We start from the raw sequence: 72089 nt of genomic DNA, 5'->3' as shown, positions 1-72089 counted from the left end.
ACTACAAAACCTCAGGTAGCACAGGTGCACCTGCTCCGACTGAAGGTAGCCAGTAACGCTCCATCACTTCCTCCACTGTAAGACCACCGCCACTGTTAAGTACACCACTAATACTAAATGTGGAGGTGTCATCGCAAGGCCAAAGCACTCAGGGAATCACAATGGTTTTGCAACACAACACTGAATCTAGGCCATCACCACCAATGCCATCACCAACCCCCTCTCACTCCATCTGGTCCACCGCTACTTCCCCCTTATGCAGCTCTCCAGTCCAGCTCACCATACCAGACACTCTGAGTAGGAACAGAAAGTACTCATCCTCTCATCCGCATACACTTTGTTTGAACTCCTACATTGCTTAACTAATCTCATTAGAGATGATGCCCTAACATTTGGTTGAAAGCGAAGCTTTCCGCGACTTCATGGCCTATGCTGTCCCATACTATGACCTACCCAGTCGGCACTTCTTTTCTCGAAAAGCCATCCCTGCCCTCCACCGGCATGTGAAAGACCGCATTGTCCATGCACTAAAACAGTCAGTGAGTGGAAAAGGTGCACCTCACAAAAGATGCATGGACCAGTAGGCATGGCCAGGGCTGTTACGTGTCCATCACTGCGCACTGGGTTAATGTGGTGGATGCAGGCTCCACTGGGGACAGCGGCGGAGGAACAGTGCTGCCTAGCCCACGGTATAGGAAACAGTTGACTGTAGGCTTTCGATCCTCCTCCTCCTCTATCAGCGAAAGCTCGTCCACAGAGTGCAGTCACACGAGCACTCCATCCGCAGCTGGCAGTGTTGCACACGAGGTGTCCCACTATCGAACAGCTAGTGGTAAGCGTCAGCAGGCTGTGTTAAAGATGATGTCTTTGGGCGACAGCAGACACATCGCGGAGGTACTGGCCGACTACTTGCAGCGACAAACTGAGTCATGGCTGGGCAGTCTACATCTTGAGGCAGGTAAGGTAGTCAGTGATGATGGCCGTAATTTTGTGGCAGCCATAGCCCGTGCAAAACTCACACACATACCTTGCCTGGTTCACACTTTGAACCTGGTGGTGCAGTGCTTCCTTAATAATTATCCGGAATTAACATCCCTGCTCCATAAGGTGCAAAGACTGTTCTTGCACATCCGTCGCTCAAATGTCCTCTCCACTCGTATGCAGTAGCTGCAGTGATTGCTCCACCTCCCAAAGCACCGCCTAATCATAGACATTGCAACAAGGTGGAACGTCACCCTACACATGGTTGAGAGGCTGTGCGAACAGAGGCAGGCTGTAATGCATGTGTGGGAGGATACACGGGCAGGCAGTCTGAGGGAAGACATGAAATTGTTGGGTGTGCAGTGGTCAAAGCTGAAAGACCTCTGGAAAGTCCTTCAGTGTTTTGAGGAATGCACACGGCTGGTAAGTGCAGACGACGCCATCATAAGCATGAGCATCCCACTTATGCGTCTGCTCATGCAAAGTTTGACGCACATTAAGGATCAGGAGTCTGCAGCGGAGGAGGAGGAGGGAAGCCTTGATGACAGTCAGCCATTGTCTGGTCAGGGAACTGTCCTGGACGAGGTGGAGGAAGAAGAGGAAGAGGAGGAGGATGAGGGGGATGATTATTTTGGACAGGAGGATGCTTCTCAGGGGGCAAGAGAAAATGTTGGCGTTCCAAGGTCAGGTACAGTGTTTGTGCATGACTGTAGGGATGTGGATTTGCCAGAAAGTGGACCTCCACCCACCACTGGCAGTGCATCATTGACACCTGGAACATTGGCCCACATGTGCGATTATGCCTTGTGGATCCTAAAAACGGACCCCCGCATTGTCAAAATGATGAGGGATGACGACTACTGGCTGGCCAGCATCCTCGATCCACGCTACAAAGGCTAATTACACAACATCATGCCACTTGAGAATTAACATCCCTGCTCCATAAGGTGCAAAGACTGTTCTTGCACATCCGTCGCTCAAATGTCCACTCCACTCGTATGCAGTAGCTGCAGTGATTGCTCCACCTCCCAAAGCACCGCCTAATCATAGACATTGCAACAAGGTGGAACGTCACCCTACACATGGTTGAGAGGCTGTGCGAACAGAGGCAGGCTGTAATGCATGTGTGGGAGGATACACGGGCAGGCAGTCTGAGGGAAGACATGAAATTGTTGGGTGTGCAGTGGTCAAAGCTGAAAGACCTCTGGAAAGTCCTTCAGTGTTTTGAGGAATGCACACGGCTGGTAAGTGCAGACGACGCCATCATAAGCATGAGCATCCCACTTATGCGTCTGCTCATGCAAAGTTTGACGCACATTAAGGATCAGGCGTCTGCAGCGGAGGAGGAGGAGGGAAGCCTTGATGACAGTCAGCCATTGTCTGGTCAGGGAACTGTCCTGGACGAGGTGGAGGAAGAAGAGGAAGAGGAGGAGGATGAGGGGGATGATTATTTTGGACAGGAGGATGCTTCTCAGGGGGCAAGAGAAAATGTTGGCGTTCCAAGGTCAGGTACAGTGTTTGTGCATGACTGTAGGGATGTGGATTTGCCAGAAAGTGGACCTCCACCCACCACTGGCAGTGCATCATTGACACCTGGAACATTGGCCCACATGTGCGATTATGCCTTGTGGATCCTAAAAACGGACCCCCGCATTGTCAAAATGATGAGGGATGACGACTACTGGCTGGCCAGCATCCTCGATCCACGCTACAAAGGCTAATTACACAACATCATGCCACTTGAGAACCTAGAGATAATATTGGCTAACAAACAAGCAACTCTGGTAAACCGTTTGTTTGAGGCTTTCCCAGCACACAGCAGCAGTGCTGGTTCTCTCACAAGCCGTAGTGAGAGGTGTTCGTGTTGCACACAGCCGAAGTGGCGTTGGAGACAGGGGTTTAATGACCATGTTGTGGAATGATTTCTCAAGTACCACTCACACGACTGCTAATACTGCATCGATTAAAAGTGACAGGAGACAGCAGCTGTCAACTATGCTTACAAACTACTTCTCCTCCCATATCGATGTTCTCCCTCACAGGTCATTCCCCTTTGACTATTGGGCCTCTAAATTGGATGCCTGGCCTGAATTGGCACAATATGCCTTACTGAAGCTCGCTTGCACTGTTGCTAGTGTGTTATCTGAAAGAGTCTTCAGTGCTGCTGGATCAATCCTGACAGAAAAAAGGACCCATCTGTCTACCCAAAATGTTGATGATTTAACCTTCATTAAAATGAACGATGCATGGGTTTCAAAGGATTTTGTCCCATCTTCCTCTGATGACATATAGGTTGCTAGAAAACTACCTCGCTTTTGTCCTTCTCTTCCTCAGACTTGCCCAATTCCGCCCTTTGCAGCAGCTGAATGTCCAGCCAACACATCAACATATGACATTTTTTAAACCTCCCTAAGTGAGCTGCCCACCCCCCCAATGGCTGGGGTCAACACCTGGCGCACCCGGGCAAGTGCCGTTGCTCTGAACAGGTGGATGGACCCACAGATGGCCGACGGCACTGGCACAGGGCCCCTCATAGTACAATACAGTGTCTCTGACAGTGGGGGGGCCCACTCGCCGTCAGACACACCAGCGTACTATGAGGGGCCCTGTGCCAGTACTATTGACCACGAGTGTGCCCCCCTGCTTGGTCATGGCCACAGCACTTGCAAGTTACAATACTTACCTCTCCCTGCTCCACTGTTGTGTAGTCTGGGCAGTTAAATCCTTCACAGAGACGGCCACTAGAAATTTGGTTTATTGATCGATGATGGGTAAGATGTAGCTATGGCCTTTCCTGCTGGCCTCTACCTTCAGATGATCAATGGCTACCATTTGTAATGGACGTCAACTTACAAGCGGATGCAGTGGTGCTTTATGATCACCTTTCACAGTTGTGATAGTCACAGTCATGCCAATCCAATAGAATCGCCTACGGTCTGTGGCTTCTGTCTTTTGCACTCCAAAATGACCAGACACATTATTATGGCAGTGAGGACCATGTCTACATCTCTCCCTGTGATCACAATTTGATGGAGACGAGTAACGGTTATGTGATCCACGCTACTGCGATAAAGCAATCCTTTCTTCACAAAGAACCGTTTTCGCTGTCTCCACAGACACAGTAATTGAGGGTCTGCATCGCCTCTGCAACATGTACCGGGAGGTTTTCTCGCCATGAGTAATTCCCAAATTTCTGCTAACACTCGACTTTCCGTCTGTACTTGTATCCATGTAGTTTCCTGTAGCGGAGAGTCTGTACTGGATTACTGAGATTGAAATATATACGAAGATTTAAAAGTACCACAAGACTGTATACTGTTGTACGCCTCAACTACCTTTCCCTTTTTCTACTTGTTAAATTCTGGTGTAATACATACTGAGTCTGTGAGTGTCTGTGTCGGACTCCGGAAATATAGACGGAAATTTAAAATTACCCCTAGACTGGATACACCTGGTATGTGCTGATACAGTACCTTTGTTCAAAATTTTGTAGTACGGTATCATCCATTGTGAGTGAGCGTGTGTGGTTTATGCCTTCTATATATACGGTGAACCGGAGATAACAATTTTTACCCTATACTCGATACAGCTTGTATCTTGTTATACAGTACCTTTGTTCAACATTTAGTATTACGGTCAAATCCATACTGAGTAACCGTCTGAGACTGACTACGGGACTATGTATACGGAGATTTCAATTGTACCCTATAATATATATACTTGCTATCTTGTTATCCAGTACCTTTTTTACAACATTTTTTATTATGGTCAAACCCAGACTGAGTGAGCATCTGAGGGTGACTCCGGAAATATATACCGAGATTTCAAATTTGGCCAACACTGTATACAGCTGTACGCTTGTGTTACATTACCCATTTACAGCTTTTCATATTCTTGTGTAATCCATACTGGGCCTGAGAGCGTTTGTGTCTACCTCCTGAAATGTATACGGAGATTCAGAATGTTTACACTATACTATATATACCTTGTATCTGGTGATACTGTACCCTTTTTCACCTTTTTATTTTATTGGGTAATCCATACTGAGCCTGTGAGCGTCTGTGTATAACTCATGAAATATATATGGAGATTTACTGTTATCTCTAGACTAAATACAGCTGTACGCTTCTGATACAGTACCATATATCTGCTGGTATTTTGGGTCAATTTTCTAAAGCATGAGGAAGTATGGTGGAAGAGGATGCGGACGTGGGCATGGGGGGCCACCTGGTACTGATGGTGGTGGTGGTGCATCTGCTGGTAGTGCCAAAAACACAATAGCAGCTAAGGCAGGAGGTGTTGAGCCTGCGTCATGGTGTAGCTCTGGAAGGCCTGTAAGGCTCCGTTTTCTGGGAGTAGGTAGACTGCTTTTAAAGCCGGAGCATCAGGAACTGTTTTTGGCTTACATTGCTGAAACAGCCTCCAGCTCTATCGCCTCCTCTTCTGAAGTTTAAAAAAATGCAAGCACTGAGTCGTAAATGCGGGCTTCAGGTCAGGAGCAACCACTTTCCTCGTGTCCTTCACCCACACCAAAAGTGAAGGATGTGGCAGCACACACTTCATATTACTCCATGGATCTCTTTTCACATACCATGCCTGGGTTAATTAAAAATGGGGCCCATCATATACTGGCGCATTCAAAATGGGGGACATCTGACACTGGAGCATCATCCATGAGATCCATCATATACTGGAGCATTCTAAATGGGGCAGATCAGACACTGGAGCAGCATCTATGGGGCACATAATACACTGGAGCATTAGAAATGGGGCCCATTATATATGGAGCATTATTAGGGCCCATAAGACACTAGAGCATCATCCATGAGGCCCATCATATACTGGAGCATTCCAAATGGGGGACATCAGACACTGGAGCAGCATTTACGGGACCCTTTATACACTGGAGCATTAGAAATGGGCCACATTATATATGGAGCATTATTAGGGCCCATAAGACACTGGAGCATCATCCATGAGGCCCATCATATACTGGAGCAATCCAGATTGGGGACATCAGACACTGGAGCAGCATTTACGGGGCCCATTATACACTGGAGCATTAGAAATGGAGCACATTATATGTGGAACATTATTTAGGCCCATAACACACTGGAGCATCGTCCATGGGGACCATCATATACTGTAGCATTATGTGGAGCTCATCATATACTGTATGGAACATTATATGAGGCCAATTATTCTGTATGGAGAAATATATGGGGATCATTATTCTGTATGGCGCACAATGTGGTGGCCATAATACTGTATGGAGTATTATACTGTCCTTTTTTTGAGCTATTGTACAATTTAAAATAGCACAGTCATGTCATGTAAGCAGTGAAGTATTTGTCATTGTACTATACCTATATTTCTGTGCCGTATCGGAGCATCATGAGTTGTGGTATGTGTTAAAAGGGCGCACTGTCACTCTTTGGCCCAGGACACACGGAAACCTGGAGCCAGCCATACCCCCCCACAACTTTAGCCAAATAACCCCCAGTTTTCAATGCGTAACTATTATTATGAAGTAATTTAATGTTGACAAGCTTCAGTAATAAGAATTGATGTTTTTGGCATTGAAATGGGCACTGTAGGTGTGTTTACTGTCCTCCACTCCCTGCCGACTTTGCTTCCCCATTGACTTGCATTGGGTTTCGTGTTTCAGTCGGCCTCCGACTTTTCCCTATAGTCGGCCGATTTCGTTCGACCCGACTTTTGAGAAAGTCGGGTTTCATGAAACCCGACTCGACCATAAAAAAGGCAAAGTCGCTCATCTCTAACCAGCAGTAGACATTAGAGAACAGGTCAGGTCATCGGAGATACAGTGGGGCAAAAAAGTATTTAGTCAGTCAGCAATAGTGCAAGTTCCACCACTTAAAAAGATGAGAGGCGTCTGTAATTTACATCATAGGTAGACCTCAACTATGGGAGACAAACTGAGAAAAAAAATCCAGAAAATCACATTGTCTGTTTTTTTTTCATTTTATTTGCATATTATGGTGGAAAATAAGTATTTGGTCAGAAACAAGCAATCAAGATTTCTGGCTCTCACAGACCTGTAACTTCTTCTTTAAGAGTCTCCTCTTTCCTCCACTCATTACCTGTAGTAATGGCACCTGTTTAAACTTGTTATCAGTATAAAAAGACACCTGTGCACACCCTCAAACAGTCTGACGCCAAACTCCACTATGGTGAAGACCAAAGAGCTGTCAAAGGACACCAGAAACAAAATTGTAGCCCTGCACCAGGCTGGGAAGACTGAATCTGCAATAGCCAACCAGCTTGGAGTGAAGAAATCAACTGTGGGAGCAATAATTAGAAAATGGAAGACATACAAGACCACTGATAATCTCCCTCGATCTGGTGCTCCACGCAAAATCCCACCCCGTGGGGTCAGAATGATCACAAGAACGGTGAGCACAAATCCCAGAACCACGCGGGGGGACCTAGTGAATGAACTGCAGAGAGCTGGGACCAATGTAACAAGGCCTACCATAAGTAACACACTACGCCACCATGGACTCAGATCCTGCAGTGCCAGACGTGTCCCACTGCTTAAGCCTGTACATGTCCGGGCCCGTCTGAAGTTTGCTAGAGAGCATTTGGATGATCCAGAGGAGTTTTGGGAGAATGTCCTATGGTCTGATGAAACCAAACTGGAACTGTTTGGTAGAAACACAACTTGTCGTGTTTGGAGGAAAAAGAATACTGAGTTGCATCCATCAAACACCATACCTACTGTAAAGCATGGTGGTGGAAACATCATGCTTTGGGGCTGTTTCTCTGCAAAGGGGCCAGGACGACTGATCCGGGTACATGAAAGAATGAATGGGGCCATGTATCGTGAGATTTTGAGTGCAAACCTCCTTCCATCAGCAAGGGCATTGAAGATGAAACGTGGCTGGGTCTTTCAACATGACAATGATCCAAAGCACACCGCCAGGGCAACGAAGGAGTGGCTTCGTAAGAAGCATTTCAAGGTCCTGGAGTGGCCTAGCCAGTCTCCAGATCTCAACCCTATAGAAAACCTTTGGAGGGAGTTGAAAGTCCGTGTTGCCAAGCGAAAAGCCAAAAACATCACTGCTCTAGAGGAGATCTGCATGGAGGAATGGGCCAACATACCAACAACAGTGTGTGGCAACCTTGTGAAGACTTACAGAAAACGTTTGACCTCTGTCATTGCCAACAAATTATATATCACAAAGTATTGAGATGAAATTTTGTTTCTGACCAAATACTTATTTTCCACCATAATATGCAAATAAAATGAAAAAAAAACAGACAATGTGATTTTCTGGATTTTTTTTTCTCAGTTTGTCTCCCATAGTTGAGGTCTACCTATGATGTAAATTACAGACGCCTCTCATCTTTTTAAGTGGTGGAACTTGCACTATTGCTGACTGACTAAATACTTTTTTTCCCCACTGTAACTGTACTGCGTAGATCCACTTGTACTACCAGAAGCAGATCCCTGTCCATTATTAAGAATACATAATGTAAATAAGTTAATAAGAATGTATAGTTGTAACCGTTAAGCATGAGAACCTACTAAGACTTACTGTATGAACTTTTAAAGTATTCGTAATAACCAGTTGAAGAACAATTGCGCCACAGGACTATGTGTGGTCAGAACTTTATTTGTAAATAGTTACCCCAACTTGGCCTTGAAAATAAGCCGCCGGCATGACCAAAACTAGGCCCATCTACAGAGTGCCCTGTAGCCACGCCCAGGGATGACACACAAAGTGGGTTAAGGTGGTTCCCACCAACCAAATCTCAGGTACAAGGACAAAGATAATTCCTGGATGGCAGCGTAAGGACTGGTCGCTGCAGTAACTCTGTTATTGTTTCTTTTTAGGTTTTTACATTCTTATAATTTTAAGACTTAAGAAGTCAGCTGAGAGAGTAAACAAGGGAGTTGCCATGGAGATGGGAGCAGCTGGAGCTGAGGCAGGACAGTTGGAGTTGGTCTGTGGAGAGGGAAGGAACAGGAGCAGAGACAAGGGCTCTGGGGAACTAAAATTGCAGATTGTTGACCCCAGAGCGAAGCGCTGATAAAAGGGATGCCGTAATCCTTGGCTGGGTAGGAGCTGTACGCCCTGACACCCGAATCTGGAGTACAGGGGACTGCAAGTTCCTTGGCCACACTGAACACCTGAAGGCACGGCAGCAGACCAAGAGCCCGGGGCTGACAATGAAAAGGACAGTGCCCGTGATATAGGCTCACGCTGTCAGCCATACAGGTTAGAAATCACCACGCGGGAGAGGGCCGCAGCTTAGCTACAAGCAGCAGGGACCTGAAAACAGAGCGCAGAGGGAAGGTCCCCAACCCCACCTGGCAGGGTGGATCCCCTGAATGCCTCCAGGCGAGCCGGACTCAATCTATCATCTGTATGTGGTACCCCAGATTGCATTTACGTTCAAGTAAAAGGTAAAGAAAACTGCACCTCTCAGTGTACTTCACTTTTCCTCTGCACCCCAATGTTCACCACCATCTGAACAATCAAATATATTTGCCCTGGGGCCCCGCTCTACCCATGGGGAGCTGAACCATCTTTGCTGTGTCACCATCAGCCCCAGTGGAACAAAACCGCAGCATCGGCCGCCCATTGCCGAACACCACTGGTGGCGTCATGATTAAACACCACATAACTTTCCTCTATTTTTATTGGATGCCCAGGGCCATGGACCGGGTCACTGCCACGGTGACATCCCCTTTAAAGAACCTGACCGGCCCAGTACCAAGTAACCTAAGGCCCTGTGGGGCACTCCATATACTCTTATCTATCATGTCATCCTACCAGCCCTTTGCATAGATGCTGGTCTGGTTTTCACAATTTATCCCCTTTTGCCCCGCCTCTGATCATCTTATTAATAAAGACTTGGATATCTGATATATTTATTGGACTGTATGACTGCAGTTTTCTTCATTTTTTTCCTGCTTTGTACAGACACAGCAGTAGAGTAAAATTATTATTTAGGCCCACAAAATGCAGAGAGATGGCTGCAGAGTAAAATTATTTTTTAGGCAGACTATTCGCACAGACACAGCCATAGAGTAAAATTATTTTTTAGGCTCGACCACAGCTTGTATAGCCACACTGGTAGAGTAAAATTATTTTTTATGCCACAAATTCAAAGAGGTGGCTGCAGAGTAGAAATATTTTTTAGGCACACTACCCGTACAGTCACAGCGGTAGAGTAAAATAATTTTTTAGGCCCAGCCTCAACTTATATCGACCCAACGGTAGAGTAATATTATTTTTAGGCCCACAAATGGCAAAGAGATGGCTACAGAGTAGAATTATTTTTTAGTCACGCTACTCATACAGGAACAATGTTGTTTAAGCCTTGCAACAACTTGTATAAACACAGCAGTACTATATTTTTTATGCCCACAAATGACAAAGAGATGGCTGCAGAGCAGAATTATTTTTTAGACATGCTATTCGTACAGGCACAATGATAGAGTAAAATTATTGTTTAGGCCTGGCCACAACTTATATAGGATCAGCTGTACTGTAAAACTATTTTTTATGCCCAATGCCCACAAATGGCAAAGAGATGGCTGCAGAGTAGAATTACTTTTTAGGCAGACTACTTGTACAGACACAGCGGTAGAGTAAAATAATTTTTTAGGCCCGACTACAACTTACACAGACACAGTAGTAGAGTAAAATTAATTTTTAGACCCACAAGTGGCAAAGCGGCTGCTGTAGAGTAGAATTAGTTTTTAGACACACTATTCGCAAAGACATGGCTGCAGAGCATAATTATTTTTTAGGCACACTACTCATACAAACATAGCTGCAGAGTATAGTACTCTCACAGACAGGGGTGCAGAGTACACACAGAGGCTTAATGGCACAGAACTCCTACAGGAGAAGGTGCACAGTGCAAACAAAGGCTTAAAGGCACATTACTGCCACAGGTGGGGTGCAGAGTACACATAGAGGCTTAAATGCACAGTACTCACACAGACAGGGGTGCAGAGTACACACAGAGGCTTAAAGGCTAGGTACTCCCACAAGCGGTATTTCAAAGTACACACAGAGACTTAAAGGCACAGTACTCCCTCAGGCTGGGGTGCAGATTACACACAGATGCTTAAAGGCACAGTACTCCCATAGGAGGGGTTGCAGCATACACACAGAGGTTTTTTGCACAGTACTCTCGCAGGAGTGGTTGCATAGTACACACAGAGGCTTAAAGACACAGCACTCCCACAGGCGAGGGTGCACAGTACACACAGAGGCTTAGATGCACAGTACTCCTGCAGATACGGGTGCAGAGTATACACAGTGGCTTTTTGGCACAGTACCCCCACATATATGGGTGCAGAGTATACACAGTGGTTTTATGGCACAGTACTCCCACATGCAGGGGTGCAGAGTACAAAAAGCAGCTTTATGTCACATGTACTCCCACTGAGAAGCATGCAGAGTACATACAAACAGGATTTTTGGTAAAGTGCACACACACAAAGTCTAACACTGTCCCTCACTCCAGCTGCATCACTAATCAAAACAGAATGACGGCAACACCCATGATCAGGCATTTTTACAGGTTGGTCACAGCCATGCCAAGGCTGTGATGGCTCAGGAAGAGCCCAAAGCCTTAAAGCTTGTTGATTGACTGCGCTGCAGCCTTTCAACAAACTTTATACGGCATCTAAACCTGAACAGTAAACCAACAGTAAATGGGTTATTCGGTAAAAAGTCTGTGTTCATGGTTTGGTATCGGACACTAGGTATAACGTATGAACGCCAAACTTTACCGTTCAGGTTTGGACATCCCAAACTAACAGTGCTCACTGGAACCTGCATCAGTTTACAAATTCTTGTGAGGCACCTTGCTAATGAGACGCCTTTTTATAGGCCATCAGTTAAGCCAGCTGATGTCAAGACTTTCATGACTTTTTGCACCTTTCTTTCTTCATGTGTTCAGTATTTTTTCCTTGTGTCATTTCTCATAATTACACATAACTTTATTTATTAGCTTCTATGGTGTGATATCTTTGCCCGTGTGGATTGGATGGGTTGTTATCGACATCTGATGACAATATCATGTCAATAGCACCTTTAGAAATATATTTACTTAAAACATTGGTGATGCGTTCAGTGCTTATTTCACCCACCGAAGATACAGTATTTGCTAACTAACTGTTGAAGAGCAAGGAGTTTCTTAAACTCTTTTAGCTCTCTGCTATGTGTAATTAATTAATTATTGGTTGAGTCCAGCTACTAGTGCAAAACAAGGTAATTCCACACTTTAGACAGCTGATCTAATCAAGCAAGATGCCCTACGAGTTTCTTTTAGTTTTGTGATGTTTGTATGGTTTCTTAAATTTACATACTTTCTCAATTCCCTTCCCAATCCTTCCTCCCTCCAAGATCTATTTTTTGCTGCGCTTCAGTCTTCAGAAAGATGGTCTCACATAAATAATAATAATAATAATGGATTCAGTATAGATGAAAGGTCGCACTCATCGGGATAGTGAAATGCTGCTTTATTGTAACATGTGATTACATGTCAGGTCGGAATAATTAAGCAAGTGCATAAAGGCTGACAATGGCCGTTTTGCGCTATTCAAGCGCTTCTACGGGCAGACCCGTAGAAGCGCTTGAATAGCGCGAAACGGCCGTTGTCAGCCTTTATGCACTTACTTAATTATTCCGACCTGACATGTAATCACATGTTACAATAAAGCAGCATTTCACTATCCCGATGAGTGCGACCTTTCATCTATACAAAATCCAAGATTGATCACTACGAGGTCAAGCACCCGGGAGCGTCGGTGTTATTTTCCTGCCAGCCACGGACCACCAGCATCAGTATGGTAACAGCGGTGCCGTCCGCCTTTCCTTTTGTTGAGTAATTATAATAATTTTATTTCTATAGCGCCAACTTATTCCGCAGCACTTTACATTATAGAGGGGACTTCTACAGACAAAAGACATTACAGCATACCAATAAACACATAGATCAAAACAGATCCCAAGAGGAATGAGGGCCCTGCTCACAAGCTTACAATCTATAAGGAAAAAGGGGAGACACGAAAGATGGTAACAATTGCTTTGTTTGGACCAGCCATAGTGTAAGAATCGGGTGTTCCTGTGATGCTGCATGAACCAGTTAACAGTCTAAGTGTGTAACAGTACAGACACAGAGGGCTATTAAATGCATAAAGCATGTGGGAACATGATGCGAGGAACCTGGTTATGGTAAAAAATTTTGAATGAACCAGACAGGGATATTTAGGTTAATGCGTTGAGGCGATAAGCCAGACTAAACACATAGTTCTTGAGTCACTACAATGGATGATCCATTGTAGATTGTATAATTTTTGAGTTGCCTAACTGTGAATGCAGCAAAGCGTCCTGAGACCACAACATTTCCAACACTTTTTTACAGAATTTTTAGATTATTACGGTAAAATCATATTTTCAATTTTTAACCAATATAATTTTCTCATACTGTGGCCAAATTTCCGTCTCCATAGAATATTGTTCCATAAGACTTTATCTCCCGCTGTGTGTTTATGAACATTAGTTTATTTTTTCAAGACAGCAAAGTTTTCCTCCTAATTAGCCTAATTTGTACAGCCTCTTCATAACAATAGAAAGACCTATGTGACCTCTATTACGCATATGTTCTGCTTTTTATGAAATCTTATGCAATAATGGCCACCATCGCCGTTGTACAATTTGATTGCACTGTAAACAATATAAAATAGACTTAATATATCCTTTAGCCCGGGGACAGATGAAGTTGCTGGCTTATAACATTTTTCTAAACAATGATTATTCATGTGATTGCAAAAATTGTCAAATATAGTTATATGCCAGGCAGTTACTTATACGAGTATAATAAGTCATAGTGAAGCCTGGACACTAAGCAGATATCTGAGCAGGCACTGCATAACTAAGTACAAGCTTACATTTACTTTATCTTTTGGTTGTAAAGTTTCCCTGTTACATCTGACAAGGAAAAACTTCAGGTACAGATAAAAAGCCAAAATGTGTTACATAAAGCAAGGTTTGAAGAAATGTACATGCCATGCGAGTTCAGTTTCTTCTAGAGACAGCATTGCCACCAACCATCCCCTTATTACCTATGTTTTAAACCTTTTATATTAAATTGGAGAAAATCACTCTAAGGCCAGAGTCACATGGCTGGCGATTCTCTCACGAGAGACAATTGGGCTAATTATGTTAATGACACTTGGCTCAAGCACTATCAGAGTTAGATCCGAGTGTCACTTAAGGCACTGTCACACACAGCGATCTCGCTAGCGAGATCGCTGATTTTGTGACGCCACAGCGATCTCGCCAGCGAGATCGCTGTGGTGTGACGGGGATCAGTGACCAGCCCCCCTGCCGGTTAACGCTGATCGTCCTCGATCGGCCTGAGCCATTTTTCGATCGCTGGTCTCCCGCTGGCCAGCACGCATCTCTGCGTGTGGCAGCGAGAGACCAGCGATCAGCGACGCTAGACGCTGGTTTCTAATGTAAACATCGGGTATCGCTGGTCCTGATCGCTGGAGGGGCTGTCTATGTGACAGCTCACCAGCGATCAGCCTAACGATGTCCCAGTGATCCCATCGATGTTGGATCGTTGGTGGGATCGCTGGGACATCGTTATGTGTAACGGGGCCTTTAGTGTGATCTGATTCTCTTGAATGAGAGACTTGTATCACACGTGCAGAGAAGATGGAGAGCTTAATTTCTCCATCTTCTTATCACGGTGCTGCAAATGCAGGTAGAAACTTGCTCTGCCAGGGGGCGAAAGAGTGGAGAGAGGTCCAGCACACAGATGAAGCAGACCTACCATGCAGCAGCGAGGCTACCACCAGATGGCAGCAGAGAAGTCAAACAAGCCAGGTCAAATCATAGACTGTAGCGCAGTACCAAAGGAATAAGCAAACTCAGGGTCAGAGACAAGCCAGGGGATCAGTAATGGGCAGGAGCGGATATGCCAGAGACAAGAGACAAAAGCAGGTCAGGGTCCATGCCAAGAGCATGTATCAAGAAGTCCAGACACAAAGGGAACACACAGAGACGGGACAGGGAGCAGGGAATAACGCAGACACGGGTCGAGTCAGGAATAACAGCAGGACAAATCAGGGTGTAACAGAATCAGCTACTCACACCGACGGCAGAACTATAACTGACATTGCCTGCAGGAAGCAGCAGCGATAAATAGCAAACCTGAACCCAGACAGAGGCTGAGAAAGATTAACCCCTGAAACGACCAGACTGGGAACATGGAAAGACAGGACTCAAAACCCGGTCTGGATCATGACACTTCTCCATTGTTTCTGTTGATGGCTGTCAGACTGCACTTGGATGATTTCTGAGTGCAGCCCAATATTTTAGTCGCAGCCATACACTTGAATGTGTGAGTGCAATCTGATTACTGGATGTATTCACAGCATGCTGCAATTGTTTTCTCATCTCAAATTGGCATGGGAAGAAAATAGCAGATCTGTACTGCCCCATAGTATAACATTGAGCCTAGTGCTATCTGATAAAACATCCGATAGCACTCAGCCGAGTTATATGCTAGTGTGAGCGACCCCTAAATGTTGTCTTGTATCAGGGAACTTTCTCACTACTCAAATAAGGTCAATTGGAGGCAGGCAAAGCATTTCTTTATTCTTAGTTAGTCCTACCTTTTCCTAGCTTTAGTTCCCTCTTTTGGCATCTGCACACCACAAAAAATGTTATATTTTTCTTACATCTGCAGTAGAGCACATTGCATACATTTTACCCATGAAACATTGCTGCGTAGAATTAGCTTGACATCTGTTTTGTAGTAGCGACGACTCTTAATGCTGTACCTTAGGTATTTGAAGGAGTTGTCCATGACATACTTTTATATCAAAATAAAAAGGGACAAATACCCTCCACCGGACCCAGTCTGCTCCTCTGCAAAGCTGTCTCCATCAACATCTGGCCTCCTCAATTCAATTTCTAGCTTGGGGTGTTACATGATTCATTGCTGCAGGTAGTACTTGTTGTTTGCAACCTTCATGTTCAATCAGATCTGGAAGACTCATGGTGACAGAATGGCAGGGGACACAGGCAACTGTGCAGGGGAGCAGCAGGAGTCTGGTTGCTGATTATATTCTTTTTTTGGGTAAAAGGAATCTGCCATTATGTTTTTGCTACAACTTCTGAGAGCAGCATGATATAGTGGAAGAAATGCTGATTCCAGTGATGTATCACTTACTAGGCTGTTTGCTGCAGTTTTGATAAGATCACTATTTTATCTGCTGCAGATCTGCAAGTTCTCTAAGGGCATTTTCACACGTCAGTGTCTCCGGTACGTGTAGTGACAGTTTTCTCACGTACCAGAGACACTGACACAGGTAGGCACATTCGAATGAATGTGTCTATGCAGACGTCAGCGTGTTTTCACGGACCGTGTGTCCGTGTGCAAAACACGCTGACATGTCCGTTTTTGTGCAACAGCACGGATCACACGGACCCATACAAGTCAATGGGTCCGTGTAAACACGTACCACACACGGATGCTGTCCGTGTGCTGTGCGTGTGCGATCTGTGTGCGTTTTTAAAAGTCAAAGGGTTAACATTGAAAATAATTTTTCAAAAACACGGACATGGACACACGAACAGCATACGGACAGAACACAGACAGCACACGGATGGTACACACGGACATACGGATGGCACACGGATGTCACACAGATGGCCTACGTATCCACACGGACATGGATAGCTCCGGTACTGGTTTTTCCGGTACCGGAATTATCTGGACGTGTGAAACTGCCCTAAGGGTGTGTGCACACGCTGTGGATTCTGCTGCGGTTCTGCAGCGGATTTGGACCTGCGGATCAGCAGCAGTTTCTGTTGCGGTGTACAGTACCATTATTCCCTATGGGAAACGGAAACCGCAGTGCAGATGCTGCGGAATTTTCCTTGCGGATTTTCTGCTGTTTCTAAACCGCAGAAAGAATTGACATGTCATCAATTCTTTCTGCGGATTCTGCAGCGGTTTACCATCTCCTCCATTATGGATATGGTAAAACCGCAGGGCAAAACCACAGGATAATCCGCAGATAAACAGCAGGTCTTTTGACCTGCGGATTTATCTATGGATTTTGAATATCCACGCGGATCAATCTGCAGCAGATTCCGCAGCCTGTGCACACAGCCTAAAAGCTGAGCTCTGTATAGCCCCGCCAACAAAACTGCTTTCTGTGCACACTGTGCATAGCCAGAAAACTGCCAATCAGTTTTGGGGTGTGCTTTTACAGAGCTCATGAATATGGAGAACTACATGGTATCAGGTTTACTAGTTCTCTAGAGATAATCTCCTGCTGATAAAATAGTGATTTTTATCAAAACCACAGCATGCCGCCAAGTAAGTGATACATCGCTGAAATCAGGGTCTCTGTCCTTTCGTTATGCTGCTCTCAGATAAGGTGGAAAAAACCTGTTGGCAAATTCCCTTTACAGAACCATATGAGCCCATTTTAATATAGTAAGTGGACAGCCCCATTATTGATAGACAGTGTAGTTTAGTATGTCAGTTTTCTATAACCTCATAGAGAGGAAAGAACAGTCTGTCATTGGTAAGAATGTAAAGTGGCTGTCCACAGCTGCCCGGAAAGTCTTTTCCCATAGTTGACATGTTTTTTCAGTGTTTGCATATGTTTTCCCTATGTACTCTGGTTAATTGCCATGTTACAGTAAGGCTACTTTCACACATCAGGTTTTCGGCGTCAGGCGCGATCCGGCGTCGTGCCGGAATGCCGGATCCGGCAAATGTTTTGTAAAACCTGAAGTGCCGGATCCGGTTTTCTGCCGGATCCGTCTTGTTCTTGACAGACAAAACCGGATCCGTCTCATCCGGTTCATCCGTTTTTCTATCTGTTTTTCGACGGATTACGCCGGATCCGGTTTTTAAAATTGACCTTTGTGGCCTTCCGAACGGGATTGGCTACTGGAAAACTAGATATAGCATGTTCCTACAGCCCTTCTTTGACAGGTTGTAGAGAAGAAAGTGCAGGTTGGAGAGAAGAGCAAGTTACTGGCGAAGATGGATGTTGTCATTGGAAATATTACCACTAGAAGTTCTGTGACGGTTTCAGGGACAATTTTCCACTATACTTTATGTCACCTCAAGGCAGAGTACACTGGGATGACAGAGTGTGAAAGATTTGTGCCCTAAACTTGTGTACCTTCTGGACCAACAGTATATACCTTTGCCAACCAAAGTTAGCTATCTTGTCATGGTCTCTATTTTTAGCTTTAGGCCACAGGTGTGTACCTGGTTGTGTTTTATGCAAAGTATTTCACCTTTTAACAAAAGTTGTGTACATTGGTAGGAAATCACCAACAATAAACACAACTTTTTAGGTGAAATACTTTGCTTCAAACACAACCAGGAACACAACTGTGGCAAAAAGCTAAAATTTACCCACAGTTATATACCTGGTTTTGAATACCTTTTTACCTTTGAAATACCCTGTATTTAACCTTTTTTTAAAACATAGTTCGCCGCAGAAAGAAATGACAGACAACCATTGTGAAACGATAATTTAACTTTTATTTAAATTTTTTTTTTTTTTATGTTTTTAAAGTGCAAAAAACTTTTTTAATAAAGGTTTTAAACCCAATGGGCATTTTTATTACAAAAAAAAAACATTACAACTCTGTGTACTGTGGGGTGGAAATACTGCTGGAGGGGCTGCGGGACACTTCGACACTGGGTGTGTGGAGAGAGGACTGGGATCGTGGTGGGGAAGGAACAGTTAGAGGTGAAGGTGTGGAAAAAGCTACAGAATGGGTGGACATGTGGGAGGCAGAAGAGGTGGTGGGCGGTGGAGTGGAGGGTTGGGCAGGGACTGTAGGAGTAGATGATGTTGATGGAAAGTTGTATGGGGAAGGAGTTTGGTACGGGGAAGGAGTTTGGTACGGGGAAGGAGTTTGGTACGGGGCAGGTTGCTGGAAGTGGGGAGATGTCTGGTACTGGTGAGGTTGCTGGTATGTAATAGGAGGGGGAGGATGGAAAGTGGCTGGAGGGGGAGCAGATGTAATAGGAGGGGGAGGATGGAAAGTGGCTGGAGGGGGTGCAGATGTAATAGGAGGGGGAGGATGGAAAGTGGCTGGAGGGGGTGCAGGTGGAGGAACTACAGTGGTGGGAGGTGGAGGTTGGGAGGTAACCTGCTGTAGAGCACCGTGGCACGAATGCATTACATGCATCTGCTGGGTAGGAGATAGTGTTGCCATGCGCTCCACAACAGACCTGAAAAAGGTGTGGTTTGGCGAAGATCTTGCTTCTGAATGCATGGTTTGCAGAAGTGTCTTCACCTCCAGAATGCTGGAGTTGATCTGCTGAAAGCCTGCGGAGATTTGCTCTGACAAGACTTTTAGACAGTTCTGGAAAGATGCATTCAGATGCAAGAACTCTTGCGCATAACTCTTTTCCTGACCCCTCTGCCGCTGCTGCCCAGTACCCGCAGGTGTACTAGAGGTGGCAGGGGCAGAAGGGTGGGGTAAAGGGAAAGCGATCTCCTCACCAGCAGCTTCATGTAATGTAGGTGGCCACGATGCTCCTGTGCTGGTGGATGGGACAGATGGGTCGAATGTGTGGGAAGGCTGGGAAGGTGCAGATGTACCGGGGCGGTCGAAGTGTCCCTCGGTGCCGGTCTCCTCAGGGATCGCCTCAGAAGGGTCCAATTGTGCAGGCTCCCGAGTGCTGCTCACCGTGCTGTGGAATAAAGAGAAAAAAAACAATTAAAATACTGACATGGTATGGCCCTGGCTGAAAAAAAAAAGTTACATCTAACATTTTTTTCACATGTGGTGTGTAATATTTACCTTCTGGTGAGCATTGTTTCCCGGAGGAACGACAGGGCTTGTGCGTACTTGTACTTGCTCCTGCGTCCTCCAGATCCACTCGGGGCCCGCATCTCTTTATTGAACTCCTTCTTGAAACGATCCCTCACAGACCGCCACTGATTCACAATTCTGTTCCCTGAAACGAGAAAGGAGTGGTTAGTATACAACATCAGTGTTTCACAAACTCCAGTCCTCATGGTCCCCAGGGGTCATGTTTTCAGGATTTCCATAGTAAATAGAAATCCTGAACACATGATCCGTGGGGACCACGAGAACTGGAGTTCAGGAAACACTGGTTTACATCAAGCAACCGGTACTGTATATACTTACGCTCTTTAATCTGGGCCCGAGCTTCGAGGTCCTCCCAGCGGCCCACAAGGAGAGAACAGATTTCCTCCCAGAGTCGTCGGGTAACGATAAGGTCAGCGTGGCGGCGGTCAGCCATATTCCAGAGCGGCTCCCTTTCTCTGACGAGATCGATGAGGTGGTCCACATCGAGTCCTCCATCCTCACCGTCAGAGTCGGGAGCACGCTGTGAAGGCTGTTAAAGAAAAAGACAAAAATAACATAATTAGCCTCCACAAAAGAAATGAAATAAAAAGTGCAAAAAAAAATAAATAAATATTTATACTTACACGCTGGTGACCGCCGCGTTGCTGTCGCCGACGACCCTGGGAGGCACTGCGAGGACCTCTTGGCCGAGCACCAGATTGGGAAGACTAGAGAAGAAAACAAAAAATGTTATGTCTTTGGATGTAGGCATTTGTTTGCTGTGTGTGGTCTGCAGAACATTGTTTTCTATGTGTTGTGTGTAGTGTGATGTTGTGGTTCTGCGTTTGATGCAAAAAACTTACCAATTGTGAGCCCACTCCAGGTGTCTGTCCACCCCTTCCTTCTTCTTCTGGGAGCTCCTCTTCATCTTGTGATTCCTGTTTTGAAATAAAAGGCAATGAATAGACATATATTACAGAGATGATGGATTTTGGAAATAAAAACTTACCGTCAAACGCTGACGATGCGAGGGAGGGCTCCCAGAAGAAGATGTGCTGTCCTGTTGATGGCCAGACTCCATGGCTGTGGGTATTGCTGCTGCCAGTGATGCCATTTCTGCTGCTGCTGCTGCTGCATCTCTTTGGCGGCTGTTGAATAAAGAGAAACAAAGGGCCAATGAATATCTTGATATTCCATGGCCCTAGTTTGGAGGAATGGGGGATTTGATAATTACCGTCTCTCATCTGCTGCTGGCCTCCCCTCCTCAGCATGTTCTATTTGCTGCTCCATTTGGGGTGGTGGTGGTGCTGATGGTGCTGCAGTGGTCTCCCGCCTTCTCCTGCTTCGCTTGGTTGCTTTCTTGGGTGGCATGTTGGGTGTGGCTGTGGGTCCCACTGTCTTGCTTTTATATATGTCTTGTGGGCAGAGCTACTAAGCATGCTCAGACCAAAAAACCGGATCCGGCGCATTGCGGCGCTCATAGGCTTTCATTGTGTGAAAAAGCCGGACGCGCCGGATCCGGCGTGTCTGGCTTTTTCGCCGGAGACAAAAAACGTTACAGTAGACGTTTTTTCCAGACGCCGGATCGCGACACATTGCGACACATTGCCGGATCCGGCGAAAACCGGATGAAACGCATGGCCATCCGGCGCGATCCAGCGCAAATGCAAGTCAAAAGCGCCGGATCGCGCCTGACGGCGAAAACCTGATGTGTGAAAGAGGCCTAACATGCTGAGACTTTAATAAATGTCTCTCTGAAATTGTCCCTGGTGTATTCATAGAAATGTAGCGGATGTGTAAAAAGCTTGTGTTTAAAAAATAATTAATTATTAAAGTCATAGTCTGGTCCAAGTTTAACCCCTTTACCCCCAAGGGTGGTTTGCACGTTAATGACGGGCCAATTTTTACAATTCTGACCACTGTCCCTTTATGAGGTTATAACTCTGGAACGCTTCAACGGATCTAGGTGAATTTGAGATTGTTTTCTCGTGACATATTGTACTTCACTTTAGTGGTAAAAATTTTTCGCTATAACTTGCGTTTATTTCTAAAAAAAACAGAAATATGGTGAAAATTTAGAAAATTTTGCAATTTTCAAAATTTGAATTTTTATGCCCTTAAAACAGAGAAATATGCGACATAAAATAGTTTGACAGCAGCATTTAATGGGTTAATAGCCATGGGTGGACGCGATTCCACATGCGGCTATTCTGGACACATATCAGCTGTTCAAAACAGTTGACATGTCCATGGAAAAATGTGAGCTCAGCGCCGAACCCACATCAAAGGGAGGGAGTCCAACATTGGCGTAAATTTATGCCCAACGTCGGAAAGGGGTTAAATAATGATATATTTTTACAGTGAATGATTCTGGAAGGTCATCGTCACCATCTTGAGTCTGAAAGATAAAGATGATACCTCTATATGTCGCTAGCATTTAGTCATTTCTGTGGACTAATACCAAACAAATATTGGATATATTGTCCCAGGATAGGAGGAGACCTAAGATGCATGGAAGAATAAGTTCCTACAACAGAGAGGTCACCTTAATAGCCATCACGATGTATGAGGTATCAGTATGAGCGAAACTTCAGTCTTCACGGCCCCCCGACAGATCAGGTTTCAGGATTTTCTTAGTATTGCGCAGGTGATGGAATTATTGTCAAAACAGCAGAAATGTTATCTCAGCTGTACTATACTAAGGAAATCCAGAAAACCTGATCTGTTGGGGGCCCTGAGGACTGGTGATTGGGAAACATTGCTCTAAAGAACCTGTGACACCACTTGTGGCCAAAAAGCCAGGTTGAAATTGTTATATAATATTACAAGTGGTGTGCCTTCTCGTTAAGATGAAATGTGTAAATTAAACTATTTTAGTGCCACCCTTGACTTCCTGTTGCTTGACATTTATTATGATGCCTTCCAATCACCTACAAATCTTGTGCCTTACAAATTGTTATGAATATAGTATTTGGAAATGACATGTAAAGAAAGAAAAAGTCAATGAAAGGAAAACCTAACCTACAAATTTCTTTTTGTGTCAGCGACTCAGCATGAATGTGAAAGTAAAGTTTTAGTTCAATGTACGCCACTCCCTCAAGTGCTATCCAGTAGTGGCCTCCACAGCTCCTTGCCTCGATTATACAGGGATCACTAGTGACATTATACACAGGAGCTCTGTATATTGTATACAGTATATAGTGTACGTGTACAGGTAACACACTGACTCACCGGTGACGTGTCTAGTTGAAGTCGTTCTTTTTCGCTTTCCTTCTTCATCCAGTTCAGACTGCCATCTCTTCTTCCTACCAGGACTCCTCTCTGCAGAAAATAACACAGTTATCTAGAGCACGTTCCCCAATTTTTTCCAACTTCTATACTATGCCAGATGATGAAAAAAGTGACCGTGTCACCCTGCACAGTAACAGGACCTCTCCTCCCTCACACAGAAAACAGTATCCTCAAAAATAATATCCTTTAATTAGCCCCTACAGTAATAATATCCCACATTCTGAACCCCATGTGCCCTCCCATTCTGTACCCCACGTGTCCACCCATTCTGCCTCATGTCTCTCCATACTGCCCCCATGTCTCTCTATATTGCCCCCATAGTCATTCATAATAGTATAATGCATCCTATAGTCATATAAAAAATAACTAAATGCCAAAAAAATGGCACAAGGAATGTAAAGCAAAAATAAGAAAATTTTATTATAATCTCACATTACATAAAATCAATCAAATACATAGATTATTAATTAGTTAAGGTGGCAATATCAGTAAAATTTTGGCACAAGTTTAGAGCAGGTGGATATATAGACTAAGCACTTTATCACCTCAGGGGCTAAATGAAGGTTTTGGTTTTGGGGCTTTTCTGTAGTATTTAATGTCAAAAACATCCTTGTCTTTACGGAAGTTTTTATGGGGGGGGGGGTTGATTTTATTTTATTTGTATTTTTAGTAATTTTTCTTTTGATTCAATAGGGTCGTCTTTATACTCCGGTTATATCATCTGTTCCCATGTATTATGGGATGACCATCTGCAAGCTTGAACATCATCCCAGTCATGTTTTTTGTTCCAGTGGATGTATGGGAGATCATCTGCAAGTCTGAACATTATGGCAGCAATGAGTCCGTTTTCAAGTTTTCCATATATTTTATGTGTTTTCTTATATGGAAATTGTGCTGCAACAATGATATATATTTACAGTAGTTAATAGGACGATGTTTGATTTCTGTACATCTTATTTTGGTGACTTTGCCCGATATTTTTTAGTCACTTTTTTATTTTATTTTTTTATTTTTTATTATGATTTTTCAACATTATTAAGCACTTCTGTATGCACTAAATTAAATTTATATCATTTATATTTGTACTGTAAGCTTAGAAATATTTTGTGTCACTATATCACTTTTTGTAGCACTGTGTGCACTTTATTGTATTTACTAATGTGCTACTATTGCCAGTGTGTGTGCATAAGCGCCATATAGACTGCCTTGAATATCTTAGTTCCGGCAGATACACATTAATATTTATATTATTTATTTATACATGTAATTTAAGCCCAGTAAATTGCACCTTTGAATATAAATATAATGACATCACATTAATTTTAGCAGCACTGTTGCCACTTTATTTACAAATCACTCTTATTTGCCGGTGTGTGTGCGCATGCGCCGCCTAGATCACCCTGAATCTCCCAGTCCCGGCACCAAGATGGTGACGCGTGACTTCTGCCCGGTTTTGACTTGGTGGAATGCTCGTGTTACTATGTCCGGAAGTGGGTGGTTCCTTGAGGTGCGCTCGTGGCGTCGGATGCGCCGTTATACTCCTGGCGTCTTAGGAACATGTGGGCGGTATTATTAGCACACTACTCACACGTAAGTGTTCATTAACATATGGGCCACGTCACCAGTTAAGGGTTGCTATGATTGGTTACCGGGTATATATAATGACGTCCTGCCTCCCATTATGACACGCCCCCGGAAGAAGAACAGGCGAAACGCGCATCGGGGTGGGTCGCAGTGGCAGATTTGAACACACATTCAGGTATTATATTCATTGCACTTTTGCTGGCATTGTGATTGGTTTTGTTTCACTGCGAACAGTTTTCATTATCCCATGGTCAAGGCACTATCGCTAAAATAGGAGTGAGGTATTGTGGGCATTGTTATTATTATGGACTGTAGGTAATGACTGTTACAATAGGTCAGTGGTTATCTAACATGGTCATCTGATGTATCAGTGAGCAGTTATTTTAATGACTGAGTGTATTTACTACCTGCGACTAGATTTTGAGGCATTATCTATGTATTTGATTGATTTTATGTAATGTGAGATTATAATAAAATTTTGTTATTTTTGCTTTCCATTCCTTGTGCCATTTTTTTTGGCATTTAGTTATTTGATGTATTACGGAGTGTGACCCATAGTGTTGTTTAGGTCACAAGGACTAATATGTATGCTATAGTCATATATACAGTCATATGTAAAAGTTTGGGCACCCCTATTAATGTTAACCTTTTTTCTTTATAACAATTTTGGTTTTTGCAACAGGTATTTCAGTTTCATATATCTAATAACTGATGGACTCAGTTATATTTCTGGATTCAAATGAGGTTTATTGTACTAACAGAAAATGTGCAATCTGCATTTAAACAAAATTTCACCGGTTCAAAAGTATGGGCACCCTTATCATTTTCTTGATTTGAACACTCCTAACTACTTTTTACTGACTTCCTGAAGCACTAAATTGGTTTTGTAACCTCATTGAGCTTTGATCTTCATAGCCAGGTGTATCAAATCATGAGAAAAGGTATTTAAGGTGGCCACTTGCAAGTAGTTCTCCTATTTGATTCTCCTATAAAGAGTGGCATCATGGGCTCCTCAAAACAACTCTCAAATGATCTGAAAACAAAGATTATTCAACATAGCTTTTCAGGGGAAGGATACATAAAGTTGTCTCAGAGATTTAACCTGTCAGTTTCCACTGTGAGGAAAATAGTAAGGAAATGGAAGAACACAGGTACAGTTCTTGTTAAGCCCAGAAGTGGCAGGCCAAGAAAAATATCAGAAAGGCAGAGAAGAAGAATGGTGAGAACAGTCAAGGACAATCCACAGACCACCTCCAAAGACCTGCAGCATCATCTTGCTGCAGATGGTGTCACTGTGCATCGGTCAACAATACAGTGCACTTTGCACAAGGAGAAGCTGTATCGGATAGTGATGCGAAAGAAGCCGTTTCTGCAAGCACGCCACAAACAGAGTCGCCTGAGGTATGCAAAAGCACATTTGGACAAACCAGTTACATTTTGGAAGAAGGTCCTGTGGACTGATGAAGCAAAGATTGAGTTGTTTGGTCATACAAAAAGGCGTTATGCATGCGCTGTATTGTTGACCGATGCACAGTGACACCATCTGCAGCAAGATGATGCTGCAGGTCTTTGGAGGTGGTCTGTGGATTGTCCTTGACTGTTCTCACCATTCTTCTTCTCTGCCTTTCTGATATTTTTCTTGGCCTGCCACTTCTGTGCTTAACAAGAACTGTACCTGTGTTCTTCCATTTCCTTACTATGTTCCTCACAGTGGAAACTGACAGGTTAAATCTCTGAGACAACTTTTTGTATCCTTCCCCTGAAAAGCTATGTTGAATAATCTTTGTTTTCAGATCATTTGAGAGTTGTTTTGAGGAGCCCATGATGTCACTCTTCATAGGAGAATCAAATAGGAGAACTACTTGCAAGTGGCCACTTTAAATACCTTTTCTCATGATTTGATACACCTGGCTATGAAGATCAAAGCTCAATGAGGTTACAAAACCAATTTAGTGCTTCAGGAAGTCAGTAAAAAGTAGTTAGGAGTGTTCAAATCAAGAAAATGGTAAGGGTGCCCATACTTTTGCACCGGTCAAATTTTGTTTAAATGCAGATTGCACATTTTCTGTTAGTACAATAAACCTCATTTGAATCCAGAAATATAACTGAGTCCATCAGTTATTAGATATATAAAACTGAAATAGCTGTTGCAAAAACCAAAATTGTTATAAAGAAAAAAGGTTAACATTAATAGGGGTGCCCAAACTTTTACATATGACTGTAGTAGTATAATGCAGCCCCCTAGTAGTATAATGCACCCCCGTAGTGGTATAATGCAGCCCAATAGGAGTATAATGCAGCCCCATAGCGGTATAATGACCCCCAGAGCGGTATAATGCAGCCCCATAGCAGTATAACACAGCTCCATAGTAGTTTAATGCAGCCCAATAGTAGTATAACGCAGCCCCATAGCGATATAATGCACCCCATAGCAGTATAATGCACCCCATAGCGGCATAGTGCACCCCCATAGTGGTATAATGCACCCCATAGCGGTATAATGCAGCCCCATAGCAGTATAATGCAGCCCCATACTAGTATAATGCACCCCTATAGTAGTATAATACAACCCATAGTATAATGCAGCCCCATAGTAGTATAATGCACCCCATAGTATAATGCAGCCCCTTAGTAGCATAATGCAGCCCATAGTACTATAATGCAGCCCATAATATAATGCATCCCCATAGTGGTATAATGCACCTCCATAGTAGTATAATGCACCCCCATAGTATAATGCAGCCCTATAATAGTATAATACACCCCCATAGTATAATGCAGCCCCATAGCAGAATAATGCTCCCCCGTAGTATAATGCAGCCCCATAGCAGTATAATGCACCCCATAGTAGTATTATGCACCCCATAAGGGTATAATGCACCCCTATAGTAGTATAATGCACCCCATAGTGGTATAATGCACCCCCATAGGGTATAATGCACCCCTTAATATAATGCAGCCCCATAGTAGTATAATGCAGCCCATAGTATATTGCACCCTATAGAAGTATAATGCAGCCCATAGTAGTATAATGCACCCCATAATTTAATGCACCCTATAGTATAATGCACCCCCATAGTATAATGCACCCCCATTGTAGTAGAATGCACCCCCATAGTATAATGCACCCCATAGTAGTGTGTTGTGAGTTCATTCTCGGGTTCCCCTTCTGAACTCCCTCTGGTGGTGTCGGGAAGTGGTGCGGCTGGTTTGATCGGTGGAGATCTGCCACCTGAGAATGGGGATGATGATTGGATCTCGGGATTCTCAGATTGAATTTAAGACAGATGACGCCCTATTCAGTTGCTGGTGATTCCTTATGGCTTGTCAGCTCTTGGCTTTCAGCTTTGTTCCAGTCATCTAAAGCTAAGTTTTTCTGCTAATGTTCACACTTGATTTTATTGGTCTATTCAGTTTTTTGTGTGGTCTGCCAGCCCCGGCTGGGAGCTGAGCTGAATTTTCACTCTTATTTATCAGTATTTTGCCAATTGGCTTTTTGTCCCTTACTAGTTCGGTCTCTTTTTGCTCTGTCTCAGAATATTCCAGAGTGCTGATATAGTGGGATAAGTCTAGTGACTTCAGGGTTAATTTTGCTATCAGAAGTGTTGGACATTATTTTTGTAGGGTTTTTTGCAGGTTGCAGACAGTGACTTGCCTTTCCTTTTCTGTCTAGTTAGTTTGGGCCCCATCATTTGCTCAGCCTATTTTCCTGCCTGTGTTTGTGCCTTCATCTTGTTTCACCGTCAATACATGTGTGGGGGCTGTCTATTCCTTTGGGGTCTGCTCTGGGGCAGTTAGTTTTCCCTTTTCTTGCTTTAGGCTTATGTAGTCCTCCGGCCGTGACGACGGGGCATCTAGGAACATCGTAGGCACGCTCCACGGCTACTGCTAGTTGTGTGGTAAGATCAGGGATTTGCAATCTGCATAGTTACCAACTTCTCTGGTTTTCTGGGGCTAGGCTTGTTTTTTTTTTTTTCTCCTCGGTGACCCATTCATAACAGTAGTGTAATGCATCCGATAACACAATGCACCCCATAGTATAATGCACCTCCATAGTATAATGCACCCCCATAATAGTATAATGCACTCCATAATATAATGCACTCCCATAGCATAATGCACCTCCATAGTAGTATAATGCACCCCCATAGTATAATGCTCCCCAAAAGTAGTGTAATCCACCCCTTAATATAATGCACCACCATAGTAGTATATTGCACCCCCATAGTATAATGCAGCCCCATACCAATGCTTTAAAAAAAAAGTTTCTCCTTTGGCTAGTTTCACACTAGCGTTAGGAGGCGCAGCGCAGGGCCACCGCTAAGCTCCACCCCGGCCACACCTCCTCCAGTCAGCTCCTCCTCTGGGCGCATGACGCTGCATGCGACCAGCGTACCCTATATTTAGCATTGAGTATGCTGGCCATGCACTGGTATGTTTTTGCCGGCGCATGCGCCCTTTTTGCGCTGCGCCAACGTGCATCAAACACACTGTGTTGCATTTTTGTGCACTCGGTGCAGCGCAAAAAGGGCACATGCGCCGGCAAAAACATACCAGCGCACGGCAAGCATACCGAACGCTAAATATAGGGTACGCTGGTTGCATGCGCCCAGAGGATGAGCTGCCTGGAGGAGGCGCGGCCGGGGTGGAGCTTAGCGGCGGCCCTGCACAGCGCCTCCTAATGCTAGTGTGAAACTAGCCTTACCTAGCCAAGATCCAGCTGTGTCCTCCGCTTGATACATCTGAGGTGCGAGGCTTTATTCCAGCGTATGATGGTGACATCATATGCTGGTGACATGCCCGCTAACGTCAGCTGCCGGCCTGTGATTGGCTGGTGGCTGTTAACTGTTACCATACTGGAGGAATCTCTCCCGCACAGCAACAAATTTTAACTTCCTGTGTTATGATTGAGTCACCGTAGGAGGCAAAAATAGAAATGCTAGCTAAGTCCAGAAAACCAGAGAAGTTGGCAGCTATCGGATTGCAGACCCCTGAACCTATCAACACAACTAGCAGTAGCCGTGGGGGGCTCCTACGATGCCCTAGGCCCCTCAATCACAGCCGGAGGACTACATAGCCTAAAGACAGAAAGGGAAATCTAAACTGCCCCAGAGCAGACCCCAAAGCAAAAGGCAGCCCCCCACATATAATGACGGTGAAGCAAGAAGAAAGAACAAAACACAGACAGAAAGATAGACGGAGCAAAGATGGGGCCCAAGCTAGCTTAGATAGGAAAGGACAGGAAGGCTGCTGTCTGCAATCTGTAAAAAACCCTATGAAAATAAGAGCCAACAAACTGACAGTAAAAAAGGCCCTGAAGACGCTAGGCTTCAAAAAGGCTATGTCAGTACTCAGGAATATTCTGAAGACAGAGCAACAGGCAAAAGGAGATTCAGCTCACCCCAGCAGGGAATGGCAGAATCCAGAAAAACAAGGAAAAACAAAACACTAATGCAAAAAGGCAAAGCAGAAATCTTAGCTTTAGATGAGCAGGAATCAGACTGGTTTCCTAGAAGTCCACAGAGAAATCACCCGCAGGCCAGAAGGGCGTCGGCAGCCTTATATCCAGTCATTAACTCCACTCAGCCAGTCATCATCATCAGCCCCAGGTGTTTGACAATCAGGCTCACTACCTTTCTTCACCAGAAGAGGGAGTTCCTCGGGCCTCAGTAGTGAAGGGGAAAATGAACTCACAACAGTACCTCCCCCTTGAGGAGGGGTCACCGAACCCTCAACCACGCCACCAGGGTGATCAGGGTGAGCCCGATGAAAGGCACGCACCAATCTTTTGGCATGAATATCAGAGGCAGAGACCCAGGAATTATCCTCCTGACCATAACCCTTCCACTTAACCAAATACTGGAGTCTCCGTCTAGCCAGACGGGAATCCAGTACTTTCTCTACCTCATATTCCATGTTACCTTCAACCAATACAGGGTCTGGAGGTGCAACCCCCGGAACAACAGGTTCAACAAACCTCTTCAACAAAGATTTATGGAACACATTATGGATTTTAAATGTGACAGGAAGAGCCAAACGAAAAGAGACCGGATTAATAATCTCCAAAATCTTGTAAGGTCCAATAAATCTAGGCTTAAACTTAGGAGAAGCCACCTTCATAGCAATATAGCAATATATTTTGATGATAACCACACCATATCACCAACCTTAAACTGGGGACCAATGGTCCTATGTCGGTTGGAAAACCGCTGGGCCTTTTCCTGGGAGAGAGATAACTTATCCACCACTTGGTCCCAGATCTGGTGCATTCTCTCCACCACAGTGTCAACACCTGGGCAGGCAGAGGGCTCCACCTGCCCTGAAGAAAATCGAGGATGAAACCCAAAGTTACAAAAAAAAGGTGACATCAAAGTGGCAGAACTAGCTCTATTATTTAAAGCAAATTCGGCCAAGGGCAAAAATGAAACCCAATCATCCTGATCAGCAGAAATGAAACATCTCAAATATGACTCCAAGGTCTGGTTTGTTCTCTCTGTCTGCCCATTGGTCTGAGGGTGAAAAGCAGAGGAGAAGGACAACTGAATTCCCAGCTTGGAGCAGAAAGTTCTCCAAAATCTAGACACAAACTGGACTCCTCTGTCAGATACAATGTTCTCAGGAATCCAGTGCAAGCGAACCACCTGTTGTAAAAACAGGGGCACCAATTCAGAGGAAGACGGCAACTTAGGGAGTGGTACAAGATGAACCATCTTAGAGAACCTATCACAAATCACCCAAATAACAGTCATCCTTTGAGAGACAGGCATATCAGAGATGAAATCCATTGAAATATGGGTCCATGGCCTCTTGGGGACAGGCAAAGGCATCAACAACCCACTAGAGCGAGAACACGATTTAGACCGGGAGCACGTCCCACAGGACTGCACAAAATTCCTGACATCACGAGACAAGGAGGGCCACCAAAAAGACCGACTCACCAGATCTCTAGTACCAAAAATACCTGGATGACCAGCCAAAGCAGAGCAATGAACTTCAGACATCACTCTCTTCTTCCACTGGTCAGGAACATACAACTTTCCACTGGGACAACGCTCAGGTTTGTCCTCCTGAAACTCTTCCAGAGCACGTCTCAAATCGGCGAGATGGCAGAAAGAACTACCCCTTCGCCTAAGATGGTAGCAGGCTTGGTCACCACAGGAGAATCAGCAAAGAAGCTCCTAGAGAGGGCGTCAGCCTTGACATTCTTAGTTCCAGGAAGAAAAGAAACCACAAAATCAAAACGTGTAAAAAACAAGGCCCACCTAGCCTGTCTACGGTTCAAGCGCTTAGCCGACTCTAGGTAAATCAAATTCTTGTGGTCAGTGAGGACCACGACTTGATGCTTAGCTCCCTCCAACCAATGTCTCCACTCCTCAAATGCCCATTTCATGGCTAACAGTTCCCGATTCCCTACATCATAGTTACGTTCAGATGGGGAGAACTTTCGGGAAAAGAAAGCACAGGGATTCATTTTAGATGTTACAGGATCCTTTTGGGACAAAACAGCTCCTGCACCAATCTCAGAAGCATCCACCTCTACCTGGAACGGAAGTGAGACATCAGGTTGCCGCAAAACCGGGGCGGAGGTGAATCTTCGCTTCAGCTCCTGAAAGGAAGAAACAGCCTCCGGAGACCAATTTAACTCATCAGCACCCTTCTTAGTCAAATCAGTCAATGGCTTGGCAATACTAGAAAATTTTGCTATAAATTTCCGATAAAAATTAGCAAAACCCAAAAACTTCTGGAGGGCCTTCAAAGAAGTGGGCTGAACCCAATCGTAAATGGCCTGTACCTTGGCCGGGTCCATTTCAATAGTTGACGGGGACAAAATAAATCCCAAAAAAGAAATCCTCTGTACTCCAAAAAGGCATTTAGATCCTTTGACATACAGGGAATTCTCCCTCAAGATCCGGAACACAGTCCGAATATGTTCCACATGAGAATCCCAATCCTTGGAGCAGATCAAAATATCATCCAGATAGATAATCAAAAATTTATCGACAAAATCTCGGAAAATATCGTTCATGAAGCACTGGAAGACAGAAGGGGCATTAGTGAGCCCAAAAGGCATCACCAGGTACTCAAAATGTCCCTCCGGAGTATTAAACGCCGTCTTCCATTCATCCCCATGCTTAATGCGAATAAGATTATACGCCCCCCTGAGGTCAAGCTTGGTAAACCAGCAAGCACCTTTAACTCTGGAGAATAGATCAGAAATCAGGGGTAACGGATACTGATATTTAACAGTAATTTTGTTGAGAGCACGATAATCAATACAAGGTCTTAATGATCCATCCTTTTTGGCTACAAAAAAAACCCCGGCACCTAAGGGTGACGAGGATGGTCTAATATGACCCTTCTCCAACGCCTCCTTAATATAGGATCGCATAGCCTCGTGCTCGGGTACAGATAAATTGAAGAGCCGACCCTTGGGAAATTTACACCCCGGGCTCAGTTCAATTGCACAGTCATAACTCCTATGAGGAGGCAGAGACGCAGACTCATTCTCACTAAATACATCATAAAAGTCCGCCAAATAATCAGGAACATCATGCGACTGAGGAGAGGTGGAAAACACCGGAGCCTCACTAAAGGCACACCGACAACCCCAACTCACCACAGACACAGATTTCCAATCCAAAACTGGATTATGAATTTGAAACCAGGGAAACCCCAGAACAATAGTATCATGCAGATTATGTAACACCAAAAACCTGCAATTTTCTTGATGGTCTGGGGCAACCCGCATTACCACCTGGGTCCAAAACTGAGGTTTATTTTTAGCCAAAGGAGTAGCATCAATCCCCCTCAAAGGGATAGGCGTCTGCAGAGGTGTCATCGGAAATCCACAACGTTTAGCAAAATCCAAGTCCATTAGGTTTAGAGCTGCTCCCGAATCCACAAAAGCCTTGGCGGAAAATGTGGACAGGGAGCAGATCAGAGTAATAGCCAGAAGAAACTTAGGTTGAACACCACCAACAGAAAACGTGTGTGCAAGGCGTTTCTCGTGTTTAGGACAGACAGAAATAATATGCGAGGCATCTCCACAGAAAAAACACAACTTATTACGCCTTCTGAACTCCTGACGCTGCTCTCTGGAAAAAACTCTATCATATTGCATAGGTTCAGACATCTGTTCAACAGGTGGCAACACCTCTCGTTCAGCTCTGCGTTCGCGCAAACACCGATCAACCTGAATGGCTAAAGACATAGAATCGTCAAGACCAGAGGGAACAGGAAATCCCACCATAGTATCTTTTACGGCTTCTGACAACCCCTTCCGAAAGAGAGCAGCCAAGGCATTATCATTCCAGGTAGTAAGTACTGCCCACTTTCGGAATTTTTGACAGTACAATTCTGCAGAATCGCGACCCTGGTTCAATGCCAGCAGGGTCTTTTCAGCCTGATCAATGGCATTAGGTTCGTCATACAACAACCCCAAGGCCTGAAAAAATGCATTCACATTAGTCAGAATAGGATCATCTGGTTTCAAAGAAAACGCCAAATCCTGGGGATCGCCACGCAGCAAAGAGATGACAATTTTAACCTGCTGCGCGGAGCTCCCTGACGAGTTAGGCTTCAAGGCAAAAAATAATTTACAATTATTTTTGAAATTCAAAAATTTAGACCGATCCCCAAAAAATACATCAGGTGTAGGAATCTTTGGTTCAGCAGCATGTGAATGAGCAAGGTAGGCGGAAATTCCCCGCACTTCCGCAGCGAGCTGCTCCACACGATCAGAATATTGCTTTATCTCCATTGAGAGAAAAAAAAAATTCCCCCTATGGCCTCAGAGATATAGAGGAAAAAATATACACACCCTTCTTTTTTTTTTTTTTATACAATTCTTTCCTGCAATTGAGTACCCTAGGATCTGCGGTATGGCGGGTGATTCTGTTATGATTGAGTCACCGTAGGAGGCAAAAATAGAAATGCTAGCTAAGTCCAGAAAACCAGAGAAGTTGGCAGCTATCGGATTGCAGACCCCTGAACCTATCAACACAACTAGCAGTAGCCGTGGGGGGCTCCTACGATGCCCTAGGCCCCTCAATCACAGCCGGAGGACTACATAGCCTAAAGACAGAAAGGGAAATCTAAACTGCCCCAGAGCAGACCCCAAAGCAAAAGGCAGCCCCCCACATATAATGACGGTGAAGCAAGAAGAAAGAACAAAACACAGACAGAAAGATAGACGGAGCAAAGATGGGGCCCAAGCTAGCTTAGATAGGAAAGGACAGGAAGGCTGCTGTCTGCAATCCGTAAAAAACCCTATGAAAATAAGAGCCAACAAACTGACAGTAAAAAAGGCCCTGAAGACGCTAGGCTTCAAAAAGGCTATGTCAGTACTCAGGAATATTCTGAAGACAGAGCAACAGGCAAAGGAGATTCAGCTCACCCCAGCAGGGAATGGCAGAATCCAGAAAAACAAGGAAAAACAAAACACTAATGCAAAAAGGCAAAGCAGAAATCTTAGCTTTAGATGAGCAGGAATCAGACTGGTTTCCTAGAAGTCCACAGAGAAATCACCCGCAGGCCAGAAGGGCGTCGGCAGCCTTATATCCAGTCATTAACTCCACTCAGCCAGTCATCATCATCAGCCCCAGGTGTTTGACAATCAGGCTCACTACCTTTCTTCACCAGAAGAGGGAGTTCCTCGGGCCTCAGTAGTGAAGGGGAAAATGAACTCACAACATGCCTGTGTGTACTGAGCGGATAGAACTCTTCTCATTGAGTCCCATATGCCAGTAAGGGCAGTAATGCACTGATGGCGGCTCTGCCTCCAAGCTTCGGCCGTTATGGGAGAAACCTGTTAATCACCTCTAGCAACACTTGGAAATCCTTTAGGGGCAGAACTAGCCTCCTCTCTGGAACTTCTTCTAACTATATTTTTTCTGAAACGCTGGATCATTTCAGAATAAAATATACCTGGCTGCAGTCATGGAGCCAGTTTTGCTTCACAGTGCCATAGATTGGGCAGCATGAATCAGCTCACAGGTTCCCTTTAAAACAAACTGCAGCCGGGAAAAAAAGATTTTTGGAAACTGGAACCCCCTTTAACACTTTTATAGTCTATTATCTAGAGGTATTGACAGTTTTACATGAAGAAATCTGCTGAGAGGTTTCTTTTTATAGCAGTCAGTGTGACTAATACATATCACTGATGTTTAATGCTTTGGAATAAAATGTTAGATTCTGCCTTCATCTACAAAATGGCAGACTTCTCTATGTAGATGACAGGCCTATATCGGGGAGATTTATCAAACTGTCTAAAAAATCCTCTACTAGGACAACCCCTTCTTGATATAAATGCTTGGCGCTGATAAAATAAAAAAGCCTATACTCACTTCCCATGCCGGCGCTGTTTCAGCGGTGTCAACACTCGCGCTCCTGGCGCTCTTGTGCAGTTGTTACGACATGTAAGCCTGGTGCTCAGTCAGCGCTGGCGTCACTGTCTCCGCCTTCAGACAAATCTAACATCAAGAGGAAGTGAGAGAGCGGTTGCATCCCTGACTTCCTCCTGATGTTCGATTTGTCCAAAGGTTGGGCCAGCTCTGATTGGACATCGGGCTCATATGTCACAACACCGGCGTGAGAGCCCCGCTGGAACGGCACCAGCACGGGAGGAGAGTGTTTTTTTATTTTATCGGGGCCAAGAGTGGGGAATAAATAGGGGTTGTTCAAGTAATGGACAACTTCTTTAAGAATAAAATGTGATTTCTACATTGCCTTGCTTCATTTGTACATTGCTTACATTGAAAAGTTAGCTAAAGTGTTCACAACTTTTTCAACTGCATTTTGGGGCAAATCAAAAAAATTGCCCTCTTGTTTCTATTATAGTATGAGAAGTTTGGTTAAACATAATCACACTTTATGGTAAGCCAGGCACATTGAATATTTCTGTGACGGTTCATTGTACAATCTTCTAATATCGTGCTTTTTCATCAGCATTTCACCATAATGAGCACAGGCTTCATACTGAGAAGCAATATTTGGTTTTATTTGTATTACAAAGACTTCATAATGTTTGCTTTTTTCACAATTTTTCCACTTTGCCCGTTGTGTGAACTTTGATAATCCATTTAGCAAAAGCCATATGGTAAGCTCAAGTGGTTCTTTTCAGCACCTTCATAAGTTGAAAATGAACAGGCAAAATACTGGCCTGTAAAGAATTGGCCAAGCCAATAAAATATCATGTTAGGCCTCTTTTAATGGTCTTTTCAACTATTTTACCAGCACATATAGAACAAATTATAGAATTGGAGCTTCTGGGTATTTTCTGTCAAGAACCCAAATGAATTGTTTGAGCTGCCTGGCATCTCTATCTAAATAGAAGGAAAGTCAGTATAGTAAAGCTACTAATGTATTTACTTGTATTTCCTAAATGTTTGTAGTTTATGAAGTATGAAAGTGGGCTGAGAAGCTGATAAAAAGTATATGAAACAGCACAAGTTGGTCTTTGTCTGACAACAATATTATAACATGAAATATACATTTACACAGTCGCAGCTGAATGTGTTGGCACCCTTGAAATTGTGCTAGAAAATGAAGTATTTCTCCCAGAGAATTATTGCAATTACACATGTTTTGTTATACATCTGTTTATTAAATATCCTTTGTGTGTGGAAGAACACAAAAATAGAAAAAAAGGCAAATTGGCCATAATTTCACACAAAATCCCCAAAATGGGCCAGACAATATTGTTGTCACTTTTCAAAAATCATGGGTAAACAACTTTGTTTCAAGAATGTGATGCTTGTTCAAACTCATCAGTGGAAAGTAACAGTTGTAAGCAATATGAAAATCACACCTGAAACCATATAAAAAGGAAAGAGCTTGACTTAATCTTTGCATTGTATGTCTGCGTGTGCCACACTAAGCATAGAGAACAGAAAGAGGGGAAGAGAACTGTCTGCGGACTTGAGAACCAAAATTGTTGAACAATATCAATGTTATTTGGTAAATGGTGAATGATGGAGGAATGGTCATTTTAATCTCCTGAGTCAGCAGCATATTAAATGGGGATGATGCACATTTATCTATCCTATCCCTTTATGGGGCTGTGTGCCAGTGTAGGGAGAAGGGCTCCCCACAGAGTGTCCGGGCCGGAACCAAGGGGACCGCCATCTAGGTTCAAAGGGATCTGTACCCGGGGAACGGAGGAGGAGAGTGCACTGCTGGGAGTGACAGGACAGCAAGGGGAGGGGCGAGGATAAAAGGGACAGGGAGCACGCAGGGGAGTCAGTTGGCAGAATGGCAGACACAAAGCAAGAGACTGTGGGAGTTTGAGAGAGCCAGAGTGACAGACGGTGACCAGAGAGGAGACCAGCGGCAGAGGGGAGACTTACAGTGGCCTGCGGAGAGTAAGCGCCGAACTTATCAACAAGAGACTGCCGCTTCACTACAATCCGGGGTACCTACCTGCCCACGGTCATCTGCAGCGGTTACCGCTGTGCTCCAGCCTGTTGCGGCCTGTCCGCCGCCCCACGCAGCCGCTTCACTCCATCCCGCGGCTGCGGCCTACCCGCTACCGCACCGCTTCAGCCTGTGGCTGCGGCCTGTTCATCATCGCCTGGAGTTGATGTCACCCCGCTGCAGTCGGCAGTTGGGGCATACTCCTCGCCTACAGAGAAACTCTTTGCCTAAGCCCAGGCCATGCACGTGGCCTGCCAACCGCCACTCCTGGTAACTGCGACTCAACCCTGCTTGGAGATTGGAGTCTTATTGAATTCGCTTACGAGCAGAACCCCGCTGTTTCTACAGGGGGTTATGGCATCAAACGATTTCCTCAGGGCCTGTTGTGCCCGAACTCCTACAACAGTTCTTCAGCAGCTGGGCCGAGCGGCTGCGACACCAAAGCAGCATCATCAGAGACGCTGAGGGATGACAGGATGGATAAGTGACACTATAGGAAATAAGGCCCTGTAGTCGGCCATATCGTGGACCTTTAGCAACCGGCCTTTGCCAGGTTAGTCGTGTTCTCTCTGAAAGTGCTTGTTTGTGCAGAGTCCCTGCAAGGACAATAGCTGTTATTGTGCTTTGGTTGCTTAGCATAGCCCTAGTGGCTTAAATTTATAAAAGTTCTCTAGCCAAAGTTCAATCCAGTCTCACATCTCGTCACTGCATCCTGCATACCTGCTGTTACCTACATTTGGCGTAGTCGGCAGGATGCAGTCTCCGAGCGTGGACAACGACACCCCAGACCAGGGCAGGGCCGTGAACTCGACAGATAGCGAGGGCCCCCACTCCAGCATTTCATTGGGGGCCATGCTGAGCAACCTGCCTAGGTTTTCCGGCTCTAATACCATGCTATGGAGATGGACAGAACGGATGCGGGGGCTCTTTCTGATGCACCCGATAACTCCTGACCTGGAAGCCGAAGTAGCTCTCATGGCGTTAGATGGGGAGGCTCAGAATTCAGTAATGTTGAGGCCCCCGGGATACCGCAACACCTTTGATAAAGTTTTACAACTTTAGAACAGACCCATGGGGACCCAACCAATGTGGGAGAGTTGAGGACCCAGTTGTTCAGTCAGATGCAGGGAGAGGGGGAGACCATCACCCAGTATATGAATGTCCTCCAAGAGTTGCATACGGCCATCGAAAGGAAGGACGGCGTAGGGGTAGGACCTATTGACATTACCCTATGCGACCTGTTGGTGACTGGACTGTGGGACCCGTTAATAAAGCAGGCATTACGGGAGCAGGTCAGAATGACTCCCCGTATAGACTTTTCAGAGGTGGGAAGTCAAGCACACGCTCGGAAGCAGGAGCAGGGAATAGCGGTCCCCGTGTGAAATGTCCGGAGTGTGGAGGCTTCCGTGAACGCAGTTGAGGAGCCTCAATGGGTGGAGGAGATGAAACAGGAATTGAAGAACATCAAGGGCGAGTTGGCCGAAGTGAAGAGAAGGACTGAGTCCGGGACTGGACGGCCTAGTTTCAATCCTGGCCCCTGGGGGCCACACTCCACCCGGGGCGGTCGGTCTGCGCAGACCCAGTGCTATGAGTGTGGGGAGCTGGGCCACTTCGCCTGAGAGTGTCCGTGGCGTGGGAGATACCCACCTCAGCGGCCATTAAACTAGAGGGCTCCGGGCTGGGGGGATGCCGCTCGGAGCCAGAAACCATGATTAGGGGTGGTGGAAGTCCCGAAGATTTGGTCGCAAAATGTCCAGTGGTATGGGCAGAAGTAGAGGGCCAGGCAGTCCGGTGCCTAGTGGACACGGGGTCACAAATGACAACTATGCCTGCAACTTATTTCCGGCAAAATTTCCCTGAAGCAGCAAGACCCCAGTGGGGACCCATGATCAGACTAGTAGCCGTCAATCAACGACCGGTCCCTGTTGTGGGGGTGGTGTGGGTACAGGTGACGCTGTGCAGTAAATCCCTCGGCCGCAGAGGAGTGGTACTGACACAAGGGGAAACCGATAAGCAGCATCCAGTCATTCTGGGCATGAACATACTACGGGAGTTCGGCAATCTGCTCCTCAATGATCCCACGCACAAGATCCTGAAGCAGTGGGGTTCCCGCACGGCCCAAGGACAGGTATTCCAGCAGTTGGTGCGGGAAGCGCGAGTACATCAGGACTGCTGGGAGGGCGAGGCTCTGGGCAAAGTCATCGCGCCAGAGGCTCACCTGCTTGTACTGCCCCCTGGGCAGATGGTGATGGCCCTGCCAATTTGAGCCTCGATACCCTTGGAGGGCGTAGAGATGCAGGTGGAGCCATGTTGCTCGGAGCGCTTGCCTCCTGGCATATTGGTGGCCCGCTCCCTGACCACACTGCAAAAGGGGACCATCCTGGTGCGCTGCATCAACCTTGAAGACCAAGACATCGTCCTGAAGCCCAGGACCGAACTGGCCAAGCTAGTAAGGCCTTTGGAAGAAGTGTTGCCGGGCCCCTGCAGTTCAATTGAGAGTGCAATCCGAGGACCCTTGGAAAGTAACTATTTGGACTCTACAGGCTACCAAAATCTCGACTCAGGAGAAGGGTCGAAACATCCTGGAACAAATGCGGGCCGAGCTCTCCGGACTAACTTCATCTCAGCTTTCCCAGATAAAAACACTGCTCGGACAGTACCACGAGGTATTTGCTAGTCATGAGGAAGATTTTGGATATACCACCGCCATCACCCATGAAATTCCCACTGCAGGATCGGCCCCCATCCGCGAACGATATCGACAGATTCCTCCACAGCTCTACCAAGAGGTGAAAACTTTGCTGGCCTAAATGCTACGGAAGGGAGTTATTCGAGAAAGCCAAAGCCCCTGGGCGGCTCCCATTGTGTTGGTCCACAAAAAGGATGGCACCCTACGGTTCTGCGTGGACTATCAAAAGCTGAATGCTTGCACCATCAAAGACTCGTACCCACTACCCTGAATAGAAGAATCCTTGTCCGCCTTGGGGAAAGCGACGTATTTTTCGACTTTGGACCTGGCCAGTGGGTACTGGCAGGTGCCCATGTCAGAAGAAGACAGGGCTAAGACAGCGATCATACTTCCTATGGGACTATTTGAGTTCAATCGAATGCCATTCGGACTGGCCAGCACCCCAGGGACCTTTCAGCGGTTGATGGAGCGGTGTCTGGTAGATCTCAATTTCGAGGCCACGTTGGTATACCTGGACGATATCATCATCTATGCTGCCATGTTTGAGGACCACCTGAAGCGGTTGGGGCAGGTACTCGGCTGGCTGCAAAAGTACAGGTTGAAGGTAAAACCCCAAAAATGCCACCTATTTCGTACCCAGATCGAATATCTGGGCCATATCGTCTCGGCGGAGGGCATAAGGCCGTCCCGGGAAAAGTTTGCTGCCATTCAGGGATGGCCTACCCCCGAGACTATAAAAGACGTGCGGGCCTTCCTGGGGTTGGCTGGATACTACCGTCGTTTCGTGAAGAATTTTGCATGTCGAGCTCGAGCCCTGCATGACCTGCTGAAGAGGGCTCCCTCTGGGGCAAATGGATGAAAAATCCAGTGGCTACAACCTCAAGAAGAGGCCTTCCAAGACCTTAAGGCTGCACTCTCGGATGCTCCGGTGTTAGCTTATGCGGATTTCTCGCAACCGTTCATCCTGAACACTGACGGGAGTCTTCACGGGCTGGGGGCTGTGTTGTCAGAAGTTCAAGACGGCTGGAAGAGAGTGATTGCATATGGAAGCCGCTCACTCCATGATTCTGAGCACAACCCTGACAATTACAGCTCCTTTAAGCTCGAGCTCCTCGCAGTAGTGTGGGCCATGACGGAGCGGTTTGCAGAGTACCTGGTGGGCTCCGAAGTAGTGGTGCAGAACGACAATAACCCGCTGGCTCATTTGGAGAATGCCAAACTGGGGGCTCTGGAACAAAGATTGGTGGCCCGGATGGCGAAATTCAACTATAAAATCATCTATAAAAGAAGGGCCGAGAATGTACACGCTGACGCCCTCTCCAGGATTCGACATACAACCCCAGGGAAGAGTCGAGACAACGAACTGGAAGGGGAAGAGATACCGTTTGCCCTCACTGCTGCCGTGCTCACAGCTGCCACCCAGAAAGTACTCCCCTCGGAGACCCTAAGGGGCATGCTGGAACAATCCCGTGATAAATGGATCCAACAGCAGCAAGAAGACGAAGAAACTGAGCTTCTCCGGAAATGTGTCGCCGCTGGCAAACTGCCCACTGACTCCGAAAGATAGACTTTGACTCAGGACATGTTGCTGATGTTACAATAATGGGAGAGGCTGGTTATCCAAAAGGGACTATTGTATCGTAAAATGACATCAAGGACAACATCTATGATGATTTGGCAGGTAGTTGCGCCCGGAGCTCAACTTAACGAACTGGCTCGAGAAGCCCACGAAAAAGGGGCTCATTTTGGAGCTCAAAAGACCTTGCAATGGTTACAACAGATAATTTACCATCCACGCTTACATGCTGTTGTGGACGAGACTTACCGGGCCTGCCGCCTATGCGAATTAGCCAAACCTCCCGCACAGCGAGCCTCAGTACAAACAATCGTGACCTCGGCGCCCCTCGAGCTTCTGACGGTGGATTACCTGACCATTGGTCCCACATTCCAGGGGTACGAACACTGCCTCTTCATGGTAGACCATTTCACTAAGTTCACTGTGGTCATTCCCACTTGAGACCAGACCGCGGAGTCGGCCGCCTCCTCAATTTGTAGAAACTTCATACAAGTATACGGCTGCCCTCAACGGATACATTCCGACCAAGGAGCATGTTTTTTGGGAAAAGTTATGGAGGAACTACACCGTCTCTATGGTATTGACAAATCCCGGACCACGCCATACCACCCACAGGGAAGCAGGGCCTGCGAACGATTTAATCGGACATTAATCCAAATGTCGCATACTCTGGAGAGTGACAAGAAGGCTCGTTGGCCCGAATATGTCCCTGAATTAGCATGGGTTTACAACAACCGGGTACACCAAGTTACCGGCTATACCCCCTACTCCCTGCTATTCGGACGAGAAGGCAAAGGGATCACGGAGGTAGAGTTGGACCCAGAGGAACCCCAGCCCTGGACCGAGGTATCATCATGGGTACGAAATCACCGGCACCGACTGCAAACTCTTCATCGAATTGTACATACCAAACTCCAAGACTTAGAGCACCCAGGATAGAATTTATCTCCACCTCCCAACCTCCAAAGCAGAGATCGATTACTTGTACTAGAGCAACGCCCCCAGAACAAATTAGAGCCACGCTGGGAAGAGTTCCTATCGGGTCCTACGCCGTATAAACCCTGAAGGACCTGTGTACGAAATACGACCCGAGAAAAATGGAACGCTGCCTACTCGCATTGTGCACCGTAATATCTTACGCCCATGTACTTCCACTGAACCGATACAACCTGAACCTACTCCTCAGGTCTCTGAACCATTGCCACTGTTCTGGGACCCGGACGACGAAGAAGACTTCCCACAATATCCAGGGGCTCTCTACTCAAAGACAAACCAACTGACACAATTAACCTGCCCAAACCAGCTAGCCCACCACTGTCCACCACCCCAGAAGACTCCACTCCAGTCGAACTAAGACGCTCCAAGCGGTCAACAGCCGGCAAACCCCCGAACGATACGAACAGGACCAGTTCATATGGCAACAAAAATTGACATCTCCGCAGACTAACCCAAGTATACTGAGGCCCTCGAACGAGGACTGGTGAGCATACAGGGTGGGGGAGTGTGGGGAGGAGGGCCCCCGCAGAGTGTCCGGGCCGGAACCAAGGGGACCGCCATCTAGGTTCCTTAGGGAACTGTACACGGGGAACGGAGGATGAGAGTGCACTGCTGGGAGTGACAGAACAGCAAGGGGTGGGGCGAGGATAAAAGGGACAGGGAGTGCAGGGGAGTCAATTGGCGGAATGGCAGACACAAAGCAAGAGACTGTGGGAGTTTGAGAGAGCCAGAGTGACAGACGGTGACCAGAGAGGAGACCAACGGCAGAGGGGAGACTTACAGTGGCCTGCGGAGAGTAAGTGCCGAACTTACCAACAAGTGACTGCTGCTTCACTCCAATCCGGGGTCACTACCTGCCCACGGTCGTCTGCAGCTGTTACCGCTGTGTTCCAGCCTGTTGTGGCTGGTCTGCCACCCCTTGCTGCCGCTGCCGCTTCACTCCATCCCGCGGCTGCGGCCTGCCCGCTACCGCACCGCTTCAGCCCACGGCTGCGGCCTGTTCATCGTAGCCCGGAGTTGACGTCACCCCGCTGCAGCCGGCAGTTGGGGCATACTCCTCGCCTACAGAGAAACTCTTTGCCTAGGCCCAGGCCGTGCACGTGGCCTGCCAACTGCCACTCCTGTTAACTGCGACACAACCCTGCTTGGAGACTGGAGTTTTATTGAATTCGCTTACGAGCAGAACCCCGCTGTTTCTACAGGGGGTTGCGTCATCAAAGGACTTCCTCAGGGCCTGTTGTGCCCCAACTCCTCCTGGGTGCCAGGGCGCCCGAAGATTCCGACAGTTCTTCAGCAGCTGGGCCGACCGGCTGCGACACCAAAGCAGCCTCATCAGAGACGTCGAGGGACGTCAGGACGGATAAGTGACACTATAGGAAATAAGGACCCATAGTCGGCCATATCGCGGCCCTATAGCAACCGGCCTTTGCCGGGTTAGTCGTGTTCTCTCTGAAAGTGTTTGTTTGTGCAGAGTCCCTGTGAGGACAATAGTTGTTATTGTGTTTTGGTTGCTTAACATAGCCCTAGTGGCTTAAATTTATAAAAGTTCTCTAGCCAAAGTTCAATCCAGTCTCGCGTCTCGTCGCTGCATCCTGCGTACCTGCTGTTACCTACACCAGTATACATGGCAAAGGAAGGGACTGTTATGCGTTTGGGTTCAAATCCTTGAGCCTGTGATTTGTAGTTGGCTTCTCAGTTTGCTAAGCAACAGCAGACACACCTTTTCTCCAGGTGTTTAGTTTCTGTTATCCTTAGAAACATTGTAACATAGTTATTAAGGTTGAAGGAAGACTTTAAGTCCATCTAGTTCAACCCATATCCTAACCTAACGTGCCCTAACATGTTGACCCCTTAGCCTTTGTTTTTCCAAACCAATTAACCCCAAATGTAATAACCTGTCTTTGTATTGCAGACCCCCCAGTTCTCTAATAACCTTGGTCGCTCTTCTCTGCACCCGCTCTAGTTCAGCTATGTCTTTCTTATACACCGGAGACCAGAACTGTACACAGTATTCTAAGTGTAGTCGCACTAGTGACTTGTATAGTGGTAAAATTTTGTTCTCTTCATGAGCATCTATGCCTCTTTTAATGCATCCCATTATTTTATTTGCCTTTGCAGCAGCTGCCTGACACTGACCACTAAATGTGAGTTTGTCATCTAACCATACACCCAGGTCTTTTTCAGTGACAATTTTACCCAGTGTTTTACATTTAAGCACATAATAATACATCTTATTTGCTCTACCCAAGTGCATGACCTTACATTTATCCCCATTAAAGCTCATTTGCCATTTTTCAGCTCAAGCTTCTAGTTTACGTAAATCTGCCTGTAATATAAAATTGTCCTCCTCTGTATTGATTACCCTGCAGAGTTTAGTGTAATCTGCAAATAATGAAATTCTACTCTGCATGCCCCTTACAAGGTCATAAATAAATATGTTAAAAAGAAGAGGGCCCAATACTGACCCCTGTGGTACCCCACTGCTAACTGTGACCCAGTCCGAGTGTGCTACATTAATAACCACCCTTTGTTTCCTATCCCTGAGCCAGCTCAACCCACTTACACATATTTTCCCCTATCCCCATTGTTCTCATTTTATGCATCAACCTTTTGTGTGGCACCATATCAAAAGCTTTTAAAAAGTCCATGTATACCATGTCCACTGCGTTCCTTTGGTCCAGTCCGGAACTTACCTCTTCATAGAAACTGATCAGATTAGTCTAACAGGAACGGTCCCTCGTAAACCCATGTTGATATTGGGTCATGAGGTTATTCTTCAGAAACTCTAGTACAGTATCTCTTAGAAAGCCCTCCAGAATTTTACCCACAGTAGAGGTTAAGCTTACTGGCCTATAATTTCCAAGTTCAGTTTTTGTCCCCTTTTTGAATATTGACACTACATTTGCTATACGCCAGTCCTGTGATACAGACCCTGTTATTATGGAATCTTTAAAGAAATAAAAATAATTGTCTATCTATGACTGTACTTAATTCCTGCAGTACTCAGGGGTGTATCCCATCCGGGCATGGGGATTTGTCAATTTTAGTAAATTTTAGATGCTGACGTAATTCCTGCTGGGTTAAGCAGGTGACATATAATGGAGAATTTTTGTTATCACTGATCATGCTATCCGTCATGGGATTTTCCTGTGTAAATACTGTTGAAAAAAGTCATTTAGCATATTGGCTTTTTCCTCAACCTCATCCACCATTTCACCCAGACTATTTTTAAGGGGACCGACACTATCATTTTTTAGTTTCTTACTATCTATGTAGTTAAAGAATATTTAGCGATTATTTTTACTTTCTCTGGCAATGAGTCTCTCTGTCGCAATCTTTGCTGTCTTGATTTGCTTTTTACAGAATGTATTTAATCTTCGGTATTTATTTAATGCCTCATCACTACCTACTTGCTTTAATTCTCTAAATGCTTTATTTTTGTCACTTATTGCACCCCTTACAGCTCTATTTAATCATAGTGGTTTCCTCCTATTTCTAGCATGTTTATTCCCATACGGTATATGTTGTGCACAGGTGCTATTCAGGATGCTAATAAACGTCTCCCATTTTCTTTATGTTTTTTTTATCTTTTTATGTCTCAGGATATCATCCCAGTTAATTGCACCAAGATCATCTCTTATCCTTTGGAAATTTGCCTTCCTGAAGTTTAGTGTCCTTGTAACCCCTCTACTACACATCCTATTAAAGGATACATGAAAACTTATTATTTTGTGATCACTATTACTCAAGTGACCCTCAATCCTTATATTTGATATGCGGTCTGGCCTGTTGGTTAATATTAGGTCTAGCAGTGCCCCCCTTCTTGTTGGGTCCTGAAAGGTAATTGTCTCTCATAGTTGTCAAAAACCTATTACCTTTGCTGGAACTACAGGTTTCGGTTCCCCAATGTATTTCAGGGTAGTTGAAGTCTCCCATAATAATGACTTCTCCTTGAGTCGCCGCTTCATCTATTTGCTTGATGAGGATATTCTCTGTTGCTTCCATTATTTTGGAGACTTATAATAAACCTCTATCAGTAAATTATTATTTTTTTCCCCATCCCCTTATCTCCACCCACAGGGACTCTACATTTTCATTAGATTCACATATATTATCATGCAGGATGGGTTTTAAAGATGATTTTACATATAAACACCCCCCTCACTTATTTGTACCGTCATTTCTGAACAGACTATAGCCCTGTAAATTAACAGCCCAGTCATGGCTCTCATCCAGCCATGTCTCAGATATTCCCACCATATCATAACTGTGCTCCAACAAAATTAATTCTAATTCCTCCATTTTGTTGGAGAGGCTTCTGCATTAGTTAACATGTACTTCATGTATCTCTCTGTACCTCTATTCTTTCTTAAATTATTAACTGTTCTAACCTCACCCCCCATGCCACCCCTACCCCCAATTTCATTTTTTGTGCCCAGGTCTCTATCTGCACTATCTTCCCCTCTTTTAAAATTAATACCCTCCCCCAATTCCTAGTTTAAACACTCCTCCAACCATTTTCTCCCCCAGCACATCTGCACCTTCCCCATTGAGGTGCAGCCCGTCCCTAGCGTAGAACCTGTAGCCAACTGAGAAGTCGGCCCAGTTCTCCAGGAACCCAAACTCCTCCTTCCTACATCAATTCTTGAGCCACTTATTAACCATCCAAATCTCCCGTTGCCTCTCTGGCATGGCACGTAGTACAGGCAGTATTTCTGAAAATACCACCTTGGAGGTCCTTGCTTTAAGCTTGCAGCCAAATTCCCTGAAGTCAACTTTAAGGACCTTCCACCTACCTCTAACTTTGTCATTTGTGCCAATGTGCACCATGACCACTGGGTCCTCACCAACCCCTGCCAGCAATCTGTCAACCTGATCAGCGATGTGTCGGACTTGAGTGCCAGGTAGGCAGCACACCGTTCAACGATCCCTGTCTTTGTGACAAATTGTCCTTTCTGCTCCCCTAATAATTGAGTCCCCCACTACCAGCACCTGTCTGGCTTGCCCTGCTCTCCTATTTTCCCCCTTACTGGAGCAGAAACTCCTCCGGCTTTCAGAGGACATGCCTTGCTGCAGCAGTGTTACCCCTGTACTGGCACCCCCCTCATCCGCCAACTTAGCAAACTTATTGGGGTGTGCCAGATCAGTCTTTTTAGGATAAAATGTGTTTTCATTTACTCATTTGTCTGCCCTATAATCCTTCAGGTGCAGCTTTATATAATTTCCCCCCGCTGGTATTTCCTGTTGGTAATAGTCTCATTTGGATGTCCAACAATATGGCTGTAGTTTAAGCCAGTCAGTAAAAGACCAGTAATGGTTTATCTCCCTTCTGTTTATGTTCTTTACCCTGCACCTATCTACTGTTTCTTTTAGGAAATAGGCAGCATATTCTCTAATAGTATGTACTTAATCCTTTATTTTGTGGTTTATTTTACTCCCTCTGTGATCTCTTTCTATTTCAGCACACTTTCTCTTTTGGAGGTAATTTCCACTTTGCTCTGCCCTCCAGTTCTTTAGGAGGAAGATGAAACACTCAATGGCCTTTTAGGCAGTATAGGTCCAAGTTGCCATAATCTGGTCTGTGGTTAGGGCTATCTCAGCTCAGGCAGGAACCACTAGGAACTGTGGGGTCAGGATCTCTAGTCTGTACAGGAAGTGGAGGGGTCAGTTGCAGTTTTAAGTGTGTTATCTATTTTGCATAGTGCATTGCTACACAATCATAACATTATCACCAGCCCACTCCATTTTTTGTGTGCTGAGAAGCCATCATGCGTGCTGTGGATGCCCTGACCATGCTATTGTGATTCTTGTCTTTAGAGGTGGCAGACATCAAGTGGCAACAACAGCATGCATTATTCATTGCTACCCAGGTTCTATGGTTTATAGTCCCTCCCAGGTGTTCCTGGAAGAGGCGATGTCACTGGCAGCAAAGGTCTGAGTTACAATAGTTTAGTCTGTGGTTAGGGCTATCTCAGCTAACGCAGGAACCACAAAGAACTGCTGGGTCAGAATCTCTAGTGTGTACTGGAATCGGCAAGGTCAGTTGCAGTTTTTAGGGTGTTACTATTTTCCTGAGTGAGTTGCTACACTCTCATAACAGAGACACAGTAACATTATTAGGCAAAAGCAGCTGGATTATATGAAAGTGCAGAAAGGTAGAGAGGAGAGTGCAGAAACATAAAGGCTCAGCCATGGCAGTAGCAGCAGGTGAATGTGCCCGCTCTATTCAATTACAGCACCACTTAAGTGTTTCCTTTTATTTCAGTGCTGGAGTGGTGTCACTAATGTAAGTCCCCAGCCCCTATAAATATATAAATATACTCACCAACAGCAGTCTTCATCTCTTCCTGGCGCCACTCCAATCCTGCACTGCCATCTTGTGACCACAACTTTTGACTGGCTGGAAGTCAGAAGTAACAGTCATTAGTTCTCACTGTAAGTCTCTGGGAGCCTCAATCTGGCCTCATTTTGGTTCTCATAGACTTACATTAAGAAGTGATCTCCGGCTCGCCCAGCAAACACTGGAGTGATCTCACAAGTCACAAACTGAGGAAGACAGACCGGAGTGATGCCTATAACAGATGATGTCGGTGGCTGGTAAGTATGAGACTAAGTGGAGAGAACTTACATTTGTGACACCTCTGTAGTGGTAAAATAAAAAAATCCCGCTGATGTGGTGCTTTAAAGAATTTTTCCCATGAGAGCAAGTTATCACCTATCTCACCTACAGCGGGAACTCCCAAATCCCCAGATCTAGGCTTACAAATACCCCACTGGAACAGAAAAGTGGCAGCTCATGTGACTCCTGGACACAACTGAGCAAAGTGCTACTTAAATTATAAAAATAACCCCACCAAATATTGTTGCTTTGTCCTACTTGCAATATATTTTATTATAGATAGAAGAGGAATCCTCATCAGAAGCCTGACATTCTTATATGCCTTCTTGTTCTTCATCTCTCCCTCAATTTTTTGGGGGGATATCATGGCTGTCGGAATACTAATTTATTTTTACTTAATTAGCCTGATCACTGTTTTTCATGCCTTCTGTTTTAGAATCCACAACTGTGGCTGACACTTCTGGTGTTTTAATATAAACACAGTCTAGACTTTAATGACTTTACTCCGGAAATTGATAGTAAAAAAAAAAAACAAACTCTGAAAACTTGAGTGATATTTATTTTTCAGCCATAAAGAAAAAAAGCGTTAGGATAGTTTTTTTATGTAGTAATCAAAAGAAAAATAAAAGTAGAAGCAGAAAATACATAACCCGAAATTCCCGAAACAGAGTGCATGTATTTTTATAAGGCATATTATGTTCCAAAACCAACTGTTGAAGTAATATGTTGATGCACTGTAGAAGTTAAATATTAAAGTTTATATGAGTGCTGGTTGCTAGGCAGACCTTAAATCTTAATCCTTTCACTGCTAGTGAGACCTGCAGAGCGTGTCACTGCTCATAGGATAATGACTGGCTTGAGTCCATTTTATCAGTGCCAATAATTACTTGAAATTGTAGACTGAATAGAAAGGGGAACAGAAAAGGTAGAATATTCAAGACTGCTCAGCTTTCTCCTGTGCAAGAAAGTTTGAGGAATAAATACAAGTCATCATTCTTAAAAAAGCTTTTACATCAAAACTGTGTTATCAAACTGAGTAAAATAATTTATTGTGTCTTATTAAAATGTGATACTATATTGTGGACAACATTGCAATACCATACATTTTGCATTACTGAATAGTTCTATCCAGAGGCGTTGCTAGGTGGCTCAACTCAGGGGGAAAGCAAAACATCTGAGTGGGCCCACAACCAGGTTACCCTGATTACAACTACAGAGGTGCACCCTAAGGCTATGTGCACACGTAGATTTAGGCCCTGCGGATTTTTCCACTCGGATTTTGAAAAATCTCCAGGTAAATTCTCAGGTCAAAAGACCTGCGGTTTACCTGTGAACCACTGACAAATGAATTAGTTAATCTCTGCACAGCCTCCCCGGCTGACCGGAGATGAACTAATGAGCGAGGGAAAGTTTCTGAACTTTTTCCCATGCTCATCAGTTCACCTTAGGTCAGCCAGGGGACTCTGCGCAGCCTCACTGATGTCACCGGCAATGGGAATAGAGAGGCTAAGTGCCAGAAAAGGAGCATCTTATAGATACACCTTTTCTGGGGTGTCTGGGGGCAGATTTTTGTAGCCAGGGAGGAGCCAAAAACAATGGTCCCTCTCAAGGCTATTCATATCTGCCCTCACTCACTGGCTTTCCCTCTCCTGTTGAGAAATTACCGTGGGAGCCCACGCAATTTTTTTCAACGAATTAACCCCTTTATTTAACACCTACATGTCCCAAATTTTACACACATACCCACACAATCTAATTATTAGTCAAAGATATATAAAAAAACTAAATGAAATGAAATGTTTTACTGTATGTAAACCATGTGTCATTTAATGTTGGGTTTTGTATTGATTTTACAGAAGCCGGCAATTGATTTAGCGACTATTCTGCTATGTAGAACTCTATGAAATATAAATATATATGTGTGTGTCTCAATGACATGTATATATATATGTATTCTATGTGTATATATCTATTCTTTCTATTCTTTAGTAAACATGCCAGTGTGATTTTACTGTATCGCGCACTGATTTGCGGCTTTTGTTAAAGGACACTGGTGCGTACTTCTCGCAAGTTACACGTGTGGTCTATACAATCGCAGCATGCTGCGATTTCTTCAGCTCGTAAAATACGGCTGAGAAATATACGGATGATGGGAGCTGCCCCATAGAGTAAAATTGGTACGAGTGCAATGCGTAGTTTTTTTGCCACGTGTAGTACGGGCCAGATTGGGGGATGGTCCACTGCTTACCGCGCACAGACGACACTGAGACGAGACGGAGGCAGATTTTGGGGAACAACAGGTCTGAGTTTATTGGCCGTCCTCCTGATGACCGTAGCAATACACCGCAGCACCTTTACATCTCTCCGTATTCAGGCCCGAGTACCTGCACCTTCCTTCTGTCATAGTGATGTTCCTCGCGGCTCTTTCACTGGGGCTGCCCTAGGCCTATCTACCGCCAGCACTTCACCAGTCCGAGGTCGTCGTCAATTTGGTACCCCCGGGGCCTCGTCTGTTCTGCGGTTCTTCGTGTCGGGGCCACCCCCCTGACTTCTTTTCTCCTCAGTCCCCTGGTCGAGCTCTCCTCTACTGTTCGTTCTCCTTCACTGTCTCTTCTCCTCCTGAGCTCCTCCCAGGACTGGTACCCTCTCCTGTCCTATTTATCTCCCTGCTCGGGAAATCCCCTCCTGGGTTCCTGTCTCCCTGCCCCCCATGACTAAGCATTTTCGTAGCCTTAAGCTGATGTCAAGTCCTGTTCTCACGCTCCCCCCTGCAATCTTCTGGTCAAATGTAGGTACTGCACTCCTATTCCATTTTCCCCAGCTGTTTCCCTTCTACTATTACAAGCATCATCTTCAGTGCACCAACCATCCCTTCTCTCCCTACAGACAAGTCCGTCCATCAGGTCACCTTCTCTACACTCGCACACGTCTGTATTTCTCGCTTGTGTGACTCTGGCCTTATGTTTTTCCTCTGACCGTTCCACTCCTGGTTTTGGCTTACAAATACTGGGGTAAAAAATTCACCAAATACTGAATGTATGCATGTGGCCTAAGGCCAGAGTCACACTAATCATATGAAAAATCAGTTCGAGTCTCTCTGCTGAGTGTAATGCAAGCGTCATGCGAGTATGATCCGATTTCTCACACCAAGCATCCGATTTACATCCGAATGCAGTGCGATTGTTATCTGATTACAATGCGATTTTAACATGAGATCTTACATAGAGCCATTCTCTATGTCATTTACACATCACTTTCAAAGGAAATATTCGTCAAAACACCCCATCTCCAGCACAGGCCGCAAGCCGCGGTATTTCCTGCCGTCTGGCCGCCGCCAGGACCCCCCCACGGGACCTGCCGCTGCCTGCCCACCAGGTACATACACACACACATGTACACACACATGTACGTACACACAAACATGTGCGTACATGCACACATACAAGTACGTACGTACACACACATACACCCCCACACGTACCCACATACACACACATACTCACATACACACATACACACACACATACGTACTGATATACACACACGTACTCACATACACACACACACTCGCACACACACGTGTACTCACATACACACACACACTCACACACACACTCACATATACACACACACATACGCACATACACACACTCACACACACATACACACACTCACATACATACACTCACATACACACGTCCTCACATATACACACACACTCATATACACACACACTCTCACTCATATACACACACACTCACGTACTCACATACACACACATACTCACATACACACACATACTCACATACACACACATACTCACATACACACACATACTCACATATACACACACATGTATTCACACACACATACACACACGTACTCACATACACACACATGTACTCACATACACACACATACTCACATACACAGACACGTACTCACATACACACACACACGTACTCACATACACACACTGTGAGGTAGCGCTGTTATTCAAGGTTGGGGGACACTCGCTTGGCAGCCACACAATCAGATCCAGCTCGGGTTTTCATAAGCCATAACAGTCCATGAGGTTTATTTGCCATCATAAACCACAGCAGCAATATACAACAGCGCAGCTTCCATTATATAGCTTCACATGACAGCATAGCGTCCATTATACAGGCTATTTAGCCCCAGGGTTATCTCACCCACGTCAGGGTTCCCATATGGCTGTTTCTCCAGGCTGCAGACATCCACTCACTCCTCAGGGACTCTCAGACACTGGCCGCCATTACCCACACAGCCGCTCCACAGGCTGTTAGTGAGGAGATCCTTCTCCTCATGGGACCTTCCAAACTGGACCAATCAGGTCCCAGCATTCACTCTTGTGACCTACCCTGGCTACGTTATATGGTCCGTAGCCACGCCCCCTGGGTCACATGGCTATGACCTCATCTCAGGTCCTTCACCTACTCACACAGCCTTTTACTATAGGTGTTATCAGACACACCCCTGGGTGGGTTTGTGGGCAGCTAGAACCCACCCATCTCTCCAGCTGCCTGAAGGCTTCTCCCTAACACATAGGCACGACAGATCAGCTCTGCTGATCAGCACATAACCAAGCCTTCATCTCAAAGCCACCCACTTTGAGACACACCACGGCCACTCCGTATTCTGCCACTCATCCTCTCTCTTGGGACATCCACACAGCGCCCCCTAGTGGACACAGTGGTCATTACACCACATACCCCGCCCCTCTGTTCAAACTTGTGGGGTTGAACACACAATCTTACACCAGGATCTCGAGACCGGGCACACATTACACCTTGCCCCACAGGTCGAGAGAACGGTCTCCATCTGTCATACGGCCTCATCTCTGCATTAGGCCTCCCCCGCCCCAAGCGGTCAGAATATCGGTCATTGTCTTTGACCCTCCATTTGCAGTCTGTCTGCATCATCAGACACTGTTTAGTCACCACCCTCCTAGAGTGCGCTTCGTCATCTGACCGTTCTCCCACTGACCGGCTCTCCCGGTTGGTACGGTCATCAGTCTTAATCGGTCCTACTGTCTGGCCTGAGTCTGACCCATTCAGCGTCTCACAGGAACTGCTGTCTCTCAGCCTTGCACGGCCCATCGTACTGCCACTTTCTGACATTCTTCGGCCACCTGCCATGTCACTACTTGGAGGAACCCTTCGGGTCCTTACATCTTGGGTTGGAGGCGGCCGCCACCTGGTATTCCGTACTTCTTTATTAATTCGCTGACGGTCCAGCCTCAACTGCTCAATTTCTTTCAGGTACCCCACCCGATACTCCACGAGCATCCGAAAATCTCTCAGGCTCTCCATGGAGCCAACCACGATGATGGGAATTCTACCCACTTCACTGGATACCGGGTCTTCATCATCAGGAGGGATCCTCACCCTCATCACACCGGAGATATTCACGAGGTCTTGCATCACCTTCCCGGATCTTCCAATGATTCTCCCAATCAGAGCTTTGGGTACCGGAACCACATCTTTCCGCAAACCCCGCCGATCCATAGCCTCTCTTGCTATCTCTAGGCGTCGAGCAGCCTTCACATTACTCTGCCTAACCAATTGTTTGACACGTAGACACTGCAAATGCATCTCTTTCAGGACAGCTACTCGGTTTGATGTATCTTCTCTGGCTGATACTATCACTAACTGCCGAGTCTCAGGTGCCCAGTGCACCTCACACGCCTTGACCGCCTCTTTGAAAGCTTCATGCACACCTTCCTCAGCACAGGCTTCTTGCATGTCCTCTGGTACATCAATCACAGACTGGAAGGTCATGGTCTTGCTCTCTTCCTGGACCGAAGGATCTGGCTTTACCACGGACACTTCCCTCACTACAGTTGCCCCGACCGGGTGACTGTCTTCTTTAGTTCTTAACCCACCAACTTCACACGATGGGATCACTTCATGTCCCTTTGCCACGATGACTACTGACAGTTCTGTCTTATTATCACTCGCGTTCACCCGCGGTAAGTCTTTGTCCAACTTCTCTCGCAGAAGACTTTTTACTACTCCTCTGAGTTCCTCCATCTCTTCCTTGAGGTTCTTGTTCACACTTTGCCAGGTGGACAGGTGACCTCTGAGCTCGGCCATTTGTCTCAGTACGCTTTCTCGTTTGACATGTTCATCCACCTCTTCTCTGAGGGCCTGATTCAGTCCTTGCCACGTTACCATGTGACCTTTGAGCTCAGAGACTTCTTTCTCTAGCCCTGCTATTCTGTGCTCCCTGTCTCTCTCAGAGCCACAGTCACCCCCAGAGTCTGAGTCATCCCTCCAGTTACTCACTAACCATGTGAGTACTTCAGCCGTCTTATCCAGCAGGTTAGTGCCAGTTTTGTCACGAGATGTCTGGTCCGTCCGTTGGGCTGACATACCCCTTTTCCTGGTCACTTCCACCTCTGACCTTTCCACGTCAGGAGCCATCACCGTCTTCGCATTGGTTAGCCCAACAGTAGGAATGTCTCCACCCTCCTGGCATATATCATCAAACCTGACAAAGTCCCGGCCCTACTCCAAGGCATACACTAAGTATGATGGTATACTGCCCCCTTGGCACTCACTGCCTTCGAGACCCTCAAACATTATTCTGTCTACCGCATAGTTCACTGTGACCCCATGTGCACAGCGAACCTGGACCATTTTCTCAGTCAGACAGAAAGTGAGAGGAGTTCCTACCAGCGTCACCTGACTCTTTGAGTCCAACCGTCCCGAGATCCCTTCCCGGTGTAGCATCACGGAACACACTTGCGGCCAGTCATCACTCGGAAAGAATATCCCACATTCTGGAAATGACATACATGAACACTGCAGTTTCCCAGACATACCCACTGAGCCAACCAGTGCTGCCATTTCATCAAACTCTGCCCCTTTCTGGACCACCACCCCAATTTGGGTTACCGCCTCCCTCTGAGACTCCACCCCTTTTTGGGTTACCACCCCAATTTGGGACTCCACCCCCTTTTGGGACTCCACTTCTTTTTTGGCTACCACCCCAATTTGGGACTCCACCCCTTTTTGGGCTACCACCCCGGTTTGGGTCACCACCCCCTTTTGGGACTCCACCCCCTTTCGGGATCTCCCCATGTCTGTTATACCGGTCTTCTCAGACCACAGTTCACACCACACAGTTTGTCTCTCACGATACCACACAAGTCCTTGCTGGCACCACCACAGCTCCTGCTGTCACCGATCACCGGCACCACCGGCTGCTGTTCACACACACAGCGGCTGGAGTCACTGCAGCTCCTACTGCGCCGTCTTCGTGGACCCGCCGATCCACCGGAAGCCGCTTGTCACCTTCGTGGCCCCACCGAGCCACATCAAGCCACTTGTCACCTTCTTGACTCCCACTGAGCCACGGCAGGCTGAGTTGAGAAAAAAGAAGAAAAAAAACACACCACAAAAAACTCCAAAACTCACGTGTCCTGACTGTGTGCTATTCAGGACGCTCCTGTCTCCACTTGAGACCGTCCAACACACAGGGCGCACCGGGTGCGATTCAGGGAGCGACCCTCCTCCCAGGGTCTCCCCACACACCGGCCTCACCAGGTTCAGGGGCTTGGCAGGTGCTCTTCAGGACATCTGTCTCCGCCTGAGACTGCCCAACACTCGTGCCTCACCAGGTCCAAGGTCACACCACGTGCTCCTGGGATCCGACTCTGCTCCCAGGGCTGACCCTCCAGGACCTTTCCTCACTGGACCCTCCAGGTACACTGTCTTCCTCACTGACCCAGGTCAGTACCACACGAACAGCTGTCCGATACCTGTGTCGGCCACACGGGTCACCGTTTTACTCATTGACCCAGGTCAGTACCACACGAACACCAGTCCGTTTCTCCTGTGTCGCCCACACAGCTCCTCGGGTACCTCTTCTCCACAGAGGCACCCTAGCAATCACCAGTCTCTTTCTCCTGGGGAAGCAGCCTCACTGAGCTCACCGATCCGGACAGCGCCTTACTCACTAGGCCGCCCCACGGTTTCCATAACCACAGCCGGACAGTGACTTCCCCACTTGCAGGCCATCACAGACTCTGCTCACACGTGGCCGGTCAGCAGCACATCACACGGCTTCCACAACCGTCAGCCCTCCTGGCTCAGCGTTGCTCTTTGCCACCGAATTTTGCCGTCCTTATCCGTTGCTCACAGCAACAAGGCTACACCACTGCCCGCATTCTCCACCAATTGTGAGGTAGCGCTGTTATTCAAGGTTGGGGGACACTCGCTTGGCAGCCACACAATCAGATCCAGCTCGGGTTTTCATAAGCCATAACAGTCCATGAGGTTTATTTGCCATCATAAACCACAGCAGCAATATACAACAGCGCAGCTTCCATTATATAGCTTCACATGACAGCATAGCGTCCATTATACAGGCTATTTAGCCCCAGGGTTATCTCACCCACGTCAGGGTTCCCATATGGCTGTTTCTCCAGGCTGCAGACATCCACTCACTCCTCAGGGACTCTCAGACACTGGCCGCCATTACCCACACAGCCGCTCCACAGGCTGTTAGTGAGGAGATCCTTCTCCTCACGGGACCTTCCAAACTGGACCAATCAGGTCCCAGCATTCACTCTTGTGACCTACCCTGGCTACGTTATATGGTCCGTAGCCACGCCCCCTGGGTCACATGGCTATGACCTCATCTCAGGTCCTTCACCTACTCACACAGCCTTTTACTATAGGTGTTATCAGACACACCCCTGGGTGGGTTTGTGGGCAGCTAGAACCCACCCATCTCTCCAGCTGCCTGAAGGCTTCTCCCTAACACATAGGCACGACAGATCAGCTCTGCTGATCAGCACATAACCAAGCCTTCATCTCAAAGCCACCCACTTTGAGACACACCACGGCCACTCCGTATTCTGCCACTCATCCTCTCTCTTGGGACATCCACACAGCGCCCCCTAGTGGACACAGTGGTCATTACACCACAACACGTACTCACATACACACACACGTACTCACATATACACACACACGTACTCACATACACACACACGTACTCATATACACACACACGTACACACACGTACTCACATACACACACAAACAAGTACTCACATACACACACAAACACGTACTCACATACACATACACGTACACACACACGTACTCACATACACACACAAACACGTACTCACATACACACACACGTACTCACATACACACACGTACTCACATACACACACACACATACTCACATACACCACGTACTCACATATACACACACACACGTACTCACATACACACGTACTCACATACACACACAAACACACACACAAACACACACTCACGTACTCACATACACACAAACACGTACTCACATACACACACATGTAAACACATATACACACACATACTCACATACACACACACGTACTCATATATGCACACACACACGTACTCACATGCACATACACACGTGCTCACATACACACGTTATCAGGATCCTGACAGCGCCGGCATACAGCCTCCGCTGAGCAGGGACTCACCCACACTGTAGGGAACCCTGTGGACAAGAACAGCCAGAAAGTACAGATGCACAGGACCTGAGCGCTGAAGTTTAACAAGCCGGCACAGGACCTACAGTCATATGACTGCAAGGGGGTGGGGCTTAGCATCCTGCATTCAGAGAAGGTAGAAAACTCAGAGTAGGGCAAAACGGAGGTCATACACAGTACAGGCAAACGAGGTACAGGAGTGATAAACAGACGGGAGGTCAGACAAAGCCAAAGGTCATACACAAGAGGGCGGTGCGGTACCAAAGGGACGAGCAGAGAGCAGTAAATTCACAAGCAGAGAGTCATACATGAGAGAGCGGTGCAGTGCAAGAGGGGCAGGCAGAACTCGTAACAGGGACAGAACCAGATCACAACCAAACAAGCAACAAGTTATCAGGCACAAGGCACACGTATACAAGAGGTCAACTAACTCAGCCGAGGGCAGGAGTATACAGTGGGGCAAAAAAGTATTTAGTCAGTCAGCAATAGTGCAAGTTCCACTACTTAAAAAGATGAGAGGCATCTGTAATTTACATCATAGGTAGACCTCAACTATGGGAGACAAACTGAGAAAAAAAAATCCAGAAAATCACATTGTCTGTTTTTTTTTCCTTTTATTTGCATATTATGGTGGAAAATAAGTATTTGGTCAGAAACAAAATTTCATCTCAATACTTTGTGATATATCCTTTGTTGGCAATGACAGAGGTCAAACGTTTTCTGTAAGTCTTCACAAGGTTGCCACACACTGTTGTTGGTATGTTGGCCCATTCCTCCATGCAGATCTCCTCTAGAGCAGTGATGTTTTTGGCTTTTCGCTTGGACTTTCAACTCCCTCCAAAGGTTTTCTATAGGGTTCAGATCTGGAGACTGGCTAGGCCACTCCAGGACCTTGAAATGCTTCTTATGAAGCCACTCCTTCGTTGCCCTGGTGGTGTGCTTTGGATCATTGTCATGTTGCAAGACCCAGCCACATTTCATCATCAGTGCCCTTGCTGATGGAAGGAGGTTTGCACTCAAAATCTCACGATACATGGCCCCATTCATTCTTTCATGTACCCGGATCAGTCATCCTGGCCCCTTTGCAGAGAAACAGCCCCAAAGCATGATGTTTCCACCACCATGCTTTACAGTAGGTATGGTGTTTGATGGATGCAACTCAGTATTCTTTTTCCTCCAAACACGACAAGTTGTGTTTCTACCAAACAGTTCCAGTTTGGTTTCATCAGACCATAGGACATTCTCCCAAAACTCCTCTGGATCATCCAAATGCTCTCTAGCAAACTTCAGACGGGCCCGGACATGTACAGGCTTAAGCAGTGGGACACGTCTGGCACTGCAGGATCTGAGTCCATGGTGGCGTAGTGTGTTACTTATGGTAGGCCTTGTTACATTAGTCCCAGCTCTCTGCAGTTCATTCACTAGGTCCCCCCGCGTGGTTCTGGGATTTTTGCTCACCGTTCTTGTGATCATTCTGACCCCACGGGGTGGGATTTTGCGTGGAGCACCAGATCGAGGGAGATCATCAGTGGTCTTGCATGTCTTCCATTTTCTAATTATTGCTCCCACAGTTGATTTCTTCACTCCAAGCTGGTTGACTATTGCAGATTCAGTCTTCCCAGCCTGGTGCAGGGCTACAATTTTGTTTCTGGTGTCCTTTGACAGCTCTTTGGTCTTCACCATAGTGGATTTTGGAGTCAGACTGTTTGAGGGTGTGCACAGGTGTCTTTTTATACTGATAACAAGTTTAAACAGGTGCCATTACTACAGGTAATGAGTGGAGGAAAGAGGAGACTCTTAAAGAAGAAGTTACAGGTCTGTGAGAGCCAGAAATCTTGATTGCTTGTTTCTGACCAAATACTTATTTTCCACCATAATATGCAAATAAAAGGAAAAAAAAACAGACAATGTGATTTTCTGGATTTTTTTTTTCTCAGTTTGTCTCCCATAGTTGAGGTCTACCTATGATGTAAATTACAGACGCCTCTCATCTTTTTAAGTGGTGGAACTTGCACTATTGCTGACTGGCTAAATACTTTTTTGCCCCACTGTAACTGACACCAGACCTAGGTCCAGCGAACATTAAATAGCCGCCCTCAGCCAGAGAGAGGCAGAACAATTAACCCCCAGTCTGACCAGGACGGGCCAAAGCGAAACCCCATCCTGGATCATGACAGTACCCTCCTCTCAATTGGGGGCCACCGGACCCCCAGGTCTCTCAGGGTACTTGGCTTGAAAGGCCCGGACCAACCAATCCGCATGAACCGATCGAGCAGGAAGCCACGAGCGTTCTTCAGGACCATAGCCTTTCCAATGTACCAGATATTGAAGGGCACGACGGACCAACCTGGAGTCGACAATTCGTTCCACCTCGTACTCCGACTGCCCGTCTACCAAAAACGGTGGCGGGGAAGCTGATGATCCCTCCCCACCGGACCTCACAGGTTTCAAAAGGGCCTTATGGAAAACATTTGGGATCCGCAGAGATGGCGGGAGACGCAATCGAAAAGCCACTGGGTTAACTGCTTCGGTAATTTCATAGGGACCTATAAACTTGGGTCCAAGCTTAGCAGAGGGGACCTTGAGCCTTATATTCTTGGTGGACAACCATACCTTATCCCCAATCTGGAACACCGGTCCCGCGGATCATTTTTAAATTTAAATTTGTCCTGGGTAGAGTTGAGCGAAACGGGTCGAAAAAATTCAAAAGTCGCCGACTTTTGGCAAAGTCGGGTTTCATGAAACGAAACCCGACCCTAGGATGAGGTCAGCCACGAGGTCGGCGACTTGCGCGCCAAAGTCGCGTTTCAAAAGTTTGTTTTGCGCTCTTTTTCAGCCAATCAGGATCCACGGACACTGTGGGCAACGTGATGACATAGGCACGGGTCACCACCATCTTTCAGAAGAGCATGCAAGTGATTGGCTTGCTTTGGGGGGCGTCACAGGGGGTATAAAAGGGCGTGCACGCCGACCGCCATCTTACTTCTGCCGATCTCAGTATAGGGAGAGGTTGCTGCTGATTCTGTAGGGAGAGCGTTAGGCAGGGAAGAAGACCAAAAAACTGCTTCTGCTGCTAGCGATTTGGCCTGCACAACACACCAGTCACTGTGTGTGCAGTGCAAGGGGAGGCTATATAGTGGTGTATCAGTGGTGTTGGTTGTTGGGCTGCCTTCTAAGGCTTCCTGACAGGCTGGCATTGCTGTTTACCCACTGCTCCGCAAACTGCTTTTTTAAAAGCAATCCAATCTCCCTTATCCTCTAGTCACTTTGGTCACAGCTGTGCCATCGAGCCTGTCACATAGCGCTCAGATATTCATTGGGCCTCAAACTGCTTTTTTAAAAGCAATCCCAATTTTTTTTTTTTGTCCTGCTGAGAAGAAAAAAAAACTGCTTCTGCTGCTGATAGCAATTTGGCCTGCACAACACACCAGTCACTGTGTGTGCAGTGCAAGGGGAGGCTATATTGTGGTGTATCAGTGGTGTTGGTTGTTGGGCTGCCTTTTAAGGCTTCCTGACAGGCTGGCATTGCTGTTTACCCACTGCTCCGCAAACTGCTTTTTTAAAAGCAATCCAATCTCCCTTATCCTCTAGTCACTTAGGTCACAGCTGTGCCATCGAGCCTGTCACATAGCGGCGCTCAGATATCAGTGGGCCTCACACAATCCAAAAGTGTCCAGTGTCCAAAAGTGTGTGCAGAGATTCAAAATCTCACTTATCCTCTAGTCACTTAGGTCACAGCTGTGCCATCGAGCCTGTCACATAGCGCTCAGATATTCATTGGGCCTCACACAATCCAAAAGTGTCCAGTGTCCAAAAGTGTGTGCAGAGATTCAAAATCTCACTTATCCTCTAGTCACTTAGGTCACAGCTGTGCCATCAAGCCTGTCACATAGCACTCAGATATCAGTGGGCCTCACACAATCCAAAAGTGTCCAGTGTCCAAAAGTGTGTGCAGAGATTCAAAATCTCACTTATCCTCTAGTCACTTAGGTCACAGCTGTGCCATCGAGCCTGTCACATAGCGCTCAGATATCAGTGGGCCTCACACAATCCAAAAGTGTCCAGTGTCCAAAAGTGTGTGCAGACATTCAAAATCTCACTTATCCTCTAGTCACTTAGGTCACAGCTGTGCCATCAAGCCTGTCACATAGCGCTCAGATATCAGTGGGCCTCACACAATCCAAAAGTGTCCAGTGTCCAAAAGTGTGTGCAGAGATTCAAAATCTCACTTATCCTCTAGTCACTTAGGTCACAGCTGTGCCATCGAGCCTGTCACATAGCGCTCAGATATTCATTGGGCCTCACACAATCCAAAAGTGTCCAGTGTCCAAAAGTGTGTGCAGAGATTCAAAATCTCACTTATCCTCTAGTCACTTAGGTCACAGCTGTGCCATCAAGCCTGTCACATAGCGCTCAGATATCAGTGGGCCTCACACAATCCAAAAGTGTCCAGTGTCCAAAAGTGTGTGCAGAGATTCAAAATCTCACTTATCCTCTAGTCACTTAGGTCACAGCTGTGCCATCGAGCCTGTCACATAGCGCTCAGATATTCATTGGGCCTCACACAATCCAAAAGTGTCCAGTGTCCAAAAGTGTGTGCAGAGATTCAAAATCTCACTTATCCTCTAGTCACTTAGGTCACAGCTGTGCCATCAAGCCTGTCACATAGCGCTCAGATATCAGTGGGCCTCACACAATCCAAAAGTGTCCAGTGTCCAAAAGTGTGTGCAGAGATTCAAAATCTCACGTATCCTCTAGTCACTTAGGTCACAGCTGTGCCATCGAGCCTGTCACATAGCGCTCAGATATTCATTGGGCCTCACACAATCCAAAAGTGTCCAGTGTCCAAAAGTGTGTGCAGAGATTCAAAATCTCACTTATCCTCTAGTCACTTAGGTCACAGCTGTGCCATCAAGCCTGTCACATAGCGCTCAGATATCAGTGGGCCTCACACAATCCAAAAGTGTCCAGTGTCCAAAAGTGTGTGCAGAGATTCAAAATCTCACTTATCCTCTAGTCACTTAGGTCACAGCTGTGCCATTGAGCCTGTCACATAGCGCTCAGATATTCATTGGGCCTCACACAATCCAAAAGTGTCCAGTGTCCAAAAGTGTGTGCAGAGATTCAAAATCTCACTTATCCTCTAGTCATTTAGGTCACAGCTGTGCCATCAAGCCTGTCACATAGCGCTCAGATATCAGTGGGCCTCACACAATCCAAAAGTGTCCAGTGTCCAAAAGTGTGTGCAGAGATTCAAAATCTCACTTATCCTCTAGTCACTTAGGTCACAGCTGTGCCATCGAGCCTGTCACATAGCGCTCAGATATTCATTGGGCCTCACAAAATCCAAAAGTGTCCAGTGTCCAAAAGTGTGTGCAGAGATTCAAAATCTCACTTATCCTCTAGTCACTTAGGTCACAGCTGTGCCATCAAGCCTGTCACATAGCGCTCAGATATCAGTGGGCCTCACACAATCCAAAAGTGTCCAGTGTCCAAAAGTGTGTGCAGAAATTCAAAATCTCCCCTGTCCTATAGAAACCTTGTACCTTGTTTTACATACTATATAGTTTGTTGGATTTTGTCTACATTTCTACCAAAAATGAGGAAGGCTGGTGGAAGAGGCCGTGGAATTGGGTGGGGGTTGGCAGCTGGTAATGATGGTGTTGGTGGTGGATCTGATGGTAGTGGCAAGAGCAAAATAGGACCGAATGCAGGAGGTGTTGAGCCTGCGTCATCGTCTGGCTACATAAGGCCTCGAACGCTTAGTTTTCTAGGAGTTGGCAAACCGCTTTTAAAGCCAGAGCATCAGGAAAAAGTTTTGTCTTACATTGCTGACTCAGCCTCCAGCTCTATCGCCTCCTCTTCTTCAGTTGTAAAAAGTAAAAGCACTGAGTCGTCATTGGAGGCTCATGTTCATGAACCACACTTTTCCTTGTGTCCTTCACCCCAAACAAGATTGAAGGATGACGCAGGTCATACTACTGATTACTCCATGGAGCTGTTTTCACATACCATGCCTGGATTATCAAGTGAAATGGTGAATTACCCAGGCCAAGATGAATCTGACATGGAGTGCACTGATGCACAGCCACTGATGGATGATTCTGCTGGTACATTCACTCAGAGCACTACATTGTCCTCGCAGTGTACAGAGCCAGATTCTGACCCTGATGAGACTCATGTGTCCCTTCCCGCACACTATACCACCATACACGGTGACACAGAGGAAGGTGCACATGACATAGAAGAGGAGGTGATGGATGACCCAGTTGTTGACCCAGATTGGCATCCATTGGGGGAAGAGGGTGCTGCTTCCAATAGCTCAGATGAGGAGCATCCACAGCAGACATCGACATCGCAACAGCTGTTATCTGGCAGGCCCGGAGCACTCCAAAGACAGGTTCCAAACATCAAAAGAGTTGCTGGACAGCTTGTCCAGAGGGTCAAAAGATCACAGCGTGCTAGGCCGCAAAATGTCTGCCAAAGTAGGAAGAGTGCAGTGTGGCACTTTTTTGAACAAAATCCTCATGATCAGGCCAAGGTTATCTGTAAGAAGTGCGCAAAGACCTTTAGCCGAGGGAAAAATCTGAAAAATTTGAATACCAGTTGCATGCTTAGACATTTAACCAGCATGCACTTGCAAGCGTGGACACAACACCAAACCTCAAGTGCCACATGTGCAACTGATCACAACGAAGGTAGTCATCAACGCTACATTGTTTCCCCCACTGTAAGCCCACCGGTTAGCACAGCAGCAAATGTTGAGGTGTCGTTGCAAGGCCACAGCAGTCAGGGAATCCCACTGTTATATCAACGAAAGACTGATTCTAGGCCATCAGAAAGAACACCAACTCCATCACCATCATCAACCCTCTCTCAGTCCGCCCTGTCCACCGCTACTTCCACCATATGCAGCTCTCAAGTCCAGCTCACCCTCCCAGACACTATGAGTAGGTCAAGAAAGTACTCAGTCTCTCATCCGCGTACACTGGGTTTGAACGCCCACATTGCCAAACTAATCTCGTTTGAGATGATGCCCTTTCGGTTGGTGGAAAGCACAGCTTTCCGCGAACTCATGGCCTATGCAGTACCATGCTATGACCTACCCAGTCGCCACTTCTTCTCTCGCAAAGCCATCCCAGCCCTCCACCATCATGTGAAAGACCGCATTGTCCATGCACTCAAGCAGTCAGTGAGCGGAAAGGTGCACCTCACAACTGATGCATGGTCCAGTCGGCATGGCCAGGGCCGTTACGTGTTGATCACTGCGCACTGGGTTAATGTGGTGGATGCAGGGTCCACAGGGGACAGCGGTGGTGGGACAGTGCTGCCTAGCCCACGGTATAGGAAACAGTTGGCTGTAGGCGTTCCACCCTCCTCCTCCTCCTCCTCCTCCAGAAGCGAAAGCTCGTCCACAGAGCGCAGTCGTACGAGCACTCCATCTGCAGCTGCCACTGTTGCACACGATGTGTCCCCCTATCGAGCAGCTAGTGGAAAGCGTCAGCAGGCTGTGTTGCAGATGATGTGTTTGGGCGACAGACATACCGCCGAGGTGCTGGCCGAGTACTTGAAGCGACAAACTGAGTCATAGCTGGGCAGTGTACATCTTGAGGCAGGCAAGGTAGTTAGTGATAATGGCCGTAATTTTGTGGCAGCCATAGCCCTTTCAAAACTCAGCCACATACCTTGCTTGGCTCACACCTTGAACCTGGTGGTGCAGTGCTTCCTCAAAAATTATCCGGAGTTAACAGCCCTGCTCCAGAAGGTGCGAAGACTGTGCGCGCACATCCGCCGGTCGCCTGTACACTCCGTTCGTATGCAGAAGCTGCAGCGATTGCTCCACCTTCCCAACCACCGCCTCATTATCGACATTGCAACAAGGTGGAACTCCACCCTGCACATGGTGGAGCGGCTGTGCGAGCAGAGGCAGGCCATAATGCATTTGTGGGAGGATACACGGCCAGGCACTTTGAGAGCAGACATGGAGTTGACAGGTGTGCAGTGGTCGAAGCTGAAAGACCTCTGTAAAGTCCTTCAGTGTTTTGAGGAATGCACACGGCTGGTAAGCGCAGACGACGCCATCCTAAGCATGAGCATCCCACTTATGCGTCTGCTCATGCAAACTTTGACGCACCTTAAGGAGCAGGCGTCTGCAGCCAATGTTGATGAGGAGGAAGAGGAGGAGGGAATCCTTGATGACATTCAGCCATTGTCTGCTCAGGGACCTCTCCTGGACGAGGTGGAGGAAGAAGAGGAGGAGGAGGATGATGATGGGGATGATTACTTAGGGGAGGAGGATGCATCTCGTGGGGCAAGTGAAAATGTTGGCGTGGCAAGGTCTGGTACAGGGTTTGTGCGTGACTGGAGGGATGTGGATTTGCCAGAAAGTGCTCCTCCAACCAGCACTCGCAGTGCATCATTGACACCGGGAACATTGGCCCACATGTCAGATTATGCCTTGCGGATCCTAAAAAGGGACCCCCGCATTGCCAAAATGATGAACGATGACGACTACTGGTTGGCCAGCATCCTGGATCCACGCTATAAAGGCAAATTACAAAACATCATGCCAAAGGAGAACCTTGACCTAATATTGGCTAATAAACAAGCAACTCTGGTAAATCGGTTGCTTGAGGCATTCCCAGCACACAGCAGCGGTGATGGTTCTCACACGAGCCGTACGGGCCGGGGGCAGCTTGGCAGAGGTGTTCGTGGTGCACACAGCAGAAGTGGCGTTGGAGACAGGGGTTTCATGACAATGTTGTGGACTGATTTTTCAAATACCGCTCACACAACTGGTAATACTGCATCGATGGAAAGTGACAGGAGACAGCAGTTGTCAACCATGGTTACAAACTACTTTTCCTCCCATATCGATGTTCTCCCACACAGGTCATTCCCCTTTGACTATTGGGCCACTAAACTGGACACCTGGCCTGAATTGCCACAATATGCCTTACAGGAGCTCGCTTGCCCAGCTGCAAGTGTGCTATCGGAAAGAGTCTTCAGTGTAGCTGGATCAATCCTGACAGAAAAAAGGACCCGTCCGTCAACCCAAAATGTGGATGATCTAACCTTCATTAAAATGAACCATGCATGGGTTTCCAAGGATTTTGTCCCACCTTCCCCTGATGACACATAGGGTGACAGAAAAATGGCTTGCTTTGGTCCACCTCTTCCTGGGACTTGACCTATTTCGCCTTTTGCATCAGCTGAATGTCCAACATCAACATATGCCACTTTCTAAAACTCCCTAACTGTGCTGCCCCCCCCCCCCATGGCCGGGGTCACCACCTAGCGCACGACACCGTGCGAGTGCCGTTGCCCTGGACAGGTGGGTAGGCCGACTCTTGGGCGCGGGCACTGGCACAGGGTCCCTCATAGTGCAATCAAGTGTCTCTGACGGTGGTGGTGCACACCCGCCGTCAGACACACCGCTGTACTATGAGGGGCCCAGTGCCAGTACCGACACCCACGAGTGGGCCCCCCTTGCTTGGGCAGGGCCCCAGCATTTGCAATCTTTACCTCTCCCTGCTCCTCCGCTGTGTAATCTGGGCCGTCAAATCCATACTGTGCCTGACACCGTCTGAGCCTGCCTCCTGAGACATATATTTTGAATGTGTACGCTATCCATACATGTTATCCGGGGATACGGTACCCTTTCTAACCTTTGTGCAATCACGTGCAATCCATACTGGGCCTAACACCGTCTGAGCCTGCCTCCTGAGACATATATTTTGAATGTGTACGCTATCCATACATGTCATCCGGGGATACGGTACCCTTTCTAACCTTTGTGCAATCACGTGCAATCCATACTGGGCCTAACACCGTCTGAGCCTGCCTCCTGAGACATATATTTTGAATGTGTACGCTATCCATACATGTTATCCGGGGATACGGTACCCTTTCTAACCTTTGTGCAATCACGTGCAATCCATACTGGGCCTAACACCGTCTGAGCCTGCCTCCTGAGACATATATTTTGAATGTGTACGCTATCCATACATGTTATCAGGGGAAACGGTACCCTTTCTAACCTTTGTGCAATCACGTGCAATCCATACTGGGCCTAACACCGTCTGAGCCTGCCTCCTGAGACATATATTTTGAATGTGTACGCTATCCATACATGTTATCTGGGGATACAGTACCCTTTCTAACTTTTGTGCAATCACGTGTAATCCATACTGGGCGTGAGAACGGCTGGCGAGCTGTTAAGCCAGCTACAGCACCTGTGGTTTGCACACGTAAGTTTTTCATTTTTTCAGGAATGACGGTTAGGCCTAATTCCGGAACTGCAGTTGACCTGCACTTACTGGGAAATCATTGTTCTCGGGTAATAATTGTAATCAGTGATCCCCATCACTAACGTTGTTCAGCGGGTTATCTGCACCTGTAAGCGACAAACGCTGGCCTTTTCAGTGTAGCGCACATGCAGCCACAGACATGTAAGGGCATGACACACCAGTTATTGGCCAATCTCATGTTCCAGAGCCTCACGTGTCCCTCTAGTAAGCCGGACTCGGACCGCGGGGCATGACGGAGTCTCGTTCGTTAACGGAATTAAGCTTGCAATGTGTGCATCTGTTCTGTAGCTGGCATGGTTGAGGTTTCCCAGGTGGAGTCGAATTTAACCGTAGGCTCCACTCCTGGTGGTGCCCTTCTGGACATTCCTTTAAGGTTCAGCTTTGCAACCATACTGCCCACGTAAAACAAACACTTTGCCTTCATGAACGCTGTTTGGAGCGTCATGACTCGTGGGAATAACGCCGCCCAATCAGTTAACTTGCTAGAGAGATCGTTCGTTGCTCCCAAGCATGACATCACACTCCCTAGGAAGAAGGTAATGCCACTGTGGCGACCGTACTCCTGGGGGCGACACAAGTGCACTGATGCCCAGCCACTGCTCGATGAATCTGCTGGTACATTGACCCAGACCACTACATTCCCCTCGCACGCTACACGGCCTGAATCTGACCCTGATGAAACTCAGGTTACCCTTCCCATATACAGTTCCATCTTACACGGTGACAAAGAGGAAGCTGCAGATGAAAGTGCAGGTTCGGCCCACCCGCCATCAGACATACCACCGTACTATCAGAGGCCCTGTGCCAGTGCCGTCGCCAACGAGTGTGCCCCCCCTGCTTGCTCAGGATCACAGCACTTGCAAGGTTGAAATACTGTGCAGTGAGATGGAAGATGGGGACGACGAGGAGTCCAGACTAGTACAGGGATTCCCTAGCGAGGAGACTTATTTGATTGTTTTCAATGTTGGGACAGCAATTTTTGGGGAGCACTATACTCTGGAGAATGATAGATGGGGCCCACCATACACTGGAACATTCCAAAGGTGGACATCAGACACTGGAGCAGCATTTACAGGGCCCATTATACACTAGAGCATTAGAAATGGGGCCCATTATGTTTGGAGCATTATTTGGGCCCATAAGACAGTGGAGCTTCATCCATGGGGACCAACATATACCGTAGCATTATGTGGAGCTCATCATATACTGTTTCAAACATTATATGGGACCAATGATTCTGTATGGAGAAATAGATGGGCATTGTCATGAGATGTAAAAAGTGAAGTATTTTTCATTGTACTATACCGCTATTTCTCTGCCGTATCGGAGCATGATGAGTTGTGGTATGTGTTAAAGGGGCGCTCTTTCGCCCAGGGCACATGAAAACCTGGAGCCAGCCCCCCCCCACAACTTTAGCCAAATAACCCCCATTTTTCAGTGCGTAACTTGTATTATGAAGTTAATTAAGGTTGACAAGCTTAAGTAAGAAGAATTGATGCTTTTGGCATTCAAATGGGCACTGTAGGTGTGTTTCCTGTCCTCCTCTCACTGCCGACTTTTATTCCCCATTGACTTACATTGGGTTTCGTGTTTCGGGACGACCCCGACTTTTCCCTATAATCGGACGATCTTGCTCGACCCGACTTTTGGAAAAGTCGGGTTTCACAAAACGAAACGCGACCCTAAAAAACCAAAAGTCGCTCAACTCTAGTCCTGGGCCTTCGTAACGTTACTCTGGACCTCCCGCCATACCTCACCCAACCGCTGGATCGTCTCATCCACCCCAGGACACCCAGAATTCAAACGGGAAAATTCTCCAAAATGAGGATGAAACCCATAATTGCAGAAAAAGGGAGATGTACTCGTAGACTGGTTAATGCGGTTGTTAAATGCAAACTCGGCCAACGGTAACACAGAACACCAATCATCCTGTTGGGCTGAGGTCAAGCAATGCAGAATTTGCTCCAGAGACTGATTGGTCCGCTTGGTCTACCCATTAGTCTTTGGATGATAAGCGGATGAAAAGGACAGACCAATACCTAACCTCTTACAAAAAGCTCTCCAAAATCTGGAAACAAATTGCACTCCCCTATCAGACACCACATTCAAGGGTACCCCATGCAACCGCACCACATGCTCAACAAACAATCTGGACAATGTTTCCACATTTGGTAGAGCTGCCAAAGGTACAAAATGTGCCTGCTTACTAAACCTGTCCACCACAACCCAGACGACGGT

This window comes from Dendrobates tinctorius, unplaced genomic scaffold, assembly GCF_039654945.1.
Source record: "Dendrobates tinctorius isolate UK_male_01 unplaced genomic scaffold, ASM3965494v1 ptg000162l, whole genome shotgun sequence".
Classification (NCBI taxonomy): domain Eukaryota; kingdom Metazoa; phylum Chordata; class Amphibia; order Anura; family Dendrobatidae; genus Dendrobates; species Dendrobates tinctorius.
The sequence above is the reverse complement of the archived record's forward strand: the minus strand, read 5'-3'. Positions refer to the sequence as shown.